A 72089-nucleotide genomic window follows, 5' to 3' on the forward strand; every position below is an offset into this window, starting at 1 on the left:
TAGGGCTTATGTTAGTCATGCTGATGCCTAATATACTGATTTCAATGAAGCTTCTCATAAGTAATTTACCCTGAATGCTGTTCAATTAAAAAAAGACAGAAAGAAAGAGAAAAGAGCAAAAGTATTAAAAGAAAATAACAGAACTGGACAGCAATAAAATCGCAGGCTATTATACAGATGGCAGATTAAATTGAAGTGGCTTTTTGCATTTATAGTTCATCTCTCACAAGCCCCCCCCCCCCAAAAGGAAACAAATTACTGTCCGGAGGATATTAAGGACACACAAACATATATAGGGGGAGGGGGTTGCTATGTAACTTAAGTCATATATCAGCCTGGTCCCTTACTCCTCAGTGCTTGAAAAAACAAACCTTCCCCTGGATCTGCAATTCCAACATTGTGTGGCTCTGTTAGTGGTCTTGTTCTCAGATGATTAGAACCATGGTGGGTTTTTTTGTATTGCCATTGCTGTTCTCTCATCCTCACTTAGTAAAATTAGTAAGGAAAGAAATTGTATCTATGAAGCATCAATAAAACTTCAACAATATCAATGGACCTTTTCTGTAGTTTTAGCCTAAACTGCTACCAAGACGCTTCATAGATAGATAATAGATATTAAATCGAGATATATAACACACACACACACACACACACACACACACAAAATCAGGATATTAAAATCAGCAGCTGGCCACTTCATTTTAATTAATGTTTAGATGTTTCTGTGGTTTTCCCCAGGGGGTGCACTCAACTGTCCCCACCAGTGGGACACTACTTTTAGTCCATGGGGTTCTTGTTTTATTTTAAATGTTAGCCTTACTTCAGTTAGGGGCTCCTGCTGGTTTCAGCTTTAATAGCAAATTGCTCTGTAACACCTCCTAAAACCCTCCTATAAATATTTTCTCTCTCTCTCTATTTAAAAAAAAAAAACCATTTATTGCCATTCATGCAACCTGTCCAAAATAGTGGGGAGTGGGAAATTCAGCAAGGAAGCTTCAATTATCTCTTAACACTGCTTCGGTTAAGCACTGGAGTTCTTTATTTGTGCATTTTTATTCTGAAGTGTTTGGAACGGAGCTTGGTTGTTTGCTTGCAGGTATTTCACTATCTAAGTAGGTAACATCATCAATATGAGTGAATGTGGAGTCTTCTCTTTGTTTTCATACAGTAGCTTGTCCTGCCAATATTGATAGAGCTGTGCTTTTCTTCTTGGTAGTTCCTGGATCTGGGTGGCTAGGTGGTTTTTTTTTTAATGTTAATCTCTACTTATCTGTATGTTGGTTACTGGAGAATGGGATAATACTCTACTATAGAATACTGAGTGACCCAAGTATATTTAGTCTTCCTTTGTTTGTATAGCCATTTAAATTTTGCATAATCATGAGTGCCATTATAAGAAATTCATCTTTCAAGCATCACTTCCTTCAGATCACATGGAAAGCTTAAATATCAACTTCCTTCACTATTTTATCTGTTAAGTAATTCAAAGTGAAAGACGTCCTCTTTTCTAAATTCAGTTTGAAATGTTTAAGAATAGCATATTATTTAAATTGGGACAGAGGAGGACTCTTAGTTATTAAACCATTTTCATTTCCTAGTGTACTTTCACAAGTTTCTTATTTGTTGGTTTCTCTTCCTGAAAGGGTAACTAAAGAACCTTTTCTTTTTATCCATGTTGACAACTTTTAAAAAGTAATTTTAAGTTATTTCTTCATTGTCTCTTGAAATTTAGTTTTATTTGGTCATTGTACAAATTACGTTTCTCCATTTCTGTTCTTGAAGTAAATGTAACATGATAATCTGAAAATATTTAATAGCATTAAGTTCTGTAATTAGAATCTTAACCATTTGGGTTAACCATCCACCTGTTTCATTAATTCTGAAAGTCATCTCGATTTACATTGCAAACTCTTTAGATCTGCAACTTTATTTTGATGGTGCCATTTAAATAATTTGCAGAAAAAGATGTACAAGTTAAAAAGAATTGCACTGATTGTGAGCACTCCCAAATGCGCATGAGAAGCCACATAAAGCATAATGTTAGGGTAAATATGGATACTTGCTTTCTCTTTGATTTAGACCAGAAAAACACAAAATAACTTGAGAGTATAAGCTCTTTTAGACATTTCTACTTGTGTAAGATGATTGCCGCAATGGTTGAATAACGGTTAAGGGGTTGGACTAGAACCAAGAAGACCCAAGTCAGCTCCATACTTGACCACAAACCTCACAGGGTGATTTTTGCATCTTCATTTCTCTTATCCCTGTCCTGAGTTTAGCCAGAAAGTCAGAAATTATCTAGTGTCTAACCTAATCTTTTGATGTGATGATAAAAATTCATAGTAATGTTCATCAATTGTGCCCCTATGCAGAATTATATGTAAACACTGGGGATGAATTTATTGGATTGTTTAGATCAGTGGTCTCCAACCTTGGCAACTTTAAGATCTGTGGACTTCAACTCCCAGAGTTCCTCAGCCAGCTTTGCCATAACTTAATCTGTTTTATTGTCACATTTCATTGCTTTTGGAAAGCTTTGCAGCTTTATCTATCTTTTCCCACACACCACTATCACACACTGTGTTCCAAGCAGAAGATTTCTTAATAAGATCCTCCTCAAAAAGAAAAAAAAACAGATTAAAAAAGAAAAATGCTAAGGTTCTTTTAATAATGAATATTTTTGGCCTTCATGAGTTGTGATAGGCTCATTGAAATTCCATTTCACAATTACAACTCACAGTCTTCAATAACATCTCCCCTTCATTACTGATTTTCTTATTTGCCCACAAAATGCTCTGCTTATTTATTATTTTTTACTTCTAGAATTTACCTGTCTCAGCCACCTCTCCTTGGTTCTTCCTTGTTGCATTCCAAGAGGGGACTATTTTCAACTTCTAATTCTGATCATTTGTCCTTGACGGGGACGAGGCCGTGAACTTGCCTCCTGTTTCAATCTGGCTCCTATTTCCCCGCCCTGCAACCACCCCAGCCATCATAGACTCTGGACCTTTGGCCCCTCTTTGGCTTCTTCCGGAATTACAGGAGGGAAGAGGGTCTGAGGAACTCTCCCTCCTCTTCATTATCATTGGTCCTGACCTCCATATCTGCACAAATCCGCTTAAGTGGACTTTTCAAGATCTGCGCAATTTCTATGGATGGAGTATGTATGGTGTGATTGTTGATGAATGAACCCACTTAATTTTAACTAATTTATATTACCCATTGTATTTTTGTACACTTTTTAATTGACCATAGTGGGGTACGTATGAGAGAGTGACTGTGGGTATACATGAGAGGACTGAGGGTGCAGCCTGGTGCCTCCTCCGCTGAGTGCATAAGCAGAAGTGGTAGGGGGGCCAGGCCTACCCCTCGTCCTAGAATGAATGATAGATTTGGCCTGCTGGTTGAAACGGGAGCCATGGGAGGGAGGGGGGTCTACGGGGATGGGGGTGGCCCGGAGCATTCCGGTCATTATGGGGAGGGGCAGGTATGATGGGAGCTACAGGGCTAGCTATTACCGAGGAAGGAGGGCTCGCTACGTCACAGCGATCCCTTGTTCTGGCCCTGTAAGCTCATCTCAAGGACCTGGTGGCAAGAGAAGCCAGGACCCTGGTCTCAGGTTGTTGTTGCTAAATGCCAGGTCTGTGATTCATAAAGCTCCCCTCGTCCAGGACTTAATACTTGACGAGGGGGCAGATCTGACATGTATTACTGAAACCTGGCTGGGCCATGAGGGAGGAGTCGCCCTCTCAGAAATGTGCCCGGAAGGGTTCCAGGTGCTCCACCAACCACGACACCAGATAAAGGGGTGGGGGAGTGGCAACTATTATCCGAGGATCATTAGTTCCTCGCAGGATCCCTGCTCCGGAGACTGTAGGGTGTGAGTCCCTTCTCTTGAAGTTGGACCTAGGGGTTCAAGTGGGCTTGCTTTTGACGTACCTACCTCCCAGCTGCATCACAACAGCCCTGCCTGCGCTCCTGGAGTCACTAGCCAGGTTGGCGGTTGAGTTCCCCAGACTGATAGTACTGGGGGACTTCAACATCCCATCCCTAGGTGAATGCTCTGATGGGGCCCAGGAGTTCATGCCTTCCATGACAACCATGGACTTGACCCAGGTAATTCAGGGTCCGACTCATAGAGCGGGACACACGCTCGACACGTTTCTCTCGGGGCAGTGGAGACGTGATCTTGAGTTAAGGGGTATAGAGATCTCGCCCTTGTTATGGGCAGATCACTTCCTGTTGAGGCTTGATTTTCGGAAGCTACTCCCCCACTGCAGGGAGGTGGAACCGATTAAGTGGTTCCGCCCCAGGCACCTGATGGATCCGTTGGGATTTCAGAAGGAGCTTGGGGAGATACCTGACTCTCTTGCCCACAATACGACAGAGTCCTTGGTCGCCGCCTGGAATACAGTGGCGACTGAGGCGCTAGACCGGATTGCGCCTTTGCGGCCTTTCCGCGGCAGTGGATCCAGGAGGGCATCTTGGTTCACCGAGGAACTCCGGGAGATAAAGCGCCAAAAGAGACGCCTAGAGCAACGCTGGAGGGCTAGTAACTCTGAATCTGACCAAACACTACTAAGAGCCTTTATTAGGACTTATTTAGTGGCGATACAGGCGGCAAAATGTGTACATTTTTCCGCTCTTATTGCATCCGCAGAATCTCGCCCAGCTGCCCTGTTTAAGATAACCCATTCCCTCCTGGAAGGGGGGGAAGCGGGGGATGCCTTACAGGGACGGGCTGAGGAGTTTGCCCAGTTTCTGTCGGACAAAATCGCTCAGATTCAGACAGACCTTGACTCCACTTGAACAGAACCAGCGGAGATGTCGGGGGAGGGTCTTGCTCAGATTTCCTGGAATGAGTTCCAGCTTGTCACCCCTGATGAAGTGGACAAGGCCATGGGAGCGATGAGTGCCTCTACCTGTTTACTGGATCCATGTCCCTCCTGGCTGGTTTCGACCAGCAGGGAGGTAACGCGAGGCTGGCTCCAGAGAATTATGAACGCTTCATTGCGGGAGGGTTCTTTTCAACAACCTCTGAAGGAGGCGGTGATGAGACCCCTATTCAAGAAGCCTTCTCTGGATCCAGCTATTCTTAAAAACTATTGTCCAGTCTCCAACCTCCCTTTTTTAGGGAAGGTTGTTGAGAAGGTAGTGACCCTCCCGCTCCGACGGACCTTGGATGAAGCAGATTATCTAGAACCTTTTCAGGCCTGGTTACTGAACCAAAACTGCTTTGATCGCACTGACTGATGATCTCTGGTGGGCTCCTTGACCTCTCAGAGTGCTCCTTGACCTCTCAGCAGACTTCGATACCATCAAGCATGGTATCCTTCTGTGACGGCTGGAAGAGGTGGGAGTGGGAGGCACCGTTTTACGGTGGTTCTCCTCTTACCTCCTCTGGACTCCAATTGCATGGTACCAGCCGAGGTACTGGGGGAAGGTCTTGAGCGAATTTTATGGAGCGAGTTTCAACTTGTCGCTCCTGAGGAAGTGGACAAGGCCATGGGAGCGGTGAGTGCCTCCACCTGTATACTGGATCCGTGCCCCTCCTGGCTGGTCTTGACCAGCAGGGAGGTGACACGTGGCTGGATCCAGATGATAGTTAACACCTCTCTCCGGGAGGGGTCCTTCCTGCACCTCCTAAAGGATGCGGTGGTGAGACCCTTCCTGAAGAAACCTTCTCTGGATCCAGCCATCTTGAGTAACTATCGTCCAGTCTCCAACCTCCCCTTTGTTGGGAAGGTTGTTGAGAAAGTGGTGGCCTTTCAACTCCGACGGTCCTTGGATGAAACCGATTATCTGGATCCCTTTCAGTCCGGTTTCAGGCCTGGTTACAGCATGGAAACTGCTTTGGTCGTGCTGATCGATGATCTCTGGTGAGCCAGGGATAGGGGTCACTCCTCTATCCTTGTGCTTCTTGACCTCTCAGCAGCCTTCGATACCATCTACTATGGTATCCTTCTGCGATGGTTGCGGGAGGTGGGAGTGGGAGGCACCATTCTTCAGTGGTTCTCCTCCTACCTCTCGGACAGGTCGCAGTCGATGTTGGTCGGAGGGCAGAGATCGACCCCTAGGCCCCTCAATTATGGGGTGCCACAGGGTTCGGTCCTGTCCTCCCTCCTATTTAACATCTACATGAAGCCGCTGGGTGAGAACATACACCGGCACGGGATTAAATATCATCAATATGCGGACGATACACAGTTGTATCTGTCCACCCCATGCCAACTCAGTGAAGCGGTAGAAGTGATGTGCCAGTGCCTGGAGGCTGTCAGGGTCTGGATGAGAACGAACAAGCTGGCGCTCAATCCTGACAAAATCGAGTGGCTATTGATGGTCCCTCCCAAAGATGGTCCAGCTATTCCATCTCTCAGCCTGGGGGGTGAAATTATACGCTGCTCAGAGAGGGCCTGCAATTTGGGAGTCCTCCTGGATCTGCAGCTGACTTTAGAACATCATCTGTCGGCTGTGACCAGGGGGACCTTTGCCCAGGTTCGCCTGGTGCACCAATTGCGGCCCTACCTGGACCGGGAGGCCCTTCGGATAGTCACTCATGCCCTCATCACCTCAAGACTGGACTACTGTAACGCGCTTTACATGAGGCTGCCCTTGAAGAGTGTTCAAAGACTTCAGCTTGTCCAGAACGCAGCCGCGCGAGCGATTGTGGGTGCACCTCGGTACACGCACGTTACACCTATCCTCCACGAGCTGCACTGTCTCCGGACACGCTTCAAGGTGCTAGTCGTTACTTTTAAAGCCTTACATGGTATTGGACCTGGCTACTTGAGAAACCACCTCCTGCCAGTCACCTCCCAAAGACCTATTAGATCCCACAGACTAGGCCTCCTCTGAATTCCATCTGCCGGCCAATGTCAGCTGGTGACTCCTCGGGGGAGGGCCTTCTCTGTGGCTGCTCCGGCCCTCTGGAACAATCTCCCCATGGAGATCCGGACCCTTACTACCCTTCCGGCCTTAACAAAGCAGTTAAGACCTGGCTGTTCTGGCAGGCCTGGGGCTGTTGAACTATCCAGCCCCCTTCAAGGTTACGGCTGTTGTAGAATTTTAAATTGTTGCTTTTTTATTTTATTTTTTTGTATCCCCTCCCTTTTTATTGTTAGCCACCCTGAGTCTCTCGGAAATAGGGCGGCATACAAACTTAATAAAATCAAATCAAATCAATCAAACCTCTCAGACAGGTCACAGTCGGTGTTGGTTGGAGGGCAGAGGTCGACTCCTAGGCCCCTTAATTATGGGGTGCCGCAGGGGTCGGTCCTGTCCCCCCTCCTATTTAATATCTACATGAAGCCACTGGGTGAGATCATTCGCCGGCACGGGATCAAATAACACCACGGGATGATACACAGTTGTATTTGTCCACCCCATGCCAACTCAGCGTAGCAGTGGAAGTGATGTGCCAATGCCTGGAAGCTGTTAGGGTCTGGATGGGAGTGAACAAACTCGCACTCAATCCTGACAAGACCGAGTGTCTGTGGATGTCGCCTCCTAAGGACAGCCCAGCTAGTGCATCCCTAAGCCTGGGAGGAGAAACTTTGCTCCCCTCAGAGAGGGTCCGCAACTTGGGGGTCCTCCTGGATCCACAGCTGACTTTGGAACATCATCTGTCGGCTGTGACCAGGGGGGCCTTTGCCCAGGTTCACCTGGTGCACCAGTTGTGGCCCTAATTGGACCGGGAAGCACTGCAAACAGTCACTCACGCCCTCGTCACCTCAAGACTGGATTACTGTAATGCGCTCTACATGGGGCTGCCCCTGAAAAGTGTTCGGAGACTACAATTAGTCCAGAATGCAGCCACGCGAGCGATACTGGGTGTACCTAGGTACACCCACACTACACCTATCCTCCGCGAGCTGCATTGGCTTCCTATTGGTCTCCAAGCATGATTCAAGGTGCTGGTTATTACCTTTAAAGCCCTACATGGCCTAGGACCCGGATATCTACGAGACCGTCTTCTGCCGCACACCTCCCTGAGACCGATAAGATCGCACAGGATGGGCCTTCTCCAGGTGCCATCAGCTGGACAATGCCAGCTGGCGACACTTCGGAGTAGGGCCTTCTCTGTTGCCGCTCTGACCCTATGGAGTGAGCTACCCCCAGAGATCCAGACCCTACCCACTCTCATGGACTTCCGAAAAGCTATTAAAACCTGGTTATTCTGGCAGGCCTGGGGCTGTTGACCTCTGGTTTGAGGTCCAGCCCTGCTTAGATTGGGTGCATGTTGTGTCTTTTTTAAATTTTTCATGTTTTATCTGTTTTTAATCTTTCTTAATTTTTGTTTCTGTAAGCCGCCCGGAGTCCTCCGGGATTGGGCGGCCTATAAATTTAATAAACAGTAAACAGTAAACAGTAAACATCAGATAACACTTCTATTCTCAGGATGCTTTCAGCCAAATATCCTGTCTCTATAAAATGTACTCAGGGATTCTTGCAGTTCTCCATTCTACTTTATTCTTTCTCAGAGATTCCCCTCCCCTTTCCATACTAAGCAGTTACTCTTATTAATTATTCTGGCTAACAGTAATTATCAGTAGTATGCACCCCTAGTCACATTAATAACAGAGATCTCTAGGACACTGAGGAATTGTGCGGAAAGATTGACTTCACCATTTAGATTTCCAGGCTTCACAAAGCAAGTGAGGCAGTTTTGTTGCCTTGTCCACTTCATAAACACATTCAAACTAGTACGGAAATGGCATTCTTAAGTCATTTATATTCACCATGCTGTATAAAGTACCAAAATATTAGATATCTGAGGCATTTACATTGTACACAAACAAGCATTTACTGCTACAATAGATACAAAATGATTGAAATTGAAACATGATCTCCTGACCATCTCTGATATCCATCATGCAGACCTGTTTAAATTATCAGACTATTGGAGGTAAAAAGTTCAAAGGAAATTGTCACATACTATTGCACATAAGTAGCAATAATAATTCTTGTAGATCTGTGTCTAGAACGTTTTCCAAGGGTTCCTTGGATTTTTTTGTGGGGGAGGGAGGAATTCCAATTATAATTTTATTTTTCAAGGACTATGGCAGAATAAAAGGGATTTGAGTATGCTTTGGGCTATTTCTTATATTTGAATTTATATGTAATGGTCATCCACAAGGAAGACTAGTCTGTTTGCATTTATACAAGACACTAATTAAGAATAGATGACTGAGTTCATTCATTATCTGGAGGTGAATTCACGTTTGTAGTTTCTCAAGATCAAAAGCTGTCATGTGAACATTTAAAGCATTTAATAGAAAGTCCAGTTACCCAATTCAAATGAACAAAAATAACATCCATAGGATTCATAGGATACTTTCAAGGCTTTGGTTGAGAATCTATGGCGAACTAGACATTTCTGAAGCAACATGGATAGCTATGCTAACTGTTTTCTAGGTAAAGGTGCAAAGGTGGCATTCAGCACAGAGGTGGGTTTCCATTTTTTTAACTACTGGTTCACTTGTGCGCAGAAGTGTCCGAGTGGGTGGGTGGAGCCTCCCGCTACCGCCACTACCAGTTTGCCCGATCCAGACCGAACTGGGAGCAATCCACCTCTGATTCAGCAGGTTCTGACCGGTTCTGGAAAACTGGTAGTGGAAATTTTGAGTAGTTCGGAGAATGGGTAAATACCACCTCTGACTGGCCCTGCCCATATCTAATCTCTGCCTTCCGAGTTCCAGCTGATCGGGAGGAAATGGGGATTTTGCAGTAACATACCCCTGGAGTAGGGAGGGAATGGAGATTTTACAGTATCCTTCCCCTGCCATGCCCACCAAGCCATGCCCACAGAACCGATAGTAAAAAAATTTGAATCCTACCACTGTAAAGGAAGTATTGTGAAATCATCCATTTATACTTTGGGCAGGTACACATCATAAGTAGACACCAGAACAGAAGTTTTTGAACTCATCAGTTGAGCAGCTGAGGGTCAAAGAATTTCAATGATTTATCCAACATTGACACAAGGTTCATTTAAGTGGCACTTTCCTAAATACTTTGGGATATAATCAATTTACAGCTGAAGAGATATTTTCTGAGTGGCAGGATAAGAAAATATGTGAGAACTTAATATTCCCAACTATAAAGAGGAAAAGTTCTTTTGAAGATTTGAAATTTTTTGACAAAGAACAAGGACTGGATGTAAGAAAATGTAAAATGAATAAGGGGAACAATCTTTTTGAAATATTTTTTTAAAATATTGGAATTAAAATAGACAAATGAACGTTCCCTTATTAAAATTGATGGGTTTTAAAAAACAAAAGATAGTGGTAATGTGAGCCAGATTCTGATGAAGAGGAAACAGTGGCAAAATTTGAAAAGGTGCATAGAGTAAATATAAGATTTACAAGAATAAGAAATGTTCCAAGGCATACTTTGCCAAAAAGAGATTTAGCATTCTTTGTCAGAAAGAAGACAAAGGATCAAATCTTGCAGCATTTTAATACATGACTGAAGGTTAATAGTACAGATTGTTCTTTTTAAAAAATCCTATTAGAATCACACATGAGAGAAAGGACTATTTTTAGCACAGAGATTAAAACAAAAAGATAACATTCTGATGGGATAAATTTGAAGGAATGTTTTTTTTTACTTTTAAACAACTGAGGTTTCAACTGAATTATGTCCATAAAATGAATTCTAGCAAAAAAAATATAGAGAGAAGAATTGGAGAAGTTTAAAATAGTAGTAACTCAATAGTAGTAACTGTGAGAGGGATCTTGGACAATCATCTAAATAGGAGCCAACAGTATGCCGCAGCTGCCAAAAAAGCCAATACATTTCTAGGCTGCATAAACAGAGGGATAGAATCAAGATCATATGAAGTGTTAATACCACTTTATAATGCCTTGGTAAGGCCACACTTGGAATACTGCATCCAGTTTTGGTGATCATGATGTAAAAAAGATGTGGATACTCTAGAAAGAGTGCAGAGAAGAGCAATAAAGATCATTAGGGGACTGGAGGCTAAAACATATGAAGAACAGCTGCAGGAACTGGATATGTCTAGTTTAATGAAAAGAAGGACTAGGGGTGACATGATAGCAGTGTTCCAATATCTCAGGGGCTGCCACAAAGAAACGGCAGTCAAGCTATGCTTCAAAGCATCTGAGGGAAGAACAAGAAGCAATGGGTGGAAACTAACCAAGGAGAGAAGCAACCTAAAACTAAGGAGAATTTTCTTAACAGAACAATTAATCAGTAGAACACTTTATCTCCAGAAGTTGTGAATGCTCCAACACTAGAAGTTTTTAAGAAGAAATTGGATAACCATTTTTCTGAAGTGGTGTAGGGTTTTCTGCCTAAGCAGAGTGTTGGGCTAGAAGACCTTCAAGGTCCCTTACAACTCTGTTATTCTGTTTTCTGTTTTCAAATGTAGCTGTCATATAAAACTATACAAAAACATCAGCAGGTGCAACCAAAAATGGAAAGGTATGACATTAAATTAGGCACTATAGATATCTACTTTTCTAAATTTTTGACATGATTATGGATTACAAATGCTTAACGTGGAACTTAAATGGAGCAAATGCTCCTCAAACAGAAAAAATACATTTGAAAAAATGAAAACAAAGTACAAAAGTCTACAAATTATAGAGAAACAGAAAAATATAATAGAGAAAAGGATAAGGATATGAAATATTAGATATATAAAAACTTGCATCAATATATTTCAGCAAGAACTAAAAAAATAAATGGAGTTGTTTTGCATGTAGATCCCCAACTAAATCAGAACTTTTATTGATTGATGAGCGAGGAAGATTTTTGGCTGTGAAAGCTAATTTGCACAGAACCAAGATTCTGGTATTGGGAATTTATGTTCCAAATAAGGAAAAATGTTGTTCTTTCAGAGGTTTCTCTTATGAAATTTGGTGTTTACCATTTGAGCTTTTCTACAAATATATGTTAAATTATAAGTGTTGGTTTTAAACGTATTTGCATATATCAATAGCCTGATCCTAAATAGATTTAAACATGCCAGCATGCCAGATCACATTGAACCTAACAAACCTTTTGTATTCAGAACAGAATCAGATTGTTAATACTGCAACAAAAGCAATTATTTTAAATTTGTAACAATGTATGTACAATCTATATGAGTATATATTTAGATTTAGGTGTGCTTAATAGAGATCTTTTCATGAAAGTATATCTCAATGAAAGTGTAGTTAATGACATGGTAAAAATACATAGGACTGAACTATTAGTCCCCTTAATTGAAGTAATACAAACATTAACTTTACACTTTTCAGGTGCAATTTTCCCATCAGTTATGGGCAGAAGGTTTTATTGATTTTGAATGCATTTGTGCACAGCTAAGATGCAAAACATTAGCCATTTACTTTACATTGTTGTTTTTTGACAAACTTTGCTTTTTTTTAACAACTACTTTTAAAACCGATTTGCAGAGGAAGTCTAACAAGGAATATTTCATTCTTTGTAGGATAAATTGCTTTTAGTTGAATTTCTGACAGACATGTGAAGTTGGTTTAATAATATGCTGATGGAAATGGAGCATTCTGGCTACATTCCTTTGAAATCCAATAAAGCAGATGACTCCAAGCTGTAATGGAACTGATGCTGTCAAATGACTTTTCTATTTGAATATGAGCATGGCTTGGATTATTGGGGGAGGAACAAGCAATGTGTGATTGGCATAACTTTTGACAAGGGTCCTAGAATCCATCTGGTTTATGGCACAGTCTCCTCCATATCTCCCCTGCTCCCCTCCCCCACCTTATTTGTCCAAGATGTTGAAAATATAATGTTATAGTTTAGCTTCTGGTTTTCTGCAATAGCACACTGTCAGGAAGCATTCAATAGACCCAGCACTGGGTGTGAATTTGTGAAAGTGGAATGTGTTCCAAAGAAGTCCCTGCAACTACCGGTATGGGATAGGTGGGGGTGCTTTTGATTTTATTTTTAAAAGTTCAGTTACAGTCGTTTCCAAGTCAGATGCTCTGGAAGCTACTTTCTGAAAGGCACAAGACACCTTGAAATGTGCAAATCTCTGGTGTGAAAGGAAAGAATTGTTCAAAGGACTTTTACAAAGCTTTATGAACTGACCTTGATTTACTGTCAGTGTGAACTGGATAGATGATGACTGTTATAATAAAGAGAGAAAGCAAGACATGGGACATGTCATGGCAGTCAATTTCTACTTAATCTTCCTAGGATTAGTTTTGTTTACTTGTTTTTATTTAAATAAGCACTTCTAATATTGGGGGAATTAGTTCTCTCAGTGTGCTTCATTAGTGTAACTTACCACCACAAAGACTGGCTGTATTGAGAAAGATTGCACCATTATCAAATAATTAGGAATGCCTTAGCAGGTGCATACACTTACCTTTGCAATTAAATCCTTGTTAAAACGTGGAATTTCAGAGACTTGAAATGGTTCCTTGATCCTGGAGGATTTAGCCCTGAAACTTATTCTATAAAGCAGAGATCATTTGGGAACAAGAATATCAAGGAAGGAATCTTCCTTTTCATGAGGTATTTATGAAGCGCACATGAAATTTTTAAAAAGGCAGTGCCTAGTACTAATATGGTCACTGTGCAAAGTTCTTGAGCTGATTTATAACCTCCTACTTAAATGTTGGAAATCATTTGCCTTGAGGTTTCATTGAGGTGGTACTAAATAGTTGGTTAGAACTGATCACAGCAATATGCTAGTTATCTTTCATGGCATTAAAGTTTCTTGCATAGATAGCAAACACATACTTACACATATAATTCTGTTTTCCTATTGCAATTATTTATTTTCAGCAAAGTATTTGTTAATTATAAAAATACTGCCTGATATTTATTGTCTTTGATTTTATATGCACTTAGAATATCTAAAATAATTTGCATCAATATATAATTGCATAGGAATAAACATACTGCTTTTGACCTTTCCTGAAGATCATTTTGCATATATAACATTTAGTCCACATTCATATGTTGCTTTTAACTACCTAAGAACATTTATGGATAAGGAAAATATGCAACTTATTAGAAAATTGGCATGAAATATTGGCATATATATTTCTGTATGCAAACAATTTGATTTGTGGAAAAGTTGCATGCAATGATGTTTCCATAGTGGTGTTTTATTTTCTGTGTTGAAATATTTTCGGTAGCGGGGATACGGCAAGACATAAAGTAAACTTTTGTAAACATGGTGGAAGTCTCTTCTAATCTAGCCCCATCTTCAGTTTTACATATATATTTATTGCTGTAGAATTCCCATTGCTTAATCTAGCATACAAGATTATGATCCATGAACGTTCAGTATATTCAAACAATTAATAAAACTGCAAAATAAGAAACACTTTTGCCATAAAGAAAGATGAACTCACTCCTATATATTGCAAAGGCAGAGTGTGACAGAGGGATGTTTAAAAATCTACACTATGAATTATTGTAATTAAATTACTTACTGTTTAAAAATTAATTTTTAAATAAAAGGAATACAAACATTTTGTTTTCTCTGCAAAGTTAAGGGAAAGAAAAAACTCCTCCCAAAATTACAATTTAGAAGAAAATGAAGTATCCTCATGAAGGCTGGAGATAATTTTTAAGTCAGTTTCACAGAAATTTAATGCCATAATTCAAGATGACAGAAACTACTGCCAAGCAAAATAATATTCCTCCATTTTTCCCCCTACCAGACCTATTTCTATTTGATGAAAAAAAATGGCAATAGAAATATTTCCAAAGTATGAGGTGAGAAGGCTTTCAGAGAAACGTTGACATCTTCTCATAGGTGGATTTTGTTTTTGGGCTTTCTTGCTGCCAGGAGATCCACATGAATTTCCTGTCTTTCATTGTTCAGGAGTCTCTCCCGAGAGCTGCACTACAGCCTCTCTGACTTCCCAAGGAAAAAATGTAATGAGCAAACTCTTCCCATTGTACTTTTTTAACAGAGGTGCAACTGTCATTGTGCCCTGCCCAAGGGGAATTCTCTGGAGAAATTATGCACCCAATTTCTCTGCTTAACTTTTTGATGGGACTCTCTAAGAAGCAGTTTATGTTTAGTTTGCCTAAAGAAACAACTTTGATTGTAAATGTACAGATTATGTCATTTTAATCCACTTTATTTGTCATTGCTGGAGAATGATAAGTTGGTGGATCAAAGATCTGATCCAAATAAATGAAAGCATGAAAAAATGTTTTTATTTGCAAATTTGCGTGTTCCTCAACGCATCAGGCACATACAGAATTCTTAAATATGATGGGAGACTTTTCAGTTCTTCGTCTTTTGCAGAAGCCCAAGCCAATTTTTAGAATGAGATTTTTACACAAATTGAGTTAGTGTTAGAAAATCAATTTAGACAAATCTACAGCAATGTGGGTAGGAGGATGCACCAATTCTCTACATAATTTGAATAAATGGGACGTGAGATGGCTCCTGAGAGCAGCACTGACAGCCAAAAGAATTATACTGATGGACTGGCAAAGAAAAATCATGCCATGAGTTGATTTATGGCCTACTGCATTTCTGGATATAACTAAGTGGGAGAGAACTCCCTTTATTTGTGCTAATAAAATGGACATCAGTTCTCTCACACAAGTATATTTTCAGAGCCTGTGGTATGAAAAACTGGCATCTAGGATCCCCCCCCCCCCTCCATCTCATGTGTGCCCTTGTGGTAGCTTGTTTTAGTTGACATTAAAGTATTAAATGTCAAAACCAAGCCCATTTCTACATCACTTTATGAGCTTTTTCTTAAAATCAAGCCTCATTATCCACATTGTCAGTCTTAAATGGCTGATCATGAAAACATATTATTTGTATTTCTCATAGTTATTATAACATTTGAAATAAGCATTTTTCTACACTAAATATCTGCTCCAGGTATTGTTATTATTTTTTGCTGCTAAAAGTATTTTACCGATTGGGCCCATTGCTTAGAGGAAGAAATGAGAATATTAGTTGACCTGTCAGAAATTATTTGGAAGAGGTGCCTTGGACTTCCCAAATATTCATCAGTCAGCCCTTTTTTTCCACTGTCTGCATGAACTTGGGGGAGCGGGGGGGGAGGTCTACTGCCACTTTAAGAGTCATTTTAATGAACTGACTCCTTAAAACAGCAGCAGTAAGATATGCCTGCTTTAATTAATAGCAAAGAATGGTGTGCACATACAAGGTCCAATAATTCTCAAAGTGTGCCCAATCATAAATATTAGTGCCCTACACTTTAGAGTTATATATGCGTTTATTTTGGAATACTTTATTTTTGTCTTTGAAAATTTGGGATCAAGACTCTTTGGAAATTAGATATATTCTATTTCTTTTGTCCAAATACTATCACTTTCAGGAACTGTTATTTCCTAAAAATGGAATCTCAGTTTTTTCTAAGAAAGGATGGAAATTTTTTGCCAAAAACAAAAGCTGTTAGTTTTTTATTATATCATATTGACACTGTTAACTACCAAGCCAGGTTAAGGCATGATATTAGAATATATACCCATAAATAACTTGAGTGTACGAGGAATGTTTAATCTGTTAAGATCTGTTCTTGGTAAATTCATTCTGTTTCTAATTACTGTGTTTTAAAATGTTTATAAAACAACCACTTTTTTATTTGTTCTATGATCTTGCCCATTGTCTATATCTGGTCTTTCTAAAATATCTTTTTCCAAACAGTTTTTGAAACTATTCTCATTTTGAAGAGTGTTTTACTGTATGCATAACTTGGAACATATGGCTGTTTAATTTGGGTTTATCTTGAAAAAACTAAGAGGAGCCCAGTATGGTTGGTGCTTGAATGGGAGACCACCCAGATAGATTAGCAGGGAAATCTCACATTTGTAGAAAAGGCTAGGAAGTTGAAAATACATCCTCACCAGAAGATTAACAAGAACAACAAGTTGCCAAAAAAGGTACATGGATGAACCTCGGGGACTGAGGTTGAAGGAAGTCTTTACCTTGCAAAGTGGCATAATGATCTACTGTTCTGGGTGCTTTTTTTGGATACAAAGAACCATTGTCAGATTATAATTTCAAGGAAAAAACAAGGAGCATCATAGTCCATCATGAGAGTTGTTTAACATAGCATCTTCCTAGTGTATTGAACATCATTCCTTGAAAGTAAAAACTATACTGGCTAGGAATTCTAGAAGCAGAAATCTAACATATCTGGAAGACATCATGTTATTGAAAGCTACACTATGTATTTATTATGCTTACTAATTATTCAATATTTTATGCATGTTCTATAAAAACATATTAACAAAATTTGAATGCTTTTCATTGTAATAGGCTTGATGATGGCCATTTTAGCAGTCTTATTTTAATAAGAACAATAATAATGTACTAATACTAATGTATCTTTATTTTTTAAATCACTGCTTTTCTTTTAATCCTTTTTAAAAACACAGCATAGCAGGAGTAGGCGTCAACATACATAACTTTTCTGGCTGCCAAAATCAAACTGTTGGAGAGTTCCGTGGTCATCTAGTTGCCAGATGTCTGGCTATGCAACTCCCTGGCACTAAACTGAATATAGAGACAGATCTATGGATGGGATCTATTAATGTTATAGTTACCATCTGACAACTATTTAATATCCATAGCCCAGTTTCTAGCAGGCAGGTGTTCAAATCACAAAAAGGGGAGGGAACACACTACCACAACTGGTACTACTAATTGATGAGAGTGCTGCCAGGCACAACAGAGAAAACAGAAATGGCATTAACACAGAAAAAGAACCATTTCATTCCAGGAAATAGTACCTTTGATTAAGACTATCTGAAGTTTTTTTGCAAATATAGGATCAAAAGTCTCTTCTGGTTAACAATATGTTTCTTGAAGTGAAATTTTTAGAGCTCTTGTTATCTACAAAGGCACCACTGGAAATTTATGGAACACAATGAATGGCTTATACTTTCTCATTGCCTCCACACAGACACAACCCATGCATTCTAGGTCAAATGCAGACAAACAACTTATACTCCCTGTGTCCTACAACATGACATTCTTTGATTGAGGGAACCTAAAGCACATCCTCATGTGAGATCTAATAAATTGAGTAAGACAACTGAAGATTGATGGTCCTTCTTCAAGTATTCTGGTCCCATGCAATGAAGGGCTTTATTTATGACAATTAGCCTTTTGAATTGCATTTTGTAACCAATGCAGTTCACATACCAAAGGGGTACACTGGGAAAAACCCATAACTGCCCACAATGAGGCATTTCAAGCTGATGATATTGATGGGAGTTTACCAGTTTCTCCTTCTAGCTGAACTGACAGAGCTTTGAAACCTCAAAACTATTAAGAATGGTAAAACTGCAACAGGAAGAGAAATAGAATGTTAACTATGCAATAGCAATAAACTTGTATATCATTTACAGTGCTTTACAGGCTTCCCTAAGCAGTGTCAGCATATTACCTCCAACAATCTGGATATTCATTTTACCAACTTCAGAAGGATGGAAGCTAAGTCAACCTTGAGCCTGATGAGACTCGAACTGCCAAACTGCTGGCAGTCATCAGAAGACGCCTGCAGTACTACATTCTAACCACTGCGCCACTACAGCTCTTACAATGTTTCTGAATAAAGAGGTTCTGTGAAAGTAAATATCAAGTTGTCTTTGTTATTGTAGAGCAAGTTCAAGATGAATTGGTCCAATCAAAGGCTATCATAACCAATAATTAGACAACTTTCTTTTGCCAAGCATAAACTAGGTTCATTTCCAACTGCTATCAGAAGAAATGGGAGTGAGTTGATGCCACAGCCAGCAATTTCCAGGATTAATTTATTTCTGTGCAATATTGGATCTGTTTAGGGTTAAATTGTTTTTGGGATCCCACAACATATTACCTACTATCAACTCAGGTAAGCATGTCCTAGGAAAAGGCCTGTATATCAGCTGATCCATAAAATGCTGCCATCTGGAGGCCACAGATCAGAACTCTACTTAGCTGAATGATGCAGCAAGATTGATTTGCATTGCATTACAGTGAATTAATACACATTACCATCCCAAAATAGAAAGTTAGGGAGGGACAACATGAAACAAATGGGTCCACATGCATTCAAAAAAGGATAAACCACCAAGAACAGCACTTCTGATGGTTCTTGCAGGATTCTGCAATGAGTGGCATCAACCTGTATTCGCCTTTAGGTGTGTTTGAGAGTTTAATAGGCAAAAATGGATTGTTTAAACTTTAAGGCACTGGTTCATCATTTCAACAATGCAGAAACTCAGTCCATTTTGCCCTCAATGGGAGATAAAGGCAATTTGGCTCTCAAAATCCCCTCTCCAGTGATATGTTGGCTCCTCTACTAAGTGATATGACATTTCTGAGCACATGTCCCGCATGCCTCATATTTAAATTGGCAATATTGATGATAAAATATTTCATATTCAAAACCCATCTTAGGTGATTGCAGATTGTATACTTTTGGAGTTTTCTGCAAGAGCCATTTTTTTCTCTTAAAAGTACAATAGGTACATGAAAAAGTTGACATACTGTACATTTGTTCAGCTACTTGGTTGACCTATGAATTTGGTAATTTCATTTAGAAAAGTTTCCTGAGAATAGAGTGGATCATATTAACATAAATTGTATCCCACTAACGTGAGTTACTTGAGAAAACAACAACAAAATACATGAGTAAGTGATACACATAGACATACAGAGACACAGTGGATTTGGGAAGTGGGGAGAGACTTTGGCAAATTGCTAGAACTTTTTAAAGAGCTCATGAGATAAAAGGAGAGCTGAAAAGGGCCAAAATTGAGGAAAACTAAGCTACTAGCCAAAGGTGAAAGTAGCACATATTCCAGCACTTCTGTCTGGCCGTTACAATGTATTCAGGACTGCAAAAATCTTGCTTATGGTTTATTACATTTCAACTTACTTTATTGATTGTAAATAACTATATCAGGCATAGCATAATTATACACAGCAATGCAAAACCTGTACTAAGAAATGCAATTTGTCAGGAGACACAGAATATCTTGCAGACTGTGTGGGGGGTACATAGGGAAAGTATGAAATGAGATTGTACCATTCAGTTCTGAGATTTTGCTCTTGTAATTCAGCATGTTCAGGGTTTAGAAAGATCTCCCCTCTTCCCCATCCCCATTCCCCATTTCTGGAGAAGAAAAGATGAACAGGCTGGAGTCAAAGGTATTTCTTCAAACAAAAGCACTTATGTGGTAAACAGCAGCAGACCAGAGAATGGTAGTGTCTGTAAGCTTTGTTTGAAAAGCATCATTAACATTAATTTTGACAAGTAGCCTCTCCTTGGGGAGTCTGGGTTTCATTCAGAAGGCCTTTACTTATGCAAGTAATCCTTATTGATATGAAGACTCCTTGATTGTTCGGATTTGCCTAATCCTAAAATAAAAACAGTTTTGAAGATGCATGATTTATTTAGGATTAAGCAAAACAAAAAGAAACAATAGGCTAAATTACTATGAGTTATAAGAGGCCATAGTTACATTAATGTTTATATTAGGTAGGATGCTGTACAACAGGAAGTGGGAACATGAGCCTAGCCTAATCTAGTTTGTGAAGCCAAGTGTAGCCCCGTTTCTTTTTCCGTCTTCTGGGGAAGCTGGAATGCCTGCAAAAATGCTCTGTTTTAGGCAACCTACACATTGGAAGAACTGCAGAGGAAGAAGAAGCAAAGTATTTGAAACTATAATACATTATAAATCATGACTAGCAAACCACAATGGCTATATTTGCACAAATTGTAAGCCAACCGATACCATACAAATCCCGTTTTGCTTTGTATTTTATGAAAATCAGCAATTCAAATAACAAGACCAATAATTTTAATCTACATAATTTATGATATCACACTACAGTCATCAATTTATAAATCTGTATAAATGTTTGTGTGTATGTGTATGTGTATATGTATATGTGTATATGTATATGTGTAGGAAGTTAAAACTGACCCCTCTCCTAGGAAAATTAAATTTCCTGGGAAATATTGAAAAGGCAGGATATTATATTTCCATGGATAAGAAATATAGAAACATGTTTTAGGTAGGAAACAGATTCACCTTTAATAGCTCCCAATGGGCCATTAAAAAAGCCTGAGCTAGTCTCCTTTACATAACTAAGGTAGGGTTAGCCTTCTACAGATAGGGTTAGCCTTCTACAGAAACTCACCACAATGCACCTGGGAAGAAGCAATGCTTAACCAAACTTGGACTCAAAGCATAACCTAAAGAGTTGCCCCTGCATGGCCTCCCGGGAGTCTGACAATCAATCAGAATACAAGATCAATATCAAAGGCCTGAGAGGACATAAAACCAGGCATGTTCAGAATCTTGCTCTCTTTTTCTTCTTCATCCAACATCTGGAAGCATCTGATCCCCCTTTTCTGTTCAGGATCTCAAACCATGTGGTCCTGTCCACCATTAAACCATCTTTCCAAGCAGCCTCCATGTTTCCAGTGTCTTTTTTCCCCATTTGGAACTGAACCCAGAAGGACATTTCTTCCAAAATATGTGTATGTGTATGTGTATGTGTATGTGTATGTGTATGTGTATGTGTATGTGTATGTGTATGTGTATGTGTATGTGTATGTGTATGTATATGTATATGTATATGTATATGTATATGTATATGTATATGTATATGTGTATGTGTATGTATATAAAAATCTCTTTTAGCTCAAAGAGCTGACCTAGGCAAGCACCATATTTTCCACTATGTCCTCAGGGGATGTGAATAGCCCCCTCTCTTAAATGCACTACTGTAGCAGCATCTGAATATGAGATTTTAATGTAGCTATTAGGTTGAACCCTATGTAGCCCTTAAAGCTTACAGGATCACATTGGCTCATTCATTATCTATCACAGAGTTGTTATAACAAAAAAGGAGCATTGTGGGATATTTGGATGAAAACTTAGATAAATGAGTTTATTTTCTTCTGTTAAGTATATTTGTTTTCTCATGAGTTTGACTAACGTCAACTATTAAAACTATTTATACTAATTGTTATAATAATTCCTTTAGCAGTAACTTCAATTAAATTTTGAGTTTCTTTTGCCTTTCTTGGCCTTCTAATCCATCAATTTTATTGGATAAATTCTAGTATAATGGAGACTGTGTTCTGAATGTTCTGCAGAATGTTCTGCAGACTGTGCATAGTTTTACCATATATGCATATGTTTCATATTCTTTCATGATCACCACAATAGCATTACAATTTATGGCTCTTGCTTGAGGGGAATGATGAGAATTATCATCTATTGTCATACACAACCACAACCATATAATTTGCTTACCATTTTCTATGCCTTGTCCAACGTCACAGGTAGTGTATGTTCATATGTTTCAGATGTGACCACATCATAAATTTGTTAAATTTAGTATTGGCTGTCACACTTTAAACCCTTTTCTAACAATCCCTTGCATGAGATTTTTGGCATTTACTGGCACTGTTCTCCATGATAACACTTTCATTAACACAACTTCTCTACTTGTTAATCATCAAAAATTCAGAACCTCTTCCCCCTTTACAAAATATGTAAACTTAGTTCTGTATTCTGCCAGCCAAGTAAAGTTCTTTACCCTAATTTCACTGACTTGATTTAATGTTAGTCATACTGGAGGCTTCTCTTTTGAACTGAATGTCAGTTAGTTACATGGATTTTCCTATTTACTTCTATGCCTTGTTGGTAGTAAGAAAATAGAGGAAACACACTGAAATATAAAACATCTTTGTGGGTACAGAAAAAGATTCAGAAACTCCTACTAATCTAAATCTATAGCTCTCAAGCTACATAAATTGCAATGGATCTAAAAGCATCAACTACCCACACAACATCACTTAGCATATGTAACATCTACCTTAAGTACCAACCAGAACCAAGAAGCATCACCAGCATGAATTCCAGTGATGAAGATGATCTACCTGATGACACATGAAAACTACTACCATGTGTCATCATTGGAAGAAATATTCAAGTCCAGTTCCAAGCTGGGAAAAAGGCACTGGAGACAAAATGGAGGCTGGAGGCTTGAGAGTGGGAGCTGTTTATACTTTCTCTTGGACTTTGCACGTGAGCTTCCTGTTCCTGAGTAAAAACATGTATTCTATTGGCTGTTGTCAGACTCCCATGGGGCCATGTACAAATCCTAGGAGTATGTCTGAGCTAAGTTTGTTTGAAGTTTGCTGGGAGTGGTACAACTGAGATGATGCAATGAAGAGGCTTGTTGGAGGGTAGGGTTACCCCTCAGCCACAATTCCTATTGTAGCTGAGGGCTAACCCTACCTTTGTTCAGACCTTGCTGCTTTCCAGGAGCATGTTTCTCCATTTCTCATCCATGGAAATATAATATTCTGCCCTTTTAATATTTCTCAAAATATTTCATTCCTCTAGAAGGGGTGGGAGCTAACTTTCTACACCATTGAAAGCATTTCAACCTATTGTTTTTAGCCTTTCCATTCAACACCTATTCTTTTTTTGTCGTCAACTGTCAACTGTTTTATTCACCCAGAAAAGAATGAAAAGAAACATTGGTCCCAGGGATGGGTTGCTGCCGGTCTTACTAATGGTTTGCAACCTGCGTGTACGTGCGCTGTTCAATGTAAATTGTTCTTCGCACATGCGCAGAACAATTACAGTGAACTGTGCGTGCACAGTCACTAAACAAATAAAATGGCAGCATCCAGCAACAAGGGAACCTGTTTGGGGGCATGGCAAGCCTGGGTCACTGCTGGTTCTGCGACCCAGGCCTGAATTCCATTACCAGTTTGGCCGAACCGGCCCGAATCAGCAGCAACCCACTTCTGATTGCTCCGAAAGGCTGAGCTTGATGAGATTGTGCTCTTCCTGAAAGAGTAAATCTGTTAGTGGTGAGAAAAATAAGGTCTTACACTTAGGTAAGAAAAGCAAAATACACACATAGAATAGGTGGCACCTAGCTGAACTGTGAACATAACTGTGAGAGGGATATATATATGTAGATGTCCTAGTGGACAACTACAAGAATGATCCAGCAGTGTGCTGCAGTTGCCAAAAGAATCCAGTACAGTCTTAAGCTACATCAATATCAAGATCACGTGAAGTGATCACTGTATGCACTGGTAAGATCATACTTGGAACACTGCATCCAGTTCTGGTCACCATGATATAAAAAGGATGTTGAGACTCTAAAAAGAGTGCAGAGAAGAGCAACAAAAATAATAAAAGGTCTGGAGGCTAAACTGTGCAATGAATGGTTATAGGCACTAGATATGTCCAGTCAACATGAAAACATGATAGCAGTGTTCCAATATTTGAGAGGCTGTCACAGAGAAGAGGGGTCAACCTATTCTCCAAAGTATCTGAGGGCAGGATAAGGAGTAATGGATGGAAGATTGTTAAAGAGAGATCCGATTTAGAATTAAAGACAATTTTCCTTACAGTGCAAACAATCTGTGGAACACATTGCCTCCAGATATTGTGGGTGTTCTGTCACTGAAGGTTTTCAAGAAAAAAAATTGAATAACAATTTGTCCAAGATGATTTAGGACTCCTGCTTAGGCAGGGGATTGAACTAGAACATTACTAAGATTCCTTCCAATTATGTTATGTTCTAATAACCACATACTATGAACCTACCTTTTCTAGGAGATATCCCTGACCCCGATTCTCCTTGTATTCTGGCCCTTAAACTGTCATTTCAGTTAACATTCAGCTGAAGCATGAGTGTGGATGGCCATCACAATGTTATTATTAATATTATTTTTATGGGGCTGATTATCAATGGCACTTTTCTTCTTGTTGTGAACCTAGAGTCTTTCCGAGCATGGCAATGTATAAATATTCTAATCACTAACTAAACATTTGAGAAAGGGGTTTTGTTTACACAAGATCCATATCTTTAAAGAAGATTTTTTAAAATACTGCCTTAAGTACCTGAGCCTGGCCTTTTTCCTTCTTGATTACCAATTCACTTTCTTTTAATCAGTCCCTATAAATCATCTCTTCATTTCCTGACTGGTAGTAGAAATAATTCCTCTGGACAGGAAGGCGCCAAACCACATCTGTGTCCTGACTGCAGCCAGAAATAGTGTTAGTACTAAACAAATATTTAAAGAAGAAGAAAAGGATGATGAAAATGGCATGTTGGCTCCATTACATTTATGAAAATGAATCCTACTACTATGGCAATAAATGTGGTTTATTTAGCATCCTACAGAGGATAAGTCTGATTTTATGTACATTTGTGCTTCCTTGGAGAATGTCCGGGAAAGAAAGATTCTTTGCCATGGAATTTCTTTTTTCCACTTGGGACCTACCATGACTTCCTCATGAGACAGCGTCTTCCATATACTGGTAGTAGCATTTGCTTACAAGTCATATCACAATGTTGTACACTCTTATCCTTGCCTAGTGTCGACAGCTTGAAATCAGAATTGAAAGTATTGAAATCCTTTGGTTATCATAGAATAAGAAAAAGATTAATCTTCTGCATCCAGTAATGCAAATACCAATGTCAAAATGCCTTTGTTTAACACAGGTTTCCTCCTACTTGTGCACTGGTGCAATTAATGCTTTTTGGTGAACTGAACAACTGCAATGCTTTCTGTTGCACTTTTTAAATTTATTTATTCTCTTATAAATGATAGATGGCACTTCTTTCAGGGCAACATTTCTGTGCTGCAGCAGGCAAGATAACAGGAGTAAGTGAACGAATATTTAATGGTGTATTCCCATGAGTGGGAGATGACAGTGTATCTCTCAGGTGGCCAAGCAAAGTGGAACCACAAGTAGGTCAAGTAAGCACCAAAAGTGCTATTTTCTTTTCTGTCTTCCCTAAGTGACCCACTTCCACCCATTTGATATATACTTATTTAACTTACCTTATAAAATAATGAGTCATTGATAGTTCCTTTTTTCTGTTATTTTTCTTTGTATTGTAATATCAAGTGATTGTTTAAATGGCTCTATCTGGGAACTGAGGTTCATTTACCTTACACATAGAATGACAATAACAATTCAGCTAATTCTTCTCAGGCTGCAATGAAGTTTTGCAAAAAACCTCCTACAGTTTCTATTTGTTATATTTATATTCCATCTTGATTATTTTTACAAATAATTTGAAGCAGTAAACACACACTCTTCCTCCTCCTGTTTTCTTCACAACAACCCTGAGAGGTGGATTGAACTGAGAAAGTATGACTGGCCCAAAGTTGGCTTTCATGGCTAAGGCAGTCTTTGAGCTCACATTCTTCGTATTTCTGGCTTGGTGCCTTAACTGCTAGACCATATTGGCTCTTTAATTCAGAATCTTAGGATAGCATTCATAAGGTGCTGGCCTAGAAAACAAGAGACTGAATTCTAATCCCACCATAGGGATGAAAGCTGGCTGGGGGCCTTTGAGACAGTGACTTTCAGCTCAGCCCATCTCACAGGGTTGTTGTAGGGAAAATAGGAGAGAGGAGGGAGGAGGAGGGAGAGGGGGAGAAAGAAAGTAGAGCGTGCATGCTATTAGACTTGCAATGCCAATGCCACTTTCCCAGGTAGGTCAGACAGGAAATATGACCAGATGAACTAATGCATCTTTAGTGTAAGGCTACATTAACAGAATCTTGCAAGTCCAGCCATTTTTTTTACAGTCTGAGAAATTAGGGAGGTTTCTTTCTTTGCCCGTTATGCAGCTCCAGCTCTCTTATCTGATAGTTCTCCAAGCAGCATATCTTCCCCTACTTCCCAAGGTCATTCTCACATATCATTACAGAATACAACACCTTAATCACTATACCACACTGCCTCTCTTATACTCAGAACATGATTTGAGTTTCAATTGACAGGTATATTGTTTGTGATGGCTTATTCATAAGGTTGTATTTTGTTACAAGTTATTTAAAACAAATCATGGAAACTATGTTTTGTATGCCCAGAGTTATTCCTTCAGTATAACTAGTGATGAGAATTACACAAAGGTAATAGAAATGAAATATTGGCTCAAACTACTACCTTTCTGTGACTGATGCAATATAAAATATATCAATACACATTCAAGTCAAGTAATGATAATGGTAATAATGGTAATAATAATAATGTTATTGTTGTTACTATTGTTATTATTATTTAGTAAGGACTCAATAGGTAAACAAAAATGCCAAATCCAGTCTGAACATCTGGCTGACTGTACAAATACTACTACTACTGCTGCTGCTGCTGCTGCTGCTGATGATGATGATGATGATGTTACATTCAAAAGAGACTTTATCTAGGCTATTGCAAGTACATATCTCAATAAGAGTCAGTAAGAGAAGTAACTCTCCTGCCTTGTCAAGGTTGAAGGTTGCTTTTCCTTGATTTCTCCACGGACTCCATTTGCTTCTAATTTATCTAGAACTTGTAACACAACTTGATTTTTTATAATTCAATCTTTTTCTGTCACTTCCATAGAAGAGATTTTCTGACAATGAGAGCCTGTCAGCAGCACTTCATTCAGTAATCAGGAAAGAAAACCACTGGACTCCATTTGTATTGAAATTAAGTGTACTTTTACTAATCATAAATGAACAGTTGCAAAGCTAAGCTAAGTCTGGTTAATTAGGCGCGAGGTGTATGCATAGGGTTGTAAATTACCTTGACTATTAGCTTGAAGCAACACAGCCCCCACAGCCACGTCACTGGCGTCAGCTTGAACCACAAAAGGTGCGTCCATGTCTGGGTGCTTGAGGACTGGTTCCTCTGCAAAACGCCACTTTAACTTCTCAAAGGCAGCTTGACGTTCCATGGTCCAATCCAACGGCTTGCTAGGCTTGGGTTTCGCCCCACCTTTGGACTTCAACAGGTTAGTTATGGGAAGAGCTATCTTAGCAAAAGAGGGGATGAACTGGCGATAGAAATTGGCAAATCCCCAAAAATTTTGCAATTGCCTGCGTGTATGAGGAGCCTCCCACTCAGTGACCACTTTTACTTTAGCGGGGTCCATCTCAACACCCGCGTGGGGGATACCATAGTCCAGGTAGTCAATCTTCTCCTGATGGAATTTGGACAATTTAGCGTAAAGCTCAGCGGCCCGAAGTTTCTTCAGCATGGTACAAACCAGCTTTATGTGTTCCTCACGTGTTTCCATGTAAATAAGGATATCATCTAAATATACGATAACGCCTTTGTAAAGATGGTTGTGTAACACCTCATTAATTAACTGCATGAAAACCGCAGGCGCCCCCTGTAGGCCAAACGGCATCACACGAAATTGGAAACAGCCAAGGGGGCAGTTGAAAGCTGTTTTCCACTCGTCTCCCTCTTTAATACGGACTCTATAGTACGCTTCCCTCAAGTCCAACTTAGTGAAAATGCGGCCCTTCCCAATTGGGCCAGCATGTCCTTCATCAGTGGCAACGGATAGAGGTTTTGAGCTGATATCCCATTCAGGTTTTTAAAATTAACACACAAACAAAGAGAGCCATCTTTCTTCTCCCTGAATAGCACAGGAGCCGCCATCTTGGGTCTTGCCAGTTCAATAAACCCCCTTTCCAAATTTTTATCAATGAATCTTCTCATTTCCTCCATTTCCCTAGGGGACATTGAATATATTTGGGGCTTGGGAAGCTTCACCCCAGGCAAAATATCAATGGTGCAATCAGTGGTGGTGGGGGAGTTTATCAGAAGATTTTTCACTAAACACTCCCCTAAGATCCCAATATTCCTTTGGTATTTTCTTCCCCCCTTTCGATTCTCTCCTGCCCCCTGGCTGCCAATGTGGGGCTAGTATCAGCAGGATCTGGAGCCTCAACCTCCCATTCAGGGGGTATGTTAGTGCAAATACGTAACCACCCCTTTCTCCAGTTAATGCGAGGGTTCCACTTACGAAGCCAGGGGAGTCCCAAAATAAGGGGCCGGACCATGCCAGGTGCCACAATAAAAGTTATTAATTCTTGTTGGGTCCCCATTGTCATCTCTATGGGCTCAGTAGAAAAATGAGCAGGGCCACCTCCTGCAATAGAACCATCAATCTGGCAAAAAACAATAGGGGATTTCAAAGTTCTCAATTTTAAGCCAAGTTTCTCCACCATTTCAGGACTTATCATACAGCGAGAACAGCCAGAATCAAGGAGAGCTAAAAGTTTCTCAGTCGCGCCAGAAGATGGCACACTTAGTTCAATTGGGATAAGCATGGGGCCCCTTCTGGAACTTACCCAGTGATGAGACTGCTCCTCATCCGATTCATCAGATGAGCTGGAGCTAACGCCTCCCTCCTCCTCCGGCCGGAAATGCTGGGGAACATTTTCAGCGGCGAACGCAGCTTCTTCTTCTTGCTCGGGGCCTTAATTCCTCTTCCCTCTTTGCGGGGAGGGGGTGGAACAGCCTGAGCCAATTTTATGCGGCAATTCACGGCACGATGGCCTTCCTTTCCACAGCGGAAGCATGTGAAAGGCTTGGTTTTGCCTGTGAAACCCACTTTTCGCTCACTCCTGGGGCGGAGGGGCGCTTTTGGAGCTGCTGGGGGGGATTTCTCTGCCTCTCCCTCCTTCATGCACTGTAGCCTGGCTAAATCCAACTCAACGTCTGCCGCATGTTCATACCAAGCAGTTACACGGCAGGGAATGCGTCTGTTTATGCACTGTTGGTATATTTTTTTATTCAATCCCTCAGCGAACTGATCCAGCAAAGCGTCTTCCGACCACCCCCTCATATAGGCTGACAACTGTTGAAATTCCTGGACATAATCTGGCACCGATTTATTTCCCTGCTTCAGAGCCATAAATTTCAGGCGCCCGCGTCTCTCGATCAATGGGTCATCAAACCTCCTCTTCATGGCTGCCATAAAGTCATTAAAATTCCTCAGGAGAGGGAAATTGCATTTGTGTAGGACAACCATCCATTCGGCTGCCTTATTCTCTAAGGACATCAACACCATCCTCACTTTCGTTTCAGCTGTCTCTAAATCAGGTCCATAGATTTCCATATAATTCCAGACCTGAATTATAAAAAGCCCTAGAGTTTTAGGGTCTCCATCGTATTTTACGGTTAAGGGAGGGACTTTTGCCATTCGGCGTCGCCTGGGGGCCCCCCTGCTCTTTGAGTGGCCCTAGCTGGAGGGGGGGAGGCTGGTTCTGGGTTTTCTTGTGCCCAACCCCCCTCGGCTTCTTCACCCTCCCTTAAACTATGCATCGAGTACCTTTGCTCAAGATCTTCAGCCGGCTCCCTTTCCACTGCTCTCTCACGGCTTCTGCGTTCAGTCCAAGCTTCTTCGAGGAGTCTCATGGCATGGGAAAGCTTGTAATCCTCTTCCCCAGAGTCACCCCAATCCACTGATTTTTTTCTTTGATCTCCTTCTCGTGACTCCAGCATCCAATTCCTCAGGCTCCTCTTTTTGTCCCACACTCAAAGTCCATCTGGAACGAACAGCAGGCTCTTCCACTCTTAGTCCGGCCAGCCTTTCGGTTAAAGATGGTCCTGCCATTGCCCCCTCTTCTTCCTCTTGGTCACTCACATGCAAAGACATTTCTTTTCTTCTTGTGAGGGAACCCCCCTCGGTAGGTTTTAGCTCTGGGATGGGTGAAAGATGAGACTTAGCTTATTGTCAGCAGCACTTCATTCAGTAATGAATTTCTTTCAGGAAAGAAAACCATTGGACTCCATTTGTATTGAAATCAAGTGTACTTTTACTAATCATAAATGAACAGTTGCAAAGCTAAGCTAAGTCTGGTTAATTAGGCGCGAAAGCGAATAATATATTGTATAATTCATTCCCCTCCCCTTGGCATCCCCGTGCACAGTCCAATCATAATTCTCCCAAATGTCAGGTGTGAGATAACTTCGAAAGGCATCACCAGGTTGGAATGCTGGACCATTGATCTTGGCGGGAAACGCTCCTCCTCCACATGCACAGTAAGGTGGTCAGTTCAGTGTCTAGAAACTTCCTCCAGCACAACAATGAGTCCCCTCCCAAATACCATGCCCCCCTCCCCGTTAAGAGCCGAGGTGGCGCAGTGGTTAAATGCAGCACTGCAGTTCAGCAGTTTGGCTGTTCAAATCCCACCAGGCTCAAGGTTGACTCAGCCTTCCATCCTTCCGAGGTGGGTAAAATGAGGACCCAGATTGTTGTTGGGGGCAATATGCTGACTCTGTAAACCGCTTAGAGAGGGCTGAAAGCCCTATGAAGCGGTATATAAGCCTAACTATTGCTATTGCTATTGCTATTGCTATTGCTATTGCTATTGCTATTGTTTCAATGGCAGCCAAAGCAGTAGCAAAGTAGAGGCTGACAGATCCGTAATTACAGCACTGTATTCCCAGGGAGAAACTTACTCAGATATAAGTTGTAAGAAATTACAGTATACTGTTTTCTGTTACCCGTTTTTTCTAAAGGATAAGAATCCTGGAAGAACCTGAAAGCAAGCATCTCTTTTCTGTCATCTTTCATCTATGTGTACCCTGAATCATGAGGTAAGTATGATGTTAAACAGGTAAGGAACCTACTCCTTACTTCTACACCTGACCACTGGCTTCAGCATCCAAAACCTGATCCTAAACCTGGAAATAGTCAGTCCATCTTCTTCAGATTAAGATCAAGGCTACACATATAGTATAACATCTATAATGATGCTATATCAACAAAACCTTGCTGTTTCTTTACTATCCATAGAAGAGCAACAATGGAAAACCTAACAGTTTCCAGTTTATTGATGTTACATTTTATCATGAATCATAACTATTGGAACCCTGCACAAAGTGGTCCTAATTAGAAACCATGTGATTTCAAAGAACAGCTTATTTTAATACATTGTACTTTAGAGCAACTTTCCCCAATTCTATCAATATTTGTGAATTGCTATATTTACAAGCTGAAGGGAAGGAGATTTTAATCTCACTGGCAGTCTCTTTCTTTCATAAATTTCCTACTAAAGGATAAGGATAGGAGGGCTTCCATTAGTTGACTGATACATTCTAGTCTGCATACTTCTATCACCAAAGACTTCTCTTTCTGGTCTACCTCTAGGAAAAATGGAAGTGAGTTCTCCTGGTAAAATTCTGAAATACAGGAAATAGCAAAAGTGTGGGAATTCTCTGAAAACACAAAGGTGCAGCAAAACAAAAGTTTTAATGTGAAAATCCTTTTTTAAACAAAATAAGTCAAAATATAACAAGGAATTTTGGAGGGGAAAAAGAAATAAAGGAAAAATAAGGGAGCATAACAATCATACATGTTGAATTCCAAATAAATTTAGTACAATCAGTTTAAATACACTAGATACATATAACCTGCTTGAATAAAATCTTAGCATATGTTCAAGGGTCTTTTGAAAAAGTGTAGCTGAAGAAAAATAATCTGGGCTTCCTGTTCAGATGTTTGTAGGCATGTCTCTCTTCTACTTTGGGTGTGTTTGCACGCATGCACGCACACCAGAGGTGGTATTCATCAGGTTCTGACCAGTTCTGGAGAACCGGTAGCAGAAATTTTGAGTAGTTCAGAGAACCACTTCTGAGTGGCCCCGCCCCCATCTATTTTCTGCCTCCCGAGTCCCAGCTGATCGTGAGGGAATGGGGAATTTGCAGTAACCTTCCTCTGGAGTGGGGAGGGAATGGATATTTTTCCTTCCCCCCTGCCACACCCACCAAGCCATGTCACGCCCACCAAGCTACACCCACAGGTAGTAAAAAATTTGAATTCCACCACTGGTGCATACACACACACACACACACACACACGGACACACGGACACACACACACACACCACACACAATCTTGACCATTGGCAACTGCCTGGGCAACTCTCTGCAATTTTCTTGGAAATATTTTTCTGAAGTTTTCCATTATCTCCTTCCAAGGACTGACAGAAAGTGACAAGCCCAAGATCAACTGATTGGCTTTCTGCTTAAGGTCAGACACTCATAGTCTCCTGGTTTCAAGCCTGATGCATTAACCACTACATCAAACCGGGCCTCTCCCATTTTATTATTTTCTTTAATTCCATAGAATGTGGAGGATATGTGAAAGCCAGATTCTTTGGGAGTTCAACAATATTATCATATCACCAATTAATCAAACTGTTTCATCTCTTATGTCATAGTAAGCTGATTAGAACATTATCTTGCAGATAAATCCATCTTCTTAAGACACAGTTGATTGCTAAAAACAGTAACTAGTTGTCATAATTATGCCATTTCCTAAAAAGACATATGAGACAGTCTTTGAGGGAAAGAAAAGATGAATTCCATGTCTTCAGATTCTCACCATGGAGTCAATTTACCAGAAGTTGTAGGGGGCACAGTTATGCCATGCCAAAAATAGAAGTTTTTTTTTCATGCGTTCCTAATGCCCCAGGTCTGGGAAGGCAGACTTAGAAGAATATGAGAATATCTAAAATATTCAAAGCCAATAAGATGCTGAAATTGAATTCAATAATTATCAACAACATTTTTTCAAGAAATGGTTGCATTCTAATGCTATATAGCTCATTGGCAGAATTCAGAAAAATCTAAACAAACTGTTCTCCGTATGCTATACTGGAAATTTCAGAATTTCCAGTAAACATACCCAGAATATAAATGGAGTCGTTAAAATGGCAAGACAGTGTTCTAGACTTTTTTTCAAGGCTAAATAATAAGCAAAAGAGAAAGAAAAGAAAAGAAACAGAAAAGGGAGAAGAGGTTTGTCATTTTGAGATGTATTAGCAAAAGGTCTAGCACTGATGGCATGTTGGTTAAGTGAAGTATTGCAGGCAAAGTGTGCCCACAGTCTGGAGTTTGATCCTGACGAGCTTGAGGTTGACTCAGCCTTCCATTGTTCCGAGGTTGGTAAAATGGGGACTCAGATTGCTGGGGGCAATATGCTGACTTTGTAAATGATGTAGAGAGGGCTGTAAGGCACTATGGAGCAATATATAAGTTCCATTTGTTAAGGTCTCCTGAACTGGGGCAAGAGATTATATGATAGAGAAAGCTCTACCAACAATATCTAATACCAGTGACCTATTCTGCCCCTGATATATCAGTTTGCTTTTCTGTATTTTCTCACTAATTTATCTATTTAATTTGCAGATGGGGCTAGCTGGTGGTTAGATGTCTCAGGGCACAGAAGGGAAACCTTGGCACAACACAAATCCATCCCACCAATCCTATAATACTGGATGTCTAATCTGTCAGCACCTCTCCATTTAATAATTAGGAAAGAAAGACCATGAGACTCCATGCGTGGAAAATCAAATGTACTTTTACTAATTAAAAATGGTTAGAGAGCGGTTGCATAGCGAAGTCTGATTAATTAGGCACGAAAGCAGTTGATATATAGAATAGCCCATTCCACACCCCCTGGCATCATAGGCCTAGGCCAATCATAAGTCCTTCAAGTGTCAGGTGTGAGATAACTTCAAAAGGCATCACGAAGATGGAATGTCGGTGCCGTTAGTCCAGGCGGGAAACACCCACGCATGCATAGTCTGACCATCCAGTGAACTCCAGAACATTCCTCCAGCACATCGAGTAACCCCACCCAAATACCATGCCCTCCCTCCCCGTTTCATGGCAGCTGAAGCAACAGCAAAGCAGAAGCTGACATCCGGCTGTCCCCCGGAAAAAGGCGTACAGGCCTAAAAAACAAACAAACAAACAAACAGACGAACAACAAAACACAAAAAGAAACAGGGAGGGGAAAAGAGAAAAATTAAGGCTTGTCCGGATAAGCATCATAAAACTTCTGAAGCAGCCGGGGGGCACGAACATGGGAGTTGTCAAGCCATTCCGTATGAGAGGGAGGAAAATGCTTCCAAGCCACCAAGTATTGGATGCGATTACGCCGCTTGCGGGAATCAAGTATTTGACGAACTTCAAAATGCCGTTCACCATCGATCAGCAAAGGAGCAGGCGGAGGGTCATCAGGTGGACGTAAATGTGAAACACGAACAGGTTTAATGAGGTTAATGTGGAATACCGGGTGAACCCGGTGAAGGTGCTTGGGCAAGTGCAAGCGAACAGAGACAGGATTGATGACCTTCACGATAGGGAACGGACCCACATATTTTGGTCCCAACTTTTTGGACTTCTGCGTGGTGCGAAGAAACTTCGTGGATAAATAAACCAAGTCACCCTCCCGGTATTCATATGGCTGTGTACGCCTTTTATCCGCCTGTTTTTTATGGGCACGATGTGCAGCATCCAGAGTTGTCAGGGTCAAAGGCCAAATACGGCTGAGACGTTCGCTCCAGTCAGCGACGGACGGAACTTGCGGCTGGTCACGAGGCAATTCAGGAATAGGAACAAAATCTTGACCATACACCACCCGGAAAGGCGTGAAACCAGTGCTGGAATGGACAGAATTGTTGTAGGCCACCTCAGCATGTGGCAATAAGTCCACCCAATCATCTTGTTGATAATTGATGAAACAACGTAAATATTGTTCAAGAACAGAATTAGTCCTCTCGCAAGCGCCATTAGTCTGAGGATGGTAGGTGGAGCTAAGGTCCTGGGCGGAGCCAATACGTTTGAGAAATTCCTTCCAGAACACTGAGGTGAACTGGACACCCCTATCGGAGATGATGCGATCAGGCACTCCATGCAAACGGTAAATGTGGGAAATGAAGAGTTTAGCCAGCGCCTTAGCGGAAGGAATTTTGTGGCAGGGGACGAAATGAACTTGTTTCGAAAACAAATCCGTAACGACCCAAATGACGGTGTGCCCCTGGCTCTCGGGGAGCTCAACAATAAAGTCCATAGAGATCTCCTTCCAAGGGGCAACAGGTCGGGCGACAGACTGGAGCAATCCCTGCGGTTTCCCAGGAGGTGACCCGCCAATTTGGAGTCGTGAGCACGTTGGAGGACAACGGGACGAAGGGAGGTGGGGACATACAATTTGGCGCCGATCCATGGCAATTCGTCCGTCATTGTGCACTCATCCTGATACTTCTGGAACCAGTCATCCTGGGGAAGGGCAAGTTTGAGGTCAGAAATAAAATCTTGAGGCACGTCCACTTTTGCTCGTGCCTGCTGGCGAGTAACCACCGGAGCCGCCAGGCTGGAAGTGGGAACCACCAGTTGCATGATGCTCAGTTTAGAGCAGTTGTATTGAGGGAGTCTGGACAAGGCGTCCGCCATGAAATTCTTCCCCCCAGGGATGTACTTGAGTGTGAAATTGAACCGGTTGAAATGTTGTGCCCACCGCATTTGTTTGGGGGAGAGACGGCGCGGTGTCCTCAAAGCCTCCAGATTCTTGTGGTCAGTCCACACCTCGAAAGGGTGCTTAGCGCCTTCCAGAAAATGGCGCCATGTGGTCAGGGCCCACCGTACCGCAAACGCTTCTTTCTCCCAAACTGCCCAACGCCTCTCAGTGTCAGTGAGTTTGCGGGAGGTGTACGCGCAAGGTTGCAGGTTACCTTGGTCGTTGGATTGCAGCAAGACGGCCCCAACAGCGACGTCGCTGGCATCAGCTTGGACGACGAAAGGCTTGTCCATGTCGGGATGCTTCAGCACCGGCTCCGCAGCAAAAAGGCGTTTCAGTTTCTCGAAAGCCGCTTGGCAGTCCATGGTCCAGTCAAGAGGCTTGCTAGGCTTAGGTTTAGGACCACCCCTGGATTTCAGCAAATTAGTTATAGGAAGCGCAATTTTGGCAAAAGAAGGAATGAATTGACGGTAGAAATTAGCAAAACCCAAAAATTTTTGCAATTGTCTACGAGTTCTAGGCGCGTCCCACTCAGTGACCGCCCTCACCTTTTCAGGGTCCATTTCAATGCCAGCTGGAGAGATGCGATATCCAAGGTAGTCAATCTTAGTTTGGTGAAACTCACACTTGGATAATTTGGCATAAAGATCAGCAGCTCTGAGTTTTTTCAAAACAGTGCGCACCAGTGCGACATGTTCGTCATAGGAGCGACTATAGATAAGGATATCGTCCAAATATACGATAACTCTTTTGTAGAGGTGGTCATGCAAGATCTCGTTGATTAATTGCATGAAAACTGCAGGGGCCCCCTGCAGGCCAAAAGGCATGACCCGGAACTGGAAGCAACCAAGAGGGCAGTTGAAAGCAGTCTTCCATTCATCTCCCTCCTTTATGCGGACCCTATAATAAGCTTCCCTGAGGTCCAATTTAGTGAAAATGCGGCCCTTCCCCAACTGGGCCAACATGTCCTTCATTAATGGAAGCGGGTATACATTTTGGGCCGATATCCCGTTCAAATTTTTAAAATTAACACATAATCGGAGAGAGCCATCTTTCTTTTCACGGAAAAGTACAGGGGCAGCCACCTTGGGACGAGCAGGTTCAATGAATCCCTGTTCCAAATTTTTATCTATGAAATTCCGCATTTCTTCCATCTCCCTGGGTGACATGGAGTATATTTGGGGTTTTGGTAGTTTAACCCCGGGTAGAATGTCAATAGAGCAATCAGTAGGTCTGTGGGCTGGAAGTTTGTCGGAAGACTTCTCACTGAAAACCCCCCTTAGGTCCCAATACACTTTAGGAATCTTTTCCTCTCCTTCAATCCTCTCCTGCCCTCTGGCGGCCACCTCAGGATTGCAATTAACAGGTTTCTCAGGAACGCCCTCCCCCTCCGGAGGCTCTTTCGTGCGAATGCGTAACCAGCCTTCCCTCCAATTTATGCGAGGGTTCCATTTCTGAAGCCAAGGTAGGCCCAAAATGAGAGGCCTGTCCATCCCAGGCGCCACAATGAATGAGATTAGTTCTGTGTGGGAACCCATTTTCATTTCCAAGGGCTCAGTAAAGAAATGAGCGGGGGGGGGGCCGCGATGGATCCATCTATTTGGCAAAAGACAATGGGGGTTTTTAAAGTACGTAATTTGAGGCCCAACTTTTCCACCATAGCAGGATTGATCATTGACCGGGAACACCCTGAGTCAAGTAAGGCGTGAAGGGATTCCGGTTCCCCATCAGGCGGAACTTTTAATTCTATGGGGATTAGCATGGGGCCCTTGTTTGAACTCACCCAGCGAGGCGATGTGTCATCATCTGAGTCATCAGAAGAGCTGGGGGGGGGCCGTCCGCTTCTCCCTCTAAGGCCTGGCTGAAGCGAGGGGGTCTGGAATCCACAGCGAAGGCAGCTTCCTTCCTTCTCTTGTCGGAGGACTTGCCAGACCTCTCCTCCCGTTTGGATGGGGTTTGGGAGGTTGAGGGCAATTTAGCACGGCAGTCGGGAGCGCGATGGCCTAATTTGCCGCAACGAAAACACGTCACTGGCCTTGATTTCCCCGAGGAGCCACCCCTCCCCTCGCCCTTTCCTCCGAACGGGGCTTTCCGGCTAGGGTGGTGGTGGTTTTAGTAGCTTTCTCCTTCTTTCTCTGTCTCTCCTCTCTCGCATAACGGAGCCTCGTTAAATCCAGCTCGATGTCAGCAGCGTGTTCAAACCAAACGGTTAAGCGCTTGGGGAGATTTCGATTGACACATTGCTGATAGATATCTTCATCCAAGCCCAAAGCAAATTTGTCCAAAAGGGCATCTTCACCCCACCCCCTCATGTACTGGGAAAGGTGTTGAAACTCTTGAATATACTGGGACACCGGTCTGTCGTCCTGCTCGAGGGTTATAAATTTTAACTTGCTTCGTTTCTCAGTAAGGGGGTCATCAAAGCATCTTTTGAAAGCCTCCATAAACCTATTGAAATTCCTCAGGAGGGGGGAAAGCGATTGATGTAAACCAGTACTCCAGTCAGACGCTTCACCGTCTAAGGATAATAAAATCATCCTTATCTTCATGGTATCTGATTCAAAATCTGGGCCGTAGATCTCCATGTAATTATAAACTTGCATGATAAAAGACCCCAGTTTCGCAGGGCTTCCATCATATCTCACAGGCAGGGGGAGTATTTTTGCCATTCTGCGTCTTCTGGGAGGTGGCCCCCCTAGTCTGGCAAAAGGCCCAGCAGGAGGGGGTGAGTCAGCTCGAGGGGGGGTGAATCAGCGTGTGGGTTTTCTCGCTCCCAACCCCTCCTGACCTCTTCATCTTCCCCACATATTTGCCCAAAGTACCTTTGTCCCAAGTAATCAGGTTGATCTCCCTCCTGGGGTCTTCTTTCGGCTCCCGCCTCCAGCGGTCTTTCCTGGTGTTTCCTTCGGGTAACCCCCGCATCCCAGCCTGGTTCCTCCTCTCTTTGTCCTATCGAGGTGGACCACCGGGGGGGAGGTGGGTCAGCCGGGCTTGATATCTGCAGTTGAGACAAATCCTCATGAAGCAAGAGTTCGGCGGGGAGTTCTTCCTCCTTTCTTTCGCTGGCTGGCGAAGACATTTGCACCCTCCACGGTAGATGGTGATCTCCTGGAAAGGTGATTTTGAGACTTCGCTACTTGTCAGCACCTCTCCATTTAATAATTAGGAAAGAAAGACCATGAGACTCCATGCGTGGAAAATCAAATGTACTTTTACTAATTAAAAATGGTTAGAGAGCGGTTGCATAGCGAAGTCTGATTAATTAGGCGTGAAAGCAGTTGATATATAGAATAGGCCATTCCACACCCCCTGGCATCATAGGCCTAGGCCAATCATAAGTCCTTCAAGTGTCAGGTGTGAGATAACTTCAAAAGGCATCACGAAGATGGAATGTCGGTGCTGTTAGTCCAGGCGGGAAACACCCACGCATGCGTAGTCTGACCATCCAGTGAACTCCAGAACATTCCTCCAGCACATCGAGTAACCCCACCCAAATACCATGCCCTCCCTCCCCGTTTCATGGCAGCTGAAGCAACAGCAAAGCAGAAGCTGACATCATCATTGCTTCTATCAAATAATTGGATTAATTTAATTTCAATTAAATATTCCTATAAAAATAACAAAGTGAATCCTACTTGATTTTAACCTATTAATGGATAGAAGCTGTACTAAAACGTGACCTAAAAGATGGGCATGCACTTAAATGCAAATTAAAATTGAGGAGGAGGACGAAAATTAGGCATAATCTCTTACTAGTTTAGGAATCCAGAAATGACCTAAAACAATCCTTCTAGTAGACCATGGTCTACGAAGCTGAAGAACGTAATGTAACTTGATCAACTCATTAACTCTCATTTAAAGAGATTTGTACAGCATTCCACTGCAAATGGATTCTTCCTGATTCACTGATTCAAGAGGGGGAAAAAAGAATGAAATGTAAAAGTATATTTTGAACACGAATTAATCATTGTCAGGAAGATACGCTATGCTTTGTGAAGAAATATCTATACACAATATCAAAAGGCATCCTGCAGTCAGGGCAAACGGATAAGCAGAATTACTGGCTACATTATTAAAAAGAAGTTGTTCCTCTAATTTTTTTTCTTCCTGTGGCTGACAAAACCAAAAGACTCTCTCAAATGTCAAAATGCCAATGTTGTTGAATTTCATGTAGGAGATAAAATTCCCAGTGCTTCTACAGGTAAAACAAACTTTAAGAAGGATTCTAGCACTTTTGTAATGATGGAATACAACCTTAGGCAATATACATTCATAATCTCTCAGGACGAATGGCTTTAAAAATGCAACAAATTACCCCATTTATGATTTGGGAAAAAGAATTTTTCTGGCAGTCTCCTAAAATGCACATAAGACATAGCGTGAAAACTGCACTCTAGCAGCCTGTTTTCATTAGCAATTAATTCTTCATGCCAAATCTATACAACATCAATTATACTATTAGAATATAAGTATTTTAGACCAAGAGTGCCTGTCTCTTTACTTGAGTTGTTTGTTCAGCCAGAAAAAAGCATCTCGAAGGTGCCCTGAAAGGCAGGTATTGATTTCCCCAGTGAAGGGAAATCCTCACGTTGCAAAAAGCCAGCATCCTTAATGCTATGGGCATTGCTGTGCAGGTAGCTAACACTGCTGTTTTCTTCTTTCTGCTTTTTTGTTTAGAATAGGAATAAACATTGGATTTAAATAAAATTCTACCATGAATATCTCTTCCTTGCTTTAGGCCCTGCATTCACCATTCACATGTACACATTGCAAGTGTGCACCTGCACACACATCTTTATGGCGCATGTTACATTAGAATGTAAGAAGAATTCTGCTCGATCTGGCAAGACCTATTCAGTTCAGCATTCTCTGCCACATGGGCTAAGATTGTCCAGCTCAGGGGTACGAGCCATCTAATTGTTATGTGAATCACCCTCATGGTTCAGTGGGCCAAATAAATTCAGGGAATGAATTGAATAATGAATGAATTGTTTGAATGAAGTAGCCAATGAATGAAAAAGTTCAGGGTTACCACAAAGAAGATGATGTCAACTTATTTGCCAAAGCACCAGAAGGCAAGACAGGAAACAATGGATGGAAACTAATCAAGGAGAGAAGCACCTTGAAATTAAGGAGAAATCTCCTAAGAGTGAGGACAAGTAACCAGTGGAACAGCTTGCTTTCAGAAGTTGTAGGTGCTCCATCACTGGAGATTTTTAAGAAGAAACTGTAGAGCCACTAGTCTGAAAAGGTATAGGCAGGAGTGGGCTTCAAAAATTTTAGCAACGGGTTCTCAGCCCGGTTGTTGGGTGGGCATGGCCATGGTGGGCATGGCCTAGTCAGTCTCCTCCACCATGGTGGGGGGGGACATTTTTGCCCTCTCCTGGCTCCAGCGGCTTTCATTGAGCCTCTGGAGAGTGAAAACAGCCTCTTCCGGGCTCCGGAAGCTCCCTGGAGGCCGGAAATGAGCCATCCAGCCTTCCAGAGCCTCTAGGAGGCCTGTTTTTCACCCTGCCTGAGTCCCATGCAGGCCCTGCATTTACCTGGCATCCAAAACAGGCCAGGTGGAGACTCCTGAGAGGGGAGAGGAGGGGGAGGGGCCAGCCAAAAGTAGGATTTGGGGGTTCACCAAACCATACAGAATTTTTTCTAGATGATCGCCCGTACCTGGGCAAACCCAGAGCAGCCCACTCCTGGGTATAGGGTTGGACTTGAAGACCTCCAAGGTCCCTTCCAGTTCTATTTTGATTCTGAATGGATACACTTTCTTCCTCCTCCTTTCTCTGAGACCTTCACTTATCTGATGAATGGGGACAGCTCATTTTTTAAAAGTATCCTTGGAGCTTCCTTTAGCCAGGTATCTTTCTCATTTTTTTTAAATCAAGGATCTTTCTTCATATTAAACACATTGAATATTTTGCTCACTGGGAGGCACAGACATTCAAATCCAGCATCAGATTAGGGAAAGCTAAGCTATCGTGTCATACCTTTCTCAGTTTTCCTACTAGTTAGGGTAACTGCCAGCTATATGCATTCTGCCTTGAGAGTGAAAGATAGCAACGCTTGAAGGCTGCCTTAGGAAGCAGTGCGGGCAAAGGATTATTGTGCTCAGGTTCTCCTGGTGAACTTTTCAGATGAATCCCAGGCACATTTACTGGGCTTAATTTAACTAGAGTTTGTTGAAGAAAGTCCGTTCCATGAATTCACACAATATGTTGAAACATAAAGTATCCAAACAGTCTGAGTTAATGTAATATACTACTTGTGTTAAAGCTTGTGCTGTGAAGAGAAAAAAGCACTCTGATTCTAAAAACACAAATCCCAACTGCCCAACCTAGAAATGGACTCTATTTCTTTTTCAAAAACAGTACCGTATACACACTGGGGAAAAATATGATTCTAATTCAATCACACTTTCTTTCCACAGGGTTTATTCCACTCTCTGAGGTTTTAACAATAGCTGGTAATTTTCTGATTTTATTTTCATGTGCCCTTTCTTTCTGTCAGTCTCTTAGAGGCTCAGTTGGGATTTAAAGATGGGTTATAGTAGTAGTTTTAACATTTTTAAAAATTAATAAATAAGAAAGATTTGCTTCCCCCTCCCCCAAACATCTCTGTGTGTTTTGGGATGGTGATCCTTTCCATGTAATCCTTTTACAAGATTGTTATTTAAAACATTAAAATTGAGAACAAGCACTCACATATCCTTAATGTCAAACGCAAATTGGCTTTTACTAATTCAGGACTGTTATTGATTATACCTAAACCCATTTTTCCTCCACAGAGTTAAAAACAACATATTGTAAGCTTCCACTTTTACCTTTATCCTATGAGGAAAGTATGCTGAGAGAGATAATGACCGACTTTTCCAAGTTAATCAAAGAAGCTTCGTATCTGGAGGATTTGAATGTGTGCATCCATTAAACCCACCACACAAAGAACTCCAAAATAAGGAACATATTGTATGATTTTTAAGTCAAATTATGAACCATACTTCTGTGGGAAGTTATCATCCAGCCCTCTCCCAGAAAAATGAAATATCCTAGGAAATATTGAAAAGGCAGAATATTTCTCTGGATGTGAAAAAGGAAGAAACATGTTTTAAAAGATAGAATAGCTGCCTGCAGCTTCCTGCCCATCCCCTTTGTCAATGAGCCATTAAAGCCTGAGCTAGTCCACTTTACATAATAAAGAGTTTTCTGTTCAACTCCAGAGTGATGGGATTAAGGCATGATAATATTGGCCTTTTACTCAACTCTCCACATGGCATCTGAGAACTCATACCTGGATTCAAAACAGCCTAGAGAGTAGCCCCCTGCATGGCACCATGGGAGTCTGACAACCAATCAGAATACATTTCTTACACAGGAACAGGAAACAGAGAGGTGTGGGACTAAACAGGGTATAAAAAGCCTAGCAAGCCCCTCCTTCAGCACTTCTCTTCTTCTTCACCAACATTGAAGCATGTGATCACCTTTTCTTTTCAGGGCTCAAGCCATGTGGCTCTGTCCAACAATAAACCATCTGTCCAAGCAGCCTCCATGTCTCCAGTGTCTTCTTCCCAACTTGGAGCTGAACCCAGAAGGACATTTCTTTCAACAACTGGCACCCCCACAGATGGGACTCCAAGCTAGCCTAACAAATGGATATGGCCCAGGTAAGCCTCCCATGCCGGCACAGACCCCATTGAGTCTGTGGGTGGACTTTATCTTGGCCTTAACCATTGGATCTAGGTTTTAAAGGGGTTTTGAGTTTGAGCTCAAAGGCTGCCTGGAAAGAAGGTGAGTACCTCTAAATTTTAATTCTCTAAACTTTAATTTTAAAGCATGGGAAATGTGTGTATGCCTGCATGTGTGGATCCTTCTCCTGATCACAGCTGGATCTTGGTTCCTCTGTGTGTTTTACCAAGAGCCTGGAAAGTATTAGGGTCAGGCCAGAGCACAGGACCTTCTGTTAGGGAAAGGAGAGTGTGTGTGAAAATGGATGGAAAAATGAATGAAAATTTTGTTGTTGCTATTGTCCTGTGAAAGCAAAGGCCTATTGTGAGTGAAAAGAGTAGAGGTACCTGATACTAAGTGCAAGAGGGGCCTAGGGTCCTCAAGGATCACCTTTTTTATCCTAAACCCAGGTGATTCCCCAAGAGGAAGGGACCAAATACTTAATGGGGGAATTGAAGTCCTTCCCAGAATCTTTTTTTCCCTGAAACTTATGGGGTGGATGGTCACCCGGCTAAGCCAAAGTGAGCCCTGCATGTAATGGGTCATGGGAAGCGTTAGCTCGTGGGTGCCACAAAAAAATGCCCTCGGAGATTTCCTTGAAGCCCGGGAAAGAAGGCAAGGAAACTATATGGAAAATGGGCTTTGCTGAAAGATAATACAGGAAAACTAATTTGGCACTTAAGGTACTTAAAAGAAAAGGGGAAAATGTTGGGGTTTCTTTTTTCTCTTGTCTGTTTGTCTCTTTGTCTTCTATGTAACCATGTGGTTTGTTTGTTAAGATTTGTGCCTTTATTTATTTATTTATTTATTTATTTATTTATTTATTTATTTATTTATAAAATTTATATGCCGCCCAATCCCGAAGGACTCCGGGCGGCTTACAACAAAGAGAAAAAAAGGGGAAAAAACGGTTTAAAATCGCAACACCACATAAATTCATTCTAATCGGGGCTGGACCTCAACAGTGAGGTCAAGTGCCCCAGGCCTGCTGGAACAGCCAGGTTTTAACAGCTTTCCTGAAGGCCATGAGAGTGGGTATGGTCCGGATCTCTGGTGGTAGCTGATTCCAAAGAGTCGTAGCAGCCACAGAGAAGGCTCTCCTCCGGGGGCCCGCCAGCTGACACTGCCTGGCTGACAGTATCTGAAGGAGGCCCAATCTGCGGGGTCTTACTGGCCGCTGGGAGCTATGTGGCAGTAGGCAGTCTCGAAGGTACGCTGGCCCTAAGCCATGTAGGGCTTTAAAGGTAATAACCAACACCTTGAATTGCATCCGGAGACCAATTGGTAGCCAGTGCAGCTCGTGGAGGACAGGTGTAATGTGGGTGTACCTCGGTGCACCCAATATCGCTTGCGTGGCCACATTCTGGACTAACTGCAGTCTCCGAACACTTTTCAAGGGTAGCCCCATGTAGAGCGCATTACAATAATCCAGCCTCGAGGTGACAAGGGCATGAGTGACCGTTAGAAGCGCCTCCCGGTCCAGATAGGGCCGCAATTGGTGCACCAGACCAACTTGGAAAAAGGCCCCCCTGATCACAGCCAACAGATGATGTTCCAATTTCAGCTGTGAATCCAGGAGGACTCCCAAATTGCGAGCCCTCTCTGAGGGGCGTAAATTGTCACCCATCCCCCCCAGGGTTAAGGATGGACTGTCTAAGCTGTCCTTCAGGGGCAGCAGCCAAAGTCACTCAGTGTTATTGGGATTGAGCACAAGTTTGTTCACCCCCATCCAGATCCTAACAGTCTCCAGGCATCGGCACATCACATCCGCCGCTACACTGAGCTGGCACGGGGCAGAAAGATACAGTTGAGTATCATCTGCATATTGATGGTACTTCACCCCGTGCTGTCGCATAATCTTACCCAGCGGCTTCATGTAGATGTTAAATAGGAGGGGGGACAAGACCGAACCCTGTGGCACACCACATTTGAGGGGCCTAGGGGTCGACCTTTGCCCCCTGACCAACACCGACTGCGACCTGTCAGAGAGGTAAGAGGAGAACCACTGTAAAACGGTGCATCTCACTCCCACCTCCCCTAGGCATCGCAGAAGGATACCATGGTCGATGGTATCGAAGGCCGCTGAGAGGTCAAGAAGCACCAGGATAGAGGAATGTCCTCTATCCCTGGCCCGCCAGAGATCATCAGTCAGGGAGACCAAAGCGGTTTCCGTGCTGTACCCAGGCCTGAAACCGGACTGAAAGGAATCTAGATAATCTGTTTCATTCAAGGTCTGTCGGAGTTGAAGCGCCACCACCTTCTCAACAACCTTCCCCAACAAAGGAAGGTTGGAGACAGGACGATAGTTTTTCAAAATAGCTGGGTCCAGGGAAGGCTTCTTGAGGAGGGGTCTTACCACTGCTTTCTTTAATGGTTGTGGGAAAGACCCCTCCTGCAAAGATGCATTAGTAATCGCCTGGAGCCAGCCTCATGTCACCTCTCTGCTGGTCGAAACCAGCCAGGAGGGGCACGGGTCCAATTAACAGGTGGAGGCACTCATCGCTCCCATGGCCTTGTCCACTTTCTCAGGGGTGACAAATTCAAACTCATCCCAGAAAATCCGATTAAGACTAACCCTCGGCATCTCAGCTGGTACTGCCCAAGCGGAGTCCAGGTCTGTCCGAATCTGAGTGATTTTATCCGACAGAAACTGAACAAACTCCTCAGCTCTTCCCTGCAGGGGTTTCCCCGCCTCCTCATCTTTCAGAAGGGAGCGGGTCACCCTAAACAGGGCAGCTGGGCGAGATTCCATGGATGCAATAAGAGCGGGAAAATGCGTACATTTTGCCATCCGTATCGCCTCTAGGTAAGTCCTGATAAAGGCTCTTAATAGTGATCGATCAGATTTAGAGTTACTAGCCCTCCAACGTCACTCTAGGCGTCTCTTTTGGTGCTTCATCTCCCGGAGTTCCTCGGTAAACCAAGGTGCCCTCCTGGATCCACTGCCACGGAGAGGCCTCAAAGGCGCAATCCAATCCAATGCTTCAGCCGCCGCAACGTTCCAGGCAGTGACTAAAGACTCGGTCGGATTGCGGACAAGGGAGTCAGGTATCTCTCCAAGCTCCCTCTGGGGTTCCGCCCCAGGCACCTGATGGACTCCCTCCGGGTCCATCAGGTGCCTGGGGCGGAACCACTTAGTCGGCTCCACCTCCCTGCAATGGGGGAGTAGCATCCTGAAGTCAAGCACCAGCAAGGAGTGATCTGCCCAGACAAGGGCGAGGTCTCTATTCCCCTTAACTTGAGATCACGTCTCCACTGCCCCGAGAGAAATACAAGGTCAAGCGTGTGTCCTGCTCTATGAGTTGGACCCTGAACTACCTGGGTCAAGTCCATGGTTGTAATGGAAGCCATGAACTCCTGTGCCCCATCTGAGAGTTCACCAAGAGACGGCAGATTAAAGTCTCCCAGTACCATTAGTCTGGGGAACTCCACCGCCAACCTGGCTACTACCTCTAGCAGCACAGGCAGGGCTGTCGTGATGCAGCTGGGAGGTAGGTAGGTCAACAGCAAGCCCAATTGAACCCCTAGGTCCAACTTCAAGATGAGAGACTCACACCCCACAATCTCTGGGGCAGGGATCCTGCGAGGAACTAACAACCTTCGGATGATAACTGCTACTCCCCCACCCGTTTTCTGGTGTTGTGGTTGGTGGAGCACCTGGAACCTATCTGGGCACATTTCTGACAGGGGGACTCCTCCCTCTTAGCCCAGCCAGGTTTCGGTTATACATGCCAGGTCTGCCTCCTCATCTAATATTAAATCCCGGATGAGGGGAGCTTTGTTCACAACCGACCTGGCATTTAGCAGCAGCAACCTGAGACTAGGGCCCTGATCTCCTCTGCCACCAGGTCCTTGAGTTGAGCCTGAGGGGCCGGAACAAGGAATCGCTGTAATGTAGCGAGTCCTTCTTCCCCAGTAATGGCTAGCCCTACAGCTCCCATCATATCTGCCCCTCTCAGTCATAACCGAAATGCTTCTACATCCCCCCATCCCTGTAGAGCCCCCTCCCCCATGGCCCCCATTCTTCCCAGCAGGCCATGTGTACCATTCCAGGACGGGAGACGAGTCTGGGCCCCCATCCACTTCTGCTTCTGCACTCAGTGGAGGGGATTCCAGGTCGCACTCTGTTGTGACTCAGCAGAAGTTTGCTGTGAGTTGAGTCGGGATGCAGGAATAACAATGCAGCTGGGGCTCGTATCGTGCCACGCCCTGGTTGCAGAAGTCAACGTTCATTCATTAGTTCCTGGTTCGTCGTTCGTTTATGGAGAATTCAGTTCCGTTCCTGTTTGAGTTGGTGAGACACTTGGATAAGTGATTTTGCTTCTTGAAAACTTGGTGCTGTAAGAGTTTTGTTTCTGCATTCTGCTGCGTAACCCTTGTTGCAAGAGACTTTATCTATGTTTATTTTGGGCTCGCAGCCAGTGTGAGCCGAGACTGATAAAGGCTTTCTTTTGGCAAGCTTTGTGTGACTTTAGTTTTGGTTCAGGCTAAGTGGGGGCCAGAACAGATTGACTTCTGCCCGACAAGCCTCCATTTGATTAATTATGGAGCAATTAATTGCTGAAAATAGGCAAATGGTTCAACAAATAGCGGTTTTTGCAGACCAAATTACACAGCTGCAGAGAGCTGCAACCCCCCCCCCCAGCCAAGGAGGAAGTGCCCAGTAGCCATGCCAGATAAATATGATGGTAGTCTGGCCATGTTTGCTGCATTTCTGGGACAATGCCAGCTGTTCCTGAGTTTGAGAGCGGAAGACTTTCCCACTGACCAGACGAAGGTGGGATTCATTATCAGTTTGCTTTCAGGCACAGCTGCCCGTTGGGCTACCCCCTTGTTAACTCAGCCGAGCCCTTTGTTGGATGACTTCCAGGGCTGTTGTCAGTACTTTAAATGGATGTTTGAAGATCCTATCAAGGGGGAAACATCAGCTAGAAGTCTGAAGTCACTGCAGCAGGGGAGTGGTTCATTGCAGGACTATGTTAGTGAATTCTGGCTGTGTAGCCAGGATTCCACGTGGAATCAACCAGCTCTAATGGACACGTTACAGGATGGATTGTCTGAGGCCTTGCAGGATGAACTGGCGATGGTGGACAGGCCACCGACATTCGACGCGTTGGTTCACTTGTGCCTTCGGATAGACGCCCGGCTGCAGAGGCGAAGGCCTCGCCGTGCATTCCAGGAGACCACCAGCATGCCGGTTCAGCAAGGGACTGCAGTGGACTGGGAGGAGCCCATGGAGTTGGGTGCTGTCAGACCTAGAGTGTCACGTACTGAGATGGACAGGCGACGTGCTGAGGAATTGTGCTTCTACTGTGGGGATCTTGGACACCTGGCAGGGAGTTGCCCCAAGAAGAACAGAAGGGTTGTGCAGACTGCAGCCATCCCTCAGCAACGCACTATCATGTCGGACAACCAGCACGTTTGTGCGGCTGTGATACCCCGTTCGCACAAGGTAACGTTCATTCGGGGGGTGTGGAATCCCAGGGAGGATGTCCTGCCTAGTAAAGTAGAGAACTCTGACCCTGCGAACTCGCTTCCACCTCGGACTGTTCTACCCGTTGCATCCTGCGCTGCCATTTGTCATCCCGTGAGCATGCAGTCTCTGATATGGGATGCGCAGCGGGGTGATGACTGGGTGGAGCGATGAAAGGCGGAAGTAGGGCCAGCGTCCCCATGGACTTTGGAAGGGGATCTTTTGAAGTATCAGGGCTGGTTCTATGTTCCCGCAGGGCACATCCGTCGACGGGTGCTCTCTCAGGTTCATGGCGCTTCTGCATCGAGAACATTGGAGTTTTTTTCAGACGTTGTGCCTGGCCTCCTGTCAATTTTGGTGTCCCCATCTGAGAAATGACGTGCGGAGGTGCGTGGAGTTATTTGCCCAGTGCCAATGGGCCAGGTCTGCAAGGAGAGCTCTGCCAAGATTCCAGCCTTTGTCAACTCCGGTCCCTGCAGCACTGCACTTTGTTTCTAGGTTCCTGGCGGGGTACCAGTGTCTTGGACTGTGTTCCGTGGAGGCCGTCACCAACACTTCTGGGCCGCACCCCGATCGTTGGAACCGGGGGAAGGGCCCTGTGGGAGGGGAGTGTGTGGTGGCTTGGCAGGAGTCGGTGGAGCTGCCGCCAGACTCCAACAGCGAGGAGTCATATGAGTTGGCCTTGGAGGAGGTGGAGGACCCTGGACAGGGTGTTAGGGCTCGGCTGGAGCTAGTAGAGCCTCTGCCAACCTCCGACACTACAGGGGCTGGTGGGTCGGCCATGGAGAGGGTGGAGGACCCTGGACAGGGTGTTAGGGCTTGGCTGAAGCTGTTAGAGCTGCTGTCAACCTCTGACAGTAGGGGGGCTGGTGGGTCGGCATTGCAGAGGGTGGAGGACCCTGGACGGGGTGTCGACGCCGTGAAGGGTGGAAGGAGACATGGTGGCCACCAGATACATAGGGAGTTCCGGCTCAAGGGGACTGTTCCTGCAGAGGTTTGGGACTCATGAAAAAGGCACCACAGGAAATGAGTGCGGGCCATCTTGTGGACAAGCCATTCCGACCGCATCCAGACCATCGGACCCCGGGGAAAGGGCCCTGCGGTGGGGGATAGTGTTGTGACTCAGCAGATGTCTGCTGTGAGTTGAGTTGGGATGCAGGAATAACAATGCAGCTGGGGCTCGTATGGTGCCACGCCCTGGTTGCAAAAGTCAAAGTTTATGGAGAATTCAGTTCCATTCCTGTTTGAGTTGGTGAGACACTTGGATAAGTGATTTTGCTTCTTGAAAACTTGGTGCTGTAAGAGTTTTGTTTCTGCATTCTGCTGCGTAATCCTTGTTGCAAGAGACTTTATCTATGTTTATTTTGGGCTCGCAGCCAGTGTGAGCCGAGACTGATAAAGGCTTTCTTTTGGCAAGCTTTGTGTGACTTTAGTTTTGGTTCAGGCTAAGTGCGGGCCAGAACACACACCGATCCTATCATACTCACCAATCAAACACTCTCTTCAGACACACCCCACAATAGTTATTAAAATACAATAATTAAATTAAAAGTGGGCACATTTTCTCTCACATACATATACTCATACACCCAACAAACCAGCTAAAAAATGCAGTTCCTAAATCGATGGAAATTAAAATAATTTAGGAATGGTAAAAAGATTGGAAGTCCCAATCAGTGGTTCCGAACGGGCTCTCGTCTGCTGTTTCCCACAGCCTGCCCCGAAACCGGCCCTCATCCGAGCTCTGCAGGGAAGGACCTTCGTCCGAGCCCTGCAGGAAAGGCGCTCAGCGCGAGTCCAAGGCGGCTGGTGCCGGTGGTAGTTTGGGGGAGGGGAGTTCCTCGTTCTCCTCATTCTTCTTCCCTGTGGGGCCTGGAAGTAGTGCAGGAAGTCTGAGGTGGCTGGGGCAGCTGGCGATAGTTGGGGGGGCAGGCTCCCCGTCCTCCTCATCCTTGTCCTCCCTCTCTGCGGGGGCCGTGTGTCATAAGAGCAGCATGTAAAGCAGTTGGCATGGCAAAGGTTCCCCATGGCCTGGCATGCTTGGCTGGCCCCATATACCCCCTTTCCGCACTAGATACAAATACCGAAATACTCCTTGCGCACATGCAGCTCCAGCTCCTTCTCCAGCTCCAGCGTCAGCGCCTCCAGCCGCCGCTCCATCTAATTCATTCCTTTTCCTGTCCCACCACGCCGGGGCTGTAATTCATCTTCTTCCACGGTATGCCGGTGTAGGCCGGCTCCTCTGGCGCGCCCGGAGGTCTCCCCGAAGGCCCGTTCCCCAAAGCCAGCCCGCCTCTTTCACCGACGGGGCCCAGCAGCATCGTGCAGTTGAAGCTGAAAGTGCTGGCCCTGTTTTCCCATTTCCTCCCATTGTTCTTGTTGCTGGCCGCCGCCGCTGTAGCAACCGGAGCAGCAGGCAAAGCCGCATGGGGAGCCCCACGGCAGCATTGTCCAAAAAGCCGAGGTGGAAGAAGAAGAAGTGGCCGCGCCAGGGACAGCCTGTTCTTGTGTAAATGTGTGCCTAAGTCTTTGTGCACCCTCAAGGTAATTGTAACTAAGATGTCTCCAATCCAAAAGACAAGGATTTTAAAGTGTTCAAGGAAAGAAAAGAGTAAACTGGCAGAAATTGTTTAGTAATCTGTTTAGTAACTGATGATTTTACCTTTTTTAAAAACTCTGCCTGCAAGCTTTCTACCCACCCCTCACCCCCCCTTACCCTTAATCTCCCAACAATGCCTTTTTTGTGGGGGAGGGAACCTTGTTTTCATGTTTTTCAGGCCTGGAAGATTTACTCTTCAGGTGAGTATAGTTTTTTTTTTCCTTTTGGGGGGAGGAGGAGAGTGTTGCCTTGTGTGTGCATGTATGAGATGAAGGAAATTCCTACTAATGGTTTGCCTTCAACCTGAGTAAAAACCCTCTGCACATCTATCTGGCCAAACTACTCGAAACCTGGCCTCTAGAAGACAGTGTTGATTTAGATTTTGTAACAAATTTGCTGATTTTTTGGCCACCATCAGATGAACTGAAGAGAAGTTCTACCTGAGTTTCTTCCCCAAAGTGACTAAGGAGTCCACAGGGATATGTTAGAAAACTTGCAGCTGTAATAGTTGTCTTTTAAAAGAAAAATAGAGCTCAAGCCCCACCCAGATGTAAATGATGTGTTAATAAAAGTCTCCATATATCTTGGCCTTTAAAACTATGCCAGCGCCCTGCTGGGAGAGCTAAGAGTTTTGATCTTTAAAAATATGCCAGGGCTCTGCTGGGAAATTCAACCTAGAATCCTGGCCAATGCAAACAATATGTGGACAAACATCTTTATACATTGTCTATAAATCTTGATCTTTAAAAATATGCCAGCACTGCTGGGAGATCAAGATAGAAATGGAACACCCCAGGGCAGAGACAGGTATTAACAATTTAGTGCTTAAGGAGATAAATGGGCATAACTTCGAGCAAAAGTAAGAAAGTTAACAGGTAATAAGGTAAAGCCTGACTGAATGGGAAGACCTAGGTAATTGGACTTGATTAATTTGATGTAATGTCTGTTAAAAAAATTCTTAAGTGTGCATCTATACTAATAACATGTAGAATTGAATGGCATTGAATTGATGGTGATATGTTTGACCAGCTAGCTAAATAAATAAATAACCTTGTGCTTGAAGCTGTGGGGGAGGGGAGTGTAGTTAGGATTTAAACTGCTCTCTGAGTTTCCCCACTGCTTGCAGAATGAGCCACATGTTCCCCAAGTAAAGGAAATTGAAGATTTAAAGGGACAGGACCTCCCCCAGGCCTGAAAGTGTTGTTCCATGTTATGTCTGCATGTATGTCTGTGTGTGTAATCATTTCCAGACCTGGAGGGAAGTTGAGATCCCTTAATAATAGAAAATGGAGCTCATTGGCTTATGTACAGCTCCCTGAAATAATTGTAATAACTGCTCTGCATGAAGAAAGAATGAAATGGGATTTTTGTATGTGAAATTAATTTACACAAGCAGTCTGATTGCAGTGCAAATGTGAGTATGTCAATGGTAAAAGTTGGTATGAATATACTTTGATTTCCTTTCATATAAAGAAATAGTAAGTTGCAAGGTTGTTTAATGCTATGTGTGTGTATGCCTATGTGTTATCATTTCCAAACCTGAAGGGAGGGTGAGATCCTCTAATAAAATAAAATGAAGCTTGGTGGCTTGTGACAAAACTTCCTGAAAAAGATATAATGATTGGTTGGCATGAGCAAGCATGAGCTCCGATTGCAGTATGAATGTATGTGTCCCCAATGCCCCAGGGAGTGCTAAGTGAAGAGATCCAGAGACCTGTGATTGTCTGCATGACCCCCCCCCCCCACTTTCTTCCTTCTGGATCACTCTTTGGAGGGAAGCAGGAAAGGGGGGAGTGAGTGTCTGCTCATTTTACAATGAGCGTGTGTATGAAATGCCCCCAGAGATACCTGTGAATACCTCTGTACATTTCACCCCGCCCTTCTTTCCCTCCTTCCTTTTGGGTCATTGAAGGGGGGCTGAAGTTTTCTGCTCACTTTAACCATTTTTTTCCTCTCTCTTCTGAGAAATTTGGAGTAAATGGGTGACCTGCTCCTTCACCTTTACCTTTCACTGTTGTGATCTTTTCATCTATAAAAGTTATGCAATTACATTTCCTTTTCTGCTCTGAATACAATTTTGATTTTTTTTTTCTTCTGGAAATTTTTGAGGTTTAAAATGCTTAATTAAACCTATAAAAAGAAATGATTTTGAGATATTTTGCTTACATTTGTAAATGTTTTAACATACTTAATGAGAATTTGCTTCCATCTGAATGGAATCTAATATTTTGGAGTGTTGACTCAAAGTACCTCTTTTTTTTAATTGCATTTTTTTTTAAAAAAAAGCTGTTTTCCTTCCCTTTCTCTTTTACACCTGAGTGCATTTTTAAAAACTTGTGAGTCAAGGTGCTCTACCCTATGATATTTTGTTTGTTTGTTTGCAACACAAGTTGTTGTCCCTTTTGAAAATTTACTCATCTTACTGCAAAAGTGTTTCAATCATAGAAGCAGTGGGAATGTCCTGTTCCATGAAATGTACATCGTCTGCCTTCTGGAATAATGTTTGCATTTCCACACTTGGACAGAATGGCTGAGATTCCACAACATGAGACTAAAGATATGTCTGTAAAGGACTGTATACTTGGCCTCTTCTCTTTTTCTTCACCTCAGAAACAAAGGACTGCTAGCTCAAACCATAACTCTTGAATTGGCTGCTGGTGATTGCATCCTGATAAAACCTGACATGAGGGAAAAAAACTTAGCTAAGCCTGGGACAGACTCTACCAAGCCTGACTGACCACTCTTACCAGCAAGCTACGCCTAATGCCATCCAGCAGATATGGAAGAATGGACCCTGAGATGGAGAAGTAAAGACCAAAAGACTCTCTTCTATCCCCAGAAGACAGCTGTAAAGACTATGGGGGAGGGTGAAAATTGATCCTAAAGTTTTCTTTCTTTGCTTCCTTCACAGAAATTCATTGTAAGGTTTCTTTCTTGTCTCATTTATATTGTAATCAGTTTAATGTATTCATGTAAGAATTGTATTTGAGAATGGCTAGCACAGCAATTCTGAACACCTTAGATTTCTGTCTAGTAGGAGGGAAATTTTGTCCCAAATGTCTGATTTTCTGTATTATAGAATTAGCTACACATACACAGACAGACGCACACACACACACACACACACAGAGAGAGAGAGAGAGAGAGAGAGAGAGAGAGAGAGAGAGGAGCCTATTCAGAATTAGATTAAAACTATCTCCTCCACACACAGTTTTTTCCTAGGTTGATTTTGCCCTGGCACAAAAGCCTAAACAGTGATTTCTCCCATTGGGGAGGGTCAATTCCCCTCAGGCAATTCCCCCAGTTGAAGAGCTAGCAGAGAAGATCTCCAAAAACAACCCCAACCCCTCACTGTGACAAAAAAAACAACCCACACTGCTCAGTAAAGCAGGATATGTTGCACTGGTGGTCTCATGAGTAGGAGTCCCCAGGCTCATTCTGTGTAATTTTACAAATACTAAATAGCCTGGCTTGCACACCAGCTAAACTCAATTTGGCCTCACTAAAATAAGAGCCAGGGCAGGTTCAAGAACCATCCCTTTTAAAATGGGCAGCCTGTAACTTAAAGGGAAAGCATGGCTGTGAATAATTTTGGGATTTCTGCTAGCTTAAAACCTGTCTGGAAGCTCACAGAAAGTGATATCTGATACTAATTGGCATGGAAAATTGGATACTGTAAATTTCTTTCTCTGGTTGCTACACCTTCATGGTTGAAAGCTCTCTGGGAGCCACTGAACAGATCCTTCTGCTGTCTCTCAATGCTTTCATCAGAAGAATTAAGTCTCCCTGATCTGACCAATTTTAATCTTTTGTCAAAACATGTGCGTTCCACTCACATGTTTTTTTTAAAAAAGGAGGGATTGTGGGAAGTTATCATCCAGCCCTCTCCCAGAAAAATGAAATATCCTAGGAAATATTGAAAAGGCAGAATATTTCTCTGGATGTGAAAAAGGAAGAAACATGTTTTAAAAGACAGAATAGCTGCCTGCAGCTTCCTGCCCACCCCCCTTTGTCAATGAGCCATTAAAGCCTGAGCTAGTCCACTTTACATAATAAAGAGTTTTCTGTTCAACTCCAGAGTGATGGGATTAAGGCATGATAATATTGGCCTTTTACTCAACTCTCCACATGGCATCTGAGAACTCATACCTGGATTCAAAACAGCCTAGAGAGTAGCCCCCTGCATGGCACCATGGGAGTCTGACAACCAATCAGAATACATTTCTTACACAGGAACAGGAAACAGAGAGGTGTGGGACTAAACAGGGTATAAAAAGCCTAGCAAGCCCCTCCTTCAGCCCTTCTCTTCTTCTTCACCAACATTGAAGCATGTGATCACCTTTTCTGTTCAGGGCTCAAGCCATGTGGCTCTGTCCAACAATAAACCATCTTTCCAAGCAGCCTCCATGTCTCCAGTGTCTTCTTCCCAACTTGGAGCTGAACCCAGAAGGACATTTCTTTCAACACTTCATTATAAAATATTGTATTATATTCAACGTATGTATGTATGTATTTATGTATTTATGTATTTATGTATGTATGTATGTATGTATGTATGTATGTATGTATTTATTTATTTATTTATTTATTTATTTATCTATTCTGCCTTTCCAAATACACTGTTTCTAGAATGAAATTAATTTATTCTATTAACTACATCTCCTGCAAGACTCTGCCATGGGATCAAACTATAGTTGTATGAATTGTAGTGTGGGGAAAAATATCCATCAGTTCCAAGCCTGGGGAAAGACACTGGAAACATGGAGGCTGATTGGAAAGATGGTTTAATGATGAAGCAGAACCACATGGGTTCTGGTAAAGCTGATCACATGAAGTTGAGAGTGGGAGGGTTTGCACTTCTGGGGCTTTGCACTTGAGCTTCCTATTCCTATGCAAGAACATGTATTCCATTGGTTGTCATCAGACTCCCAAGGGGTTATGTAGGGGTCATAGCTGAGGTTGTCTGAACTCCCAGGTTTGGTTGAAGTTTGAACTGCTGAGATGATGCAATGAAAAGGTTTGTGTTCTGAAAGGTGTTGGGCAATTCCTATTGTGGCTGAAGGCTAATCCTACCTTTGTTCAGATCTTGCTGCAGGGAATTTTTGCCTATGAATAGAACTACCTAGATACTTGGCTTATTTCAATAAGCTCTTTATTTCTTAAGTGTTGACATCTACTGAGGGCTATTAAGAAAGGTGGGGGCTTTAAAAATACATGTTTCTCCATTTGTCATATAGGAGAATATAATATTCTGCTTTTTAATATTTCTCAAAATATTTCATTCTTCTAGGAGAGAGGTGGGTGCTAACTTTATACAGTAGGGTGTGAGTTTGAAAAAAATAAGTCTAGCCCTGCCAGATAAAGTTTAGGCCTATCTAGTTAGAATTCCATCTCACATACTCTGGGGGTTTGTGGGTAATAGGAAGCCCACAAGCCAGATGGACTTCTCTTCCACTAATGTGCACCTGGTCTGGAAAGGCAGACTGGCCTTGTGCCTGAGGGATCATCAAAATAATAGTCAGCTACTAGGAATTTCTCTATCTCCTTTCAAAGCCACACAAACTATAGCCAGCTCTGCATCTTGTGGCAGTATATTCCACAGATCAATTACATGCAGCATGAAGAACAATTTCCCTTATCACTTTTAAATTTCATACAGTCAATTTTTCAATTCACTAGTTTTAGTAATATGGGAAAAGAAAAAGTCACCCTTTCTTTACCACCCTTTCTTCTATCATGTTATAAATAGGCCTGATAAGCATATTTTTCTCTAACCTAAACAGCCCCAACAGCTGCAAGCTGTCCCCATCTGCAAAGTTTCCAGACCCTAATTCTTCTTAGGCACACTTTTCTGCACCTTCTCCAGCTTCCTGATTTTGCTCTTGAACTTCATGGTATCTAGAACTGGATATAGCAATATTCTACATTTTAATATTAGATAGGCAACAATTCCTTGAGAGTATCAGTAATAATTTCTATATTTCCCCCATATTTAGAACTGATCCCTAAAACCTTTAAGAATTATGAAGCTAAGCCTGGACTGAAATTGAATTCAAAATAAAATATTATTTGTGGCACAAACTAATTACCTATTTGTTTTAGTGTATGATCGGTCAGAAAAAAGAGTATTGCTTTTACACTTTTGCTAGATGTACAGATGAAAGAATTTCAATATATATAATTTGCTTGACAAGTTACTCCTGCTGGAATTTCTGTACAAGAACTAAATCCGGGGTGCATAAGTCTATATGGCCACTAGAAAGAAATTATCAGCATTTAATGCATTAAGCCAAAAAACATGTTTTGTTGATGCTATAAAATTCTAGCCATTATTGTTTCTCAACCATGGCTTAAAATGCTGTACCCACAGTTAATAGTGTTTCTTCAATAAATCAAAAATAAACAACTTTTTTTAGATTGAGGACCACAAAGTACTAGGTTAGACCAAAATGTAACTTATCTTAATCCTTTAAATTAATTAAATGAAGTTATTAAATGATATGCAAATGGGAGGGGAGAGAAACTTCAGATAATAGCAATAGCAATAGCAATAGCAATAGCAATAGCAGTTAGACATATACCGCTTCATAGGGCTTTCAGCCCTCTCTAAGCAGTTTACAGAGTCAGCATATTGCCCCCAACAACAATCCGGGTTCTCATTTTACCCACCTCGGAAGGATGGAAGGCTGAGTCAACCCTGAGCCGGTGAGATTTGAACAGCCGAACTGCAGAACTGCAGTCAGCTGAAGTAGCCTGCAGCACTGCATTTAACCACTGCGCCACCTCAGCTCTCGATAACCTGAAGTTAGTAGTTGAATTCCACAATATGGAAGTAGTTTGACATTGCTTTCTTCTGGATGTTTTCAGCTTCTCAGCCTAGTCTATAGCCCTGATAGTTCCTGGTGGTCTCCCATCTATACGTTAAAATGGTCCAATCGTACTTAATTTTTTTTTAAGAACAACTATGATTGGCTAGGAGCAACCAATTTTTTTAACTCTGTTAAATAGCTGGTAAATTGTGTACATTCATCTTTGTGGGTTTCAGCTAAATGTTTTAGCATACAATAAAATAAAAATATAAACAAAAATAAACCTTGTACATGAATTGAAATTGAATGGAGGGAAAGAAAGAATGAATATTGTATTCATAATTTTACACATAGACACTGATTGAGCCCTAGCAAACTGGTGTATAAGATTGTCCTAATCATGGTGTAGAACACTGTTTCCCAATTGTGGCAATTTCCAGGTATGTGAACTAGTGGTGGGATTCATTTTTTTTTACTTCGTTCTGTGGGTGTGGCTCAGTGGGTGTGGCATGGTGGGTGTGGCAGGGGAAGGACACTGTAAAATGTCCATTCCCTCTGCACTCCAGGGGAAGGTTACTGCAAAATCCCCATTTCCTCCCGATCAGCTGGGCCTTGGGAGGCAGAGAATAGATGGGGGTGGGGCCAGTCAGAGGTGGTATTTACCGGTTCACCGAACTACTCAAAATGTTCGCTGCCGGTTCTCCAGAAATGGTCAGAACCTGCTGAATACCATCTCTGATATGAACCAATTCCCAATATTCTTATCCATGGCCATGCTGGATGTGGAATTCTGGGAACTGAAGTCCATATACATGAAAATTGGCAAGACTGGGAAAAACCTTTTACAGAATTTTTAAAAAACCAGCTCATCTGAAAAAAAGATGCCTAAATGTGATTATAAACAAAACTGTTGTCTGTTAATACTTCTGATAAACTGAAATACAGTGGATTAAATAAGTTATGATTTACTGCTCAGAACAATTCAATGAAGTAACTCAAAGAGTGAGTTCCCTCAAGCTGCACAGTGAGCTTTATGGCAGAACAGAGATCTGACTGCCTGCTGTTGTACCGAACAGCCCAACCATACTAGATGGCTTCCAATTTCTCCCTTTCTTCTTGGCAAAGAAAAGTGGGCTGCTGAGGAGATGGCAGAAACCTGTTGCTTGCAAAGTTGTCCACAAAAGGCTTTAGTTCTGCCATCCAAGAGAGCTATTTATGTAGCCAAGCCAGAGTTAAAAGAGTTTCCATATTTTAAACAGAGAAAAATAAGCCCAAATGTGCCTTCCCGTCAGTTTTCAGCATTTTTTCACCTCCAACAATTCACCAAAACACTCAGCTTATTGCCTCCACCATTCTACATTTTAATCTATGGTACATGTGTAAGGTGACCAGATGTCCCGCTTTTGGCGGGACAGTCACGATTTTTGATAATTTGTCCTGTGTCCCGCAGTGTGTTCAAAAAGTCCTGATTTTCCAAAAGAAAGAAAACAATTTTAAAAAGGACGCCGTTAAAAAAAAGTTTTTATTTCTCTGAAGTGTCATTCCCGATGTGGCCTTTAGAGGGCAGTGGTTTCCCTCTCTCCGCTCAGCTCCGACGAGGGGTGAAGCTCCCTCCCCTCCTGTGCATGCTTGCGCCGACGTGCCCCGTTTTTCTGCAGGGAGAGCGAGGGCTTTCTGGCGGCATGGCGAGGAGGAGCCTCAGTCCCGGGCCAAGCAGCTCAGGCATCAGAAGGTGTTTTTTTTTTGCCCGCTTCTCTCGGGCGCCGCTCTCCCTGCAGTCATTTATCCCTCTTTCTCCTTTTCGTCCTTTCTCCTCCTTCCCCCCAAAAAGAGAACAAGAGGGAGAAGGAGGTGTGGGGGAGACGGTGGGATCGCTGCTTTCTGAGCTTGGTGCAGCGAAGGATCCACCACCCCACACCTCCTCTTTCAGAAAGAGGCAGTGTGGGATGGGGGAGACGGTGGGATCGCTGCTTTCTGAGCTTGGTGCAGCGAAGGATCCCCCACCCCACACCTCCTCTTTCAGAAAGAGGAGGTATGGGGTGGGGGAGATGGTGGGATCACTGCTTTCTGAGCTTAGAGCAGCGAAGGATCCCACTATCCTACTATTTTATTTTTCTTTATGTACACTGAGAGCATATTCACCAAAGACAAATTCCTTGTGTGTCCAATCACACTTGGCTAATAAACTATTCTATTCTACTTTACTCTACTCTACTCTATTCATTTCTATTTCAATTCTAACAAGGAGTTTAGCTTCTCTCTCTTGAAAATGTAAGCTAGCATGGCATTATAATGCAAGCTAGCCTTAACTTTCAAACAGTTCATTTAGTGACCAAAGTTACAATGGCATTGAAAAAGGTGACTGATTACCATTTTTCAAACTTAGTGACCATTTTCACGCTTAGCAACGGTTGCAGCATCCTCATGGTCACGTGATCAAAATTTTGATGTTTGGCAACAGATTCGTATTTATGATGGTTTCAGTGTCCTGGGGTCATGTAATCGCCTTTTGTGACCTTTTGACAAAATTTAAAATTTTTAATCAAGCCCCCCCCCCCGGTCAATGGTGTCCCTCTTTACCAATCTGAAAATCTGGTCACCTTATACATGTGGACATTCAAGGTTTAATAAATCTTCAGAGGACAGACCAAGCCAGAATCTGTAAGGCAGAGAATTAAAGTTCTTTATGTGGCATTCTGATTAAGTTTTTTTTCTTTCTTCCTTAGACACTCATTTATTGATGTGAGGTTTGGACTTGAATGCCATAACTTTAAAGCACAGCTTAGCTTGCCTGTGTAGCTAGCCATCATCTCCTGAGGTTTATTTTGGAAATACTGGCAACCAATTTGCCTTACTTGCACAAGTGCTTCAACTCAACCCAGGAAAGTAATGGATTCACATCACAGAATCATTTTTATAGCTGTTGTACTAGGGAAAAAAAATTAAAGCCATAGGCATACTTTTTATATACGTATGTGTGGGTTATATTTTTCCCGTCTCCCTTCCTTAGGAGCACCCATAATATGGACAAAACAGAGAATTTCATCTTTGACTACCCAAGGCATGTGAATTCAGAAACTTCAAAACCTTTCCCTATAGTGATTCCTGAAATGAGCAAGTCAAAACAGCAGGAAGAGGCACGCAACATAAGAGACCTTATATATTTTGGATGAGACCTCTTCCTTACTTAATCTTCCAGCATTTGGAATACAGTATAATATTGTTCATGAAAAGGAACTGGCCAAAAATAAAAGTTGTAATTCCTGGGAAGAAGAAAATTGGGTTTGCATGCAATTTTGGTTGGGAAAATCAGTAGGGGAATTCCAAACAATATGGACATTGTGACCTGCAAATACAATGCCTGAAGAGGGCTCAAATCACAGATACCACAAATGAAAATGTCACAATTGAAAAATAAAGCAGAGAGGGTTATTTTCACTTGGTTAAGGTGGGGGTAAATAAAACTACTAGAAGTGATTCTGAAAGAATCTTCAGAGGTTGTGAAGCCTGGACAAGAAGATTTGGGAATTGGGAGCACAAGTAAGATTTTGGTGTTTTTCCTTTTTAAGCCTTTCACATGTGGCTTACTGTGCAGGAAGAGAATACAGAATCCTGGAAATCAGTAATTGGTACATAGATGATGATATCAAGAAGGATTTAATTTCTACAATAATGGCTTATGTTACCCTCACAAAGGACTCCTGAGAAGAAATAGGGCTACATCTTCCAAAGATTGGGAAGGAAGTTTTTTAACACATAACTTATTAAGAGAGTTTTAAACTAGAACAAAGGGGGTAAGGTGGCAACTGTCTAGAACTGACTGTCTAGAACTAAGAACTGAGATCGGTAAAGCAGGATGCAAATGGGGAAGGAGGAGGCTGGAGGAGGATCTCAGAATTTTACAGGAAACCACAATAGTAGTGCCAATCACAGTTATTCAGAACCTTGGATGTCTAATATGTATAAAATATGGGAAATAAACCAAGAAGATTCAGGATGACACATGATAAGTATCACTGAACCTAGAGGGCTACTACAAGATGAGTTGGCAGTCTATATATATATATATACACACACACACATACACACACACACACACACATATATATATATATATATATATATATATATATATATATATATGTGTGTGTGTGTGTGTGTGTGTGTGTGTGTGTGTGTGTGTGTGTGTGTGTGTATACACACACACACACACACATATATATATATATATACACACGCACACACACACACACACACTAGTATTAGAAGGCTAGAAAAAAGAGAAATGTACTGCATATAAACAAATTCATACATATACATATATTACAGAGAAATGATGAAATTGGAACACAGAAATTCTGTAGCAATGGTTGGGGTAAGAATTTTAAAAAAGTAGTAATAGTGTTATTGTTGTGAGAGATATTAGACTGTGAGGATAGGCAGTAGACATGTATGAGGCCTTTCAGTATCAGTGACCAGTCTTTCAAAGACTCCTGCTGCAGTAATAATGGGAGATTTCAATTATCCTGACAACTACTGGGATTATAAATCTGCCAAGAGTCAAAGGTCCAACCAATTATTGTCCTCTATTGCTGACAACTTCATTTGTCAGAAGGTAGAAGAAAGAACAAGGGGATCAGTTATCCTGGCCCTAATCTTCAACAATAGGGAGGAAATGGTTGAAGAACAGAAGACTAATATATTGGGGGGAATGAATTGTGTTATCTTTGAATTTATGTTATCCAGGTGAAGAAGAATTGGAACTCAGAGGCTGGATTTCAGAATAGTATATACTTTGAGGAACTCTTGGTGAAGATAGGTTGGATCCAATGACTTAAAATCATGATGGAGGAAGAAATCCAGGAAGGATGAGAAACAATTCCTAAAAGAAGAGAAAAGGAGAAAATGTACCAAGTCCAGGATAGACATAGAAAGCTGTCTAAAATGCTGAAGAGGTGCATGTGTAGGAATGGAGAGAAAGATAGAATACAGGGTACCCTTGTTTGTGTCAGAAAGACTAAAGCTCAAAACAAGGGACACTTTTTAATTAATTAATTTAAATTTATATATTGGACATCTCAGCATTGAGCACCTCTTGGAATACATATCAGAAACAAACAGTAAAAAAGGCTATTTGTGTATCTGAGAAATGATGGGAAAGTCAAAGAGAGGAAAGTCTGTTACAAGGAGAAAGCAACCGTTGATAAAGAGTGATGGTGACAGAGCAGAACTTCTTAATTCCTATTTTGCATCTGTCTTCTGTTAAAAGGAAAATGAGTTGTCATTGGTCATTGTTATGCCACTGGGGGAAAGAAAGAATTATAGCTTAGTATAGTCAAAAGAGAGGATAAGAAAGAATTTACCTAATTTAAATGAATTCAAATATTCAGGCGAAATGGACTAATCCTGGGGTACTTGAAGGAATTGGTGGGGTGATTGCAGAACCACTCCTGATATTTTTGGGAACTCTCAAAAGATTGGCAAGATCCAAGAAAAATGGAGTGCAAATTCTGCCCCATCTTAAAGAATGGAAAGAAAAAGAACTGGGAAAATTCCAGAACTGTCTCATTCATTCATTCATTCATTCATTCATTCATTCATTCATTCATTCATTCATTCATTCATTCAGCCACTCATATCACAAAATGTGATGCTGGGTGGCACACAATAAAATATTAAAAATATTAAAAACAATTAACAATTAACATTTATATTGTATTAATTTATATTTATAGTTTTAGAAAAAGGGAAGCACAGAATAATCTTGACACATGGTTATGAATCTTGGTATTTATATTGGACAAATAGTTGATGGAACAGTATGTTTCTGATCACTTACTAGGCATGCAGCAATTAACAAACAAATCATGCCAGACTAACTTTTTCAAAGAGAGCTACTACTTATCCTTAGAGTAACTTTATTGTCACTTTGAATGTATGCTAATTGACATACGCTAAAATGAAATTTCATTGCATACAGCTGTCAAAGGGTCTCCACCTCCAATATACACTACATAAACATGACAAAATAAATAAATAAATACAAAATTATGCATATACCCATATATATTATATGACATGGAGAAACAACACAGTCTAATGCAAATGTATACATGTACATTGCGAGAAAAATGAATCTCATGAGTTTAGAGCCGAGGTGGCGCAGTGGTTAAATGCAGCACTGCAGGCTACTGCTAGATCAGCTAGATCAGCAGTTCAGCGGTTCAAATCTCACCAGCTCAGGGTTGACTCAGCCTTTCATCCTTCCGAGGTGGGTAAAATGAGGACCCAGATTGTTGGGGGCAATATGCTGACTCTCTGTAAACCGCTTAGAGAGGGCTGAAAGCCCTGTGAAGCGGTATATAAGTCTACTGCTATTGCTATTGCTATTTACCAGACGGATGGCAAAGGGAACAAAACCATTACAGAATCTGGTAGTCCTGCTAGAAATACTTTGAAACCTCCTCCCTAGTAGCTTAGTAGCTCAGGGAATGGCATAGACATTGTGTACCAGGACATCAACAAATCCTTCAATAAGTATCTCATGATAAAATGAGATACTGGAAAAATGATAGAACTATAGGATGGACATTCAATTGGTTGAATAAACCAATAAAGTCCTCATGAAAGGCTGTAACTCAGCTTGAAGTCCTGAGCCCACTTCCACAGAGTTCTCTTCTGACCCCCTGTGCCTTTCAACTATTAACAAAGACCTGAATGAGAATGTTGAGAAAAGGATGAAGTTTGCAGATGACACACCATTTGTGCTAATAAATTTGGAGCTAATATTTTAAAGGACAGAATAGACGATTCAACGTGATGTAGAAGGCCTGAGAAGTAACTGAAATCAATACAAAGGAATTTAAAAGAGGGGAAGTACAGGATAGGGAAGAACTGGCAGAAGTGCATGTGAAAAAGATCCTGATGTCCTTGCCAACCAGAAGTTAAAAGAGAGCCAGTTACTATATCCAGTTCTGGGCACCACAATTCAAAAGTGACAGCGAAAAATTGGAAGAAATTCAGATGGCTACCAAGATGACGAAGTGTTTGGAAACTAAGCTCTGTAAGAGAAATTTTTGAAAGGAATAAACTGAAAAGGAGGTGAGTTTATTTTCTATTTTCCAGAGGCAGGGCCAGAACTAAACTCAAGTAAATAATTTGTATTTAGAAATCAGAAGGAACTTCACAATTATATGAAGTGTCAACTAGTTAAACAGCCTGCTACATAAAGTTAAACAGCCAGCCACATCCAAATGATGGATGTCATCTGTCAGAGATACTCTAATGAAGTCTGTTCTGCGCAGGGATTGGACTAGTTCAGCAGTCGTCAACTTTTCCACTCTGTGGCAGCAGCAGGGGGGATGGGGTTTCACATGCACATCTGCCACTTGTACAAATGGATTTTCCCATGCTCATCCAACCACTTGCACAGACCAGTTGTCAATGAGCCGTGGACTTTGGAGGTCTCTGAAAATTTTCTAAATCTCGGGGCCCAGGGTTACATGTCATTCTCCAAAACCTTGAAATGGGAGCCCTAGAGACTCTTCCAAAATTATCACCAATTGGTAACATTTAATGTAGTGTTTTTCAAACTTGGCAATTTTAAGATGTGTGGAATTCAACTCCCAAAATTCCTTAGCTGGCATTAAACACTGCTCCAGTGAGAGAGAAAGGGAAGTAATATGTGGACAATAATTATAATAACTATATTCAATCTTAATTTAAACTTAATTTTATATTTCCCCTCTACTTCTTTTTGGGGGATCAGATACTTTGGGGTGAAGTATTGTTGGCTCATCATCAAGTAGCAAAAATTACAAAGAGAAAGAGAGATGTGCATGTCAGTTCTATTTTATTTTCTCTAATGGGCTTTAAATATGTTTCCTATCTTGACAATCACTGATGTATGGAATATTATGGGCTTATTGAAGACTCAATCTTAAACTTTTGAAATTGGGAGTTTTATTTATTTGTTTGTTGTAAATTTCCATTTCTCTCTTTATCTGGAATGAAATTCATCCTGTGTTAACAATAAAGCTAACTTGAAGAAAAAGACTAGAAAGCATGAAATTAAAATCAAAACTGCAGTAGGAAAACATATCTGAGAGGCACGTGTGTTCCATAATGCAAGTCAGTAAAGATTCATGACTATGAAGAAAAAAATATAGTGGTTTTTTTTTTCTCGTCTCTTGGTTTTTGGAAGGCAACCCCTCTATGCTTCCCATTTTAAATTATGCAGATATTTGCATATATGTAAATATATATGTTTGAATATAGGATATAAAATGAAACTATAGACTATTAGAGTGCTTTAAAAATTCAGTGTAACCAGAAATTATTGTATATTCTTTGATCTTGCCCTTCTTGGCTGATAAAATATACAGCTAAAGTAAAATCCTTTTTCAAAAACTGGCAACCTTAGCCTATTCGAACTTCTGACATGGGGCTAACCCACATTGTTCTCTTGAGAGTTCCTGGTGCAGTCAAGAAGTGAAAGATTCAAGCTTTTGCCAGGGTAGTTTGGCAGTATTGCCATTCTGCTCTCATCTGCAGAACGAAGCATTATCTTGCAGACATTCCATTTCTTCCTATCAGGAAAATTCATTTTTCCACTTTCAAACTCTACTTGGCATTTGATTACCTTTGCATAAAAAACATTGCTTCCAAAACACAGCCATTTTTAAATTCCAAAAATCCACTTAAAAAGTGTGCCAAGAGGTGGCATGCAGAGCCAAAGGGAGACAGCTGTTAATGTTGGCAGATACAGAGTACAGTAAAATTGGGTGTGATCTGGCCACTAAGAACAAAGGGCAAAGCAGGGTATTTCAGAACACCTAAGGCACTATCCATCTTAGGTGGAAAGCTTCGACTGAAGTTTATTGTGTCATTATTGGGATTAATAATCCCCAGGAAAGTGATAACTAAGTTTGACATTATACAATATGAACAGAGTTCATTTGTGTCAGGATGGGAAAGCCAAATGCTCGTACAAGTAAATTGAAAAGCTAACCTGTCTTTAAATCATACCATTGTGTTCAGTTATTGCCTATATCTCCCAGCACAGCATGATCTTATATATTGTAAGCAGCAATTAGGCTGAATGGTGTAAGCGCAAGATACATTGGCAGCTGAACTGGATTTTGCTGTTTTATCATAGCGGTGCTCCAGCAACAATGCTCTCTTTTATAGACCAACTCCCTGATGTCCTTACTTGAGAAACAGATGCTGTCTGTATCCATTGGAGGAGAGAGAAGTATATTTCCTTATATTTGTTAACCTTAGCTTGTAATAAAGGCATCTGCAGCCAAGGTGAGCTTTGACAGATGGAATTAGAATTTCTCAAAAGAGAGGTTCACGTTTGCTTAGAATCATGTTCTGTATATGAGATATCTAGTATTACTGTTAAGCAGAGTGAAAGTGGTATTTTAGGTGGGCAATGGTATTGTCCTAAAAGAAAGTTTAAGAGAACATGAGACCTTGTTATAAGCCACCAGTGATTGTCTGGCATTATTTTCAGAACAATGTTCTTTCCTTATCAGAACTGGAAAAATGTTATTTTCTGGATATAGTCAGTACTCAAATAATCATTTGAGGGAAAGCAATGTATCACTAATCACTGAGGGAAAGCAATGTTGCATGCAGCAATGTACAGGCAACCATGTATAAGGTTGTGGAACAAATGGTCTGGCTTGTAATTAAAACTGAGTGCTGTATTTTAAATCATGCTATTTTAATTTAAATCCTAATGTGCATGTCACTAAAAAAAGTTATAACATAGGACAGTTTCCTCATGTTTTTTTTAAAAGGATAGGCAGATGAAGAACATAATGAATTCTCATACTGCCTTAAGTTCAAAGAAACTTATAGGAATGAATGAACCAGGTTCCTCTCTTTCATTTCATTGCCTTTACTTTCCCTGTTCAAATGATGGTCCTAGGAATGATGCAACAACTTCCTGGCTAAGTCTTGGTAAAAAGGCAAATTAAAATTCCATGACAGCTGTTCTAAATAAGATAGGAGACTAGGATGCTCAGATCCACAAGATGAGAAGAATAAAATCCACAACTCAGTTAAGTCAGCAGAGACTAGAAAGATTATTCTGATAGTGTTTTATTCTATAGTTTCTTGCCATGTCTCATCTTCCTTGTTTGTCTGTTCAAAGGAAAATGAAACAATGAAATTAGGCATGAGAGAGGATTCCTTTTTTATGGTATTTTATGGTATTTTAAATTATTTGTTTAAAATGACTCTTAAAAATCTGTCTCTTATTCTGCTATTTAGTTTTTCAGATTTCTGAGCATACCAGTGTAGTGGGAATTAACTAACCAACACAAACATACACAGAGGGGTGTGTTTGTGTTGTGGGTATTCTCCACATAGGAAAGGGTGTGAAAAGAAGTCAGGAAGAAGTAGTAGTATTTACCAAGTGCAGAAGCTTTAAAAATGACAGGTTGCTGCCGCATTTTTATAAAAAGATATTAAGTTGTTCAGTCATTGTTGACCTTTTTATTGGATGGAAAATAGTTCCATCGGTGTGTGGTGTAATGGTTAAGATTGTCAATTTAGTAATTAGTAATTTGGGTTCTTCACAAGCATGTGTTTGTGATATCAGTGATAGTGACTTTTTGTCTTCTCCTGTTCTCTTTCAATTGATTTTTGATTTTTCCAAGTATGAGCAACTTTTCCAAACATACTTATGCTTCTGCACCATGTAACCAAAATACATACAATTCATCTTTATTGGCTTTGGCTTCATTATTACTGGCATAATGAATTAATTAGAGATAATTTATCACACTATATTGTTAGATTCTCTGCATTATATCACAATTTGGTGAAATCACGATTGCAATGTTCAGTATGTTGTGTCAGATTAATAGTTTCTCTCTCTCTCACTCTCTCTCTCTCTCACTCACACACACACACAGACACACACACACACACATATCTGAATGGTATTTGGGCAGAGAAAATTGCAACTAAAGTAATTAAACAGGAATTTCTAAGAGGTAGGCACAATTTTCTTATTGTGCAAAGCAGTACTCTATTCAATGGTATCCTCTTCTTTCTTGGGGAAGAAAAATTGTCTTGTTAGCAGATTTGGGCTTCAACAATCTAAAGGGCCAGTAGATAGCTGAACTGGCTCATCACATTTCAAGCTTGTGTGCTGTAGTGGTTAAGGTATAGGATTGTGGCCAAGAGGATTGTTCAAGTCCAAAAATCCATAGAGTTCCACTGGTTGATTTTGGCAAGTCACTATCTTTTAGTCCTTACAGGAGTTGGTTCTTGTCGGGGAAAAGAGTGAGGAAGTACTATGTGTATTGCCTTTTGCTACTGCAGAAAAAGTAAGATATAAATCTAATGAATACATAAATATTTAGAACTTGAATAGCAAGCTAAGCAGATGCACAAACTTCATGGTTATATTTTTCCTAGGTTGGCTTGTATTTCTGTTAAATTACAGTAATGTGTGTACAAAGTTATAAATTAGCATCTGAAATTTTTATGCAAAACAGTATGGTTGGGTTGTTACAAGATATAACCAATATAAGTTATATGTGATGCTCAGCACATATGTTCAGAGTTTAGAGTAGAATTTACTATTTTTGAATCTATAAACTGCATCTGGAACCTGCCAATTTTTTTCTTTTCCCCAGTCTCTTTTCTCACACTTACCTTATGACAGATTGAATGTAGAAAGAGAATGATTAGTAATTTCTGCGCTAATTATTTGTAAAATCTCCATAGCATCATACAGTTATGGTTGAAGTGTTATAAAGCCTGCCTTACAGTTATTGTGGTACAAAGATGATTGGATGACCAGAAAGCACTATAAATCACTAGTGTGGAAATGACTTCTAAGTAAGTGAAGGTGGTAACCTGTGGTCTTCCAGAAATAGTTGAACTTTAATTCCCAGTATTCTTAACAAACATGGCCAATGGTTGGGGATCGTTTTGATGAAGTCACTGTTCAAAACATCTGGAAAAGTAGAAAATAAGAAGTGCATTTATCATGGCCACCATATTTCTCTGTGTGTACATGTATGCATTTATTTTTCAAATGTATATAACCACTATCTCACAAAAGGGTGACTCTTTTAAATTTTTATTGGCATGATCAAGCTGTGTTATGACACAAGTCTCTGACATTTTCATTTTTTATTTCCTAATAGAAAAGTTGTCTACTTACAAGGTTAGAGTCAACATTTCATTTTTTACCTTTGAAACATCAAACCTCGGAAGAACACCAACAACTTGTAAAATGCAGCTGTTGTATTTTTCTCAACAAGAAATGGTAAGCTATTTCCAAAACCCAGAATTATTAAAACCTATTTCTGTTATTTTTCCCCTCAAGGGTGAAATTCCTACTCTATTTGCTGATCCCACTAGTGTCCATATTGTTTAAATGTTGAGTTGTTTAATAAATTTTCATTAATATAAATATTTCATTCTCTGATCATTTTAATAGCATTTAATGAAATCAAAAAGCTATTTTTAAAAACTTTTTCAACTGTCTGGTGATTATATTACACAAAGAAGTATTATTTAGTCTCTGTACCCCATTTTGCTTTAGACAACAAGTAAATGAGGATTAGGATACAGGAAGATCATACTGTCCTCCTTAAAAACAGGTACACCAAAAAACTTTGAGTCAATCACCCTCACTCGTGAGTAGAATATCTACACATCTTAGTGATGTGACAATTCTGCCCATAGGAGTGTTTTCCTTAAGTGAGAAAAATCTAATGGGCATGCATCTTACAACAATCCTCAGCACTTCTGCCAATTCAAGCTATCTGATTCTGACACCATGATAATATATAGTGACACATTATGTCTGCTGTAGTTCCCAAGCAAAGATAAATGATACAGGTGATGGAATTTTTAAAATGCTTTCTGTAAGCAAGAGAGAACAAAAAAAAGTCATTATGAGCTTTTTTCTGCAGAAGTAATGTTTAAATGACAATGAATCCCTTTCATTCATTTGACAACTACTTAACCTTATACATTTACCCCTTCCTCACAAGATAATTATCAGGAAAACACAATAGGCTTGCAGTATGAATGGGCTGGTGCCCATGTGTACAGTGCTAGCATTGCTTAAGTTTGAATGTTGTCATTCAGCACAAGAAGCAGGAAAGCTAGAGTCTGAACTGATTGTCCCCACACATGACCAACTGAGGTTAGACACAGTTTTAAAACTCAACAATATGATGTGATTTTGAGAACTGCACAGTATGTCTGTCATGTGTTTAGCAATTTCAAAAGGTTCATATGAAATATATGACTAGACAAGTCAAGGTAATAATTAATTCCCTTGAGAAAATGTTCATTTTTCCTTCAAAAAACTGTTCTCAGAAAAGAAAAGGATTCTTGAAAAGCTAGGAGATCACAGTGT

Source organism: Thamnophis sirtalis, unplaced genomic scaffold (assembly GCF_051295495.1).
Source record: "Thamnophis sirtalis isolate CommonGarterSnake01/CBP01778 unplaced genomic scaffold, rThaSir2_p1.2 scaffold_2, whole genome shotgun sequence".
NCBI lineage: Eukaryota > Metazoa > Chordata > Lepidosauria > Squamata > Natricidae > Thamnophis > Thamnophis sirtalis.